We start from the raw sequence: 72,089 nt of genomic DNA, 5'->3' as shown, positions 1-72,089 counted from the left end.
GAGTTTGGAGGAGAAAATTCCTTAACAGCTGAGTGATCAAAAAAGGATTGACTAAGGACACGGATAAAGATTTGTCGAGCACCCATGTGCAAAGCCCCTCAGATAAGTTGTCTTTCTGAATGGCAAACTGCCACCCAAAAAGGTTTCCTAACTTGCCCAAGGCTGTGCAGCCAGGGAAGGGCAGAGTCGGCAGGCAGAGTGCAGTGTGAGGAGGATGGCTGGTAGAGGACAACCGGAGCCAAGGCACAGACACAGAAGTTCCAGTTTCACAGCCGAGCGCCTCCTCTGCCCCAGGCACTGGCCCAGACACCAGGGGAAACAAGGATGCGGAAGATGTAGGATTCCCCTTAAGGGGGCCTCAGACCAAGATGCTATCAGGATCACCACTACCAGGAAACTCCATGATGAACAAGAAAGAGTACCACAGAACGAAGAGATAATCATTGGGGTGGGGAAAAATTGTATTTGGTAGGCTGATTTGACTGAGGCACTAGCCAGAAATTTCTCTCTTTACACCCAAGGATCCCAAGCCAGTGTTAAGAGGACTGAATATTGGCTTTTTTAATTTCCCTTAGTTTTTGCAGTCTGATAGATCATAAGTATTGGTCATGGGACAAAAGGAATGGGAGGTTGAACTAAGGTTAAGAATTGTTGAAACAGCCTAGTGTTTATCAACAGATGAATGGATAAAAAAATTATATTAAAAACCATGTATATATATATATATATATATATATATATATATAATGGAATATTATTCAGCCATAAAAAAGAAAATCCTGCCATTTGCAACAACATGAATAGACCTTGAGGGCGTTATGCTAAGTGACATAACAGACAGAGAAAGACAAATACTGTATGATCTCAGTTATATGTGGCATCTAAAAATTAAAAAATAAAAAGTTTCCTAGATTCAAAGAGACTGGTGGTTGGCAAAGCCAGGGTGTGGGCAAAACTGGGTATAAGGAGTTAAAAAGTGCAAACATCTAGTTACAAAACAATTCAGTCCTGGGATATATTGTAGAGCGTGGGGACTATAGTTAATAATACTGTATGGTATATTTGAAAGTTGTTAAGAGAGTAAATTTTAATAGTCCTCATCACAAGAAAAAGAAAAAGAAATTTGTAACTATGTTTGGTGCTGGATGTCAACTAAACATTGTGGTAATCATTTAGCAATATTTATCTAATCATTATGTTGTACACCTGAAACTAATATAAAGTTATATTATATAATGTTAATTATATCTCAACAATAAATATTTTTTAAAGTAAAAAAAAAAGAGTTCTTTTCAGGCACGTGCTACATCTTCACTGAGGTTTACGTCCTCTGTCGGCAGATGAGAAAACTACTAGGAAGTAAGTCAACACATGAAGGGAAGAGCTAGGACTTTGTATTTTGCAGGGAATAAATGGCTTAGTGGGAAATCTCAGAAGTAAAGACTTCCTGGCTACATTCACTTTGATCTGACCTGCTTTTTTTCCTGGGCACTTGTTCTGGCCCAGAGTAGAGGGAGAGGGTGGTATTAGTGATATATTGGTCCCCTAGAGAACACACTCTGCCATTTTTACAAATAACCTGTGGGCCTTGGATTTTAGAACAAACCATTCACTTGCATAGTCAATGCTTTCATGTCACCTCTTTTCCTATACTGAATACTAAAACGATGAATAAATTCGAGCTTACAGAACACCTAGAGGTACAGGGCCCAAGAGTGCTCTCTGGCTAAAACTATGTACAGAAGACCAAAGGCTCCATAATCCAATATTCAATGGCTTGGAGAAGTTCATAAATAATTATAAGGTGCGAGTAGCAGCATTTGTTGGCAAAGCACCCCGACATGTATTGTCTCATTCACGCCTCTGTACTACCTGAACTAGGTGGGCAATGCCATCCTCCTATCAGGTCCAGGGTGACAATATGAGTTGCCCATTGCCACATAGTTGATAAATGGCAAAATCTGAACCCAGTTTTTTTTTTTTTTTTAAAGATTTTATTTTTTCCTTTTTCTCCCCAAAGCCCCTCCGGTACATAGTTGTATATTCTTCGTTGTGGATCCTTCTAGTTGTGGCATGTGGGATGCTGCCTCAGCGTGGTTTGATGAGCAGTGCCATGTCCACGCCCAGGACTTGAACCAACGAAACACTGGGCCGCCTGCAGCGGAGCGTGCGAACTTAACCACTCGGCCACGGGGCCAGACCCCCCAGGTTTGTTTTTTTTTAATAAAATAATTGTTCTGTTTTTTGAGTGTCTGTACTCACCAAGCATCATACACCCATTTTCTTTTATCCTTATTTACCTGCACAGTAGATTATTATCATATTTGATTTATAGTTGAGAAATGGATGCTTTGAGAGGGAACATGACTTGCCCAGAGTCAGGAAGCTCATGGTGAGGTCTAGGATATGGTAGAATACAGGTGTTCTCTCCAGAATGAACATCCCTAAAGAGCTAAAAGGCTGACTGTAGAGGAATTGAGTGCTGGGCGTGGAGCAATGGAGCTGAATTCCAGGTCCTGCCCACTAAATCTTCAAGTAAATCCTTTTCAGTCCCTGAGCCTTTGTTTCCTCTACTGTTATACAATCATAAACCTGGGGCTTCAGCTTCTAAGGCCAGGGCTGTTCCCACAAAAACCTACTGCATCTCAAATCCTTCACAGTGTCCGCCTAGAAATCTCTTTCTACACGAAAATGTTTGCCAGCATCCTGATTCACTTTGCCATCATGTAATTCTCCTTTAAACAGAACTCCAGTATCAAAGAAACAAGAAGGGAGAAGACGATCATTTGGGTTATTTGGACAAAAAAAAAAATCTACATCAAGTAATTTGGGGAGAAAATTCTGAATTTTTCAAGAAACCATTCCACCTTTTCACTTTGCATTACTGAGAGACCCCATGCCTGAAAAGATGGCTGCATGTCTGAAGCTCAAGTTCTCAATGGCCAGATAAGTGCGACAGCCGCTGGAGCACTGACTTCAGGAGGGAGAGGAGGAAAGGGATGTCCACACCCAACACTTACTTGTTTGCGTTGCAATAGTGTGAAGCATTTTGCTGTGGCATCTCTTGATAACGGCCGTGCTGAGAACATCACCGTTCTGCCAGACTTGGACTATGAAGTAGCTAGAAAAATCTAACTTTTATAAATGGGTTTCTGGTCAGAAAAGAAGTCCTTCTTTCATAAGATTATCCTGATTAAAAATTCACAAACCTGTGTTTCTCAACGGTCTGCACATCATTTTGACAAGCATCACTTGAGTGCTAGTTAAAAATGCATATCCCTTAGTCCCACCACAGTGCCACCGACTCAGAATCTCTAGGGTAGGGGCCCAGAATCTGCATTTTAACAAGCTCCCCAGGTGATCCATATGCACACTGAAGTTTGTGAACCGCCATTCTAAATAAAACAAAGCACTCCCATATCCACAGTGCCCCCTTTAAACAAGGACGCTGGCCAGCTAAAATAATAAAATAAAATTTGTACTTATCCCGGGACACAGAATTGCTCCCCAAGGAAAGCAGTTGGCAGATATTTCTGCTGACGGGTGCCGGCCATGGCTACAGCACTTATTTCCAGGCAGTGGACAATTCTGCCAGCCCAAAGGAAACTTCAGCTTAAAATAACAATGATAGTTTTGTGCAACAGCAATGAACCTTTCAATTTATCATTCCCCAAAATCATAGGGACTGCTTGATGCCATCAGATCCAGTAGTGCCTTCCATAAGGAAGCTGGGCTTTAATTTAACCTCAAATAGCACGTCTGAGAGAGTCAAAATAGTATCATAAGGCTGGCTTCCATTTTGCTTTTTCTGAACACTTTCTGACTCTCTTCACCTCTAAGCATCGGTGCCAATCTGCTGACCTCCATCCTTCCCTATCCACTTCTTTTATATTCTTTTCCTTCCTCAAGTACTCTTCGAAACACAGCCCTAATGAGCGTGCAGGGGTCTTAGAAAACACGTAGTCCTTCTGAGCCTAATGGGAGATGCCTAAAGCAACCAAGAAAAACAATAATTCATGTCTCCAAATTCCAAAGGAAAAAAAAACCCCAGCAAAGCAAACAGATTTGTAAATAAACATAAAGAATATATCAACATTTATTAGTTTGATTTAGAACAAAGCATGATTAAATATTGATTGTAGACGCTGGTGAATTCTCGCTTCTCCTTAGTTAGGGTCTGCGGTCAAGGACACCTGGGAGTCCCTTTTCCCTCAGTGCACCCCTCTGCTTTCTGCCTGACCCACAAAAGGCCAGAAGCACACTTTCTCTGCATAGGTGGAAAACCCACTGGGGCATTTCTTCTTTACAACCAAATGCAAAGTTGCCTGCTGTGTAAATAGATGGAACTAAGAAACTAAGCGACACCATTCTCAATGCAAAAGACGTTAACCCTAAGTTTTCACAGCAATGCACTGGAATTCTCAGAGGCAAAAAGAAGCCCAAAAAGCCTTCCTCGAAAGTAGAGCATCTTTGTTCTACCAGTGAGCTCAGATTCTGTATACTCCAGTTGAACCACTGACTGGAGAGGGCAGATAGTGTCAGCAGGAAACAAGGATTCAGGTGGAAGGCAAAATGATGTTGCGTTGAGTGGGTTCGACTTACCAAGAGAAATTGGCCCAATATGCTTGTGGATTTTCTAATTTGAATGCTATTCCTGTCTACTGTCGATAGCAAGAAACTTCCTTTTAAAGGTAATTGCTACATTTTGTCACTTGTTCATTGGCTTGCACAGTTTGATATGTACGACTCTCTCATTTTTCATGCAAATGGACGTCCTAGGAGTGCGCCCTCACAGGCATCTTACATCAGCCCTTCCTGTTTCTCCACCACTCTCTCTCTTCAATGGCCATTTACTCCCTTTGAGGTATTCACAATAATAGAAATGGTCTCAATTACCCAGAAAAGATCAAACTGTAACCTGTTGTTTCTCAGTTTTTCCGACCGCTTTGCCCCTACAGCCATCTTTTCAGTCTTTCTAGTGGAAAAAATCCTGCCAGATTGCAAGGAGACAGATGAAATGATGGGTTCTAGCTTCTTGGCAAAGAGAAGAGCATGCTAGTAAAGTGTGAGGAAGAGAGAGGATAACAAACCTGTTTTGTATACTTGAAAGTTGCAATGAGAGTGAATCTTAAACGTTCTCACAATAACAGCAACAGCAACAAACCGGTAATTGCTTGAGGTGAAGGATGTGCTAACCAAACCTATTGTAAACATTTTGCAATATATGTGTGGATTAAATCGTTACCTTGTATACCTTAAACTTACACAGTTATACGTCAATTATATCTCACTAAAGCTTGGAAAAAAATAAAGAAGGGATTGAGGGTAATTCCTTTTCACCTCCATTTTTCCCTCCAGTAAAGCTGCCCAAGTTGTATTTACACAGGTTCTCTTCTGACAGCCTGCTCACTCCATGGACTGGGAAGAATTGGGTTCAGTGTAAATAAATGATAATGAGTCCATTGAAGCATTATACAGAATGGTCTCCTGGCGTCAGGAAAGAGTGAATGTACCTCCCATAGTGCCTAACTTACAATAGGGTTGGGACTTCATTCTGGGAAAACTGGGCTCCACAAACCTAAACCTTGATAAAAGATGTCGGTAAGATGGGAAGTTAGAAAAAGAAGAGTAATTATTTTTTTTTAATCGTGCATGAGTACTTCACTCTGGTGGGTATTAACTCAGTCATTTTCAGCAGACCAGAGGATGAAAAAGACAGAGGATGAAAGAAGAGAGACCCAAAGAAAAGAAAAAAGACACAGAGGAAGAGACACGAAAAGAAGAAAGCGCAAGTGACTTGTATAGTATTTTTTATTTGTCCTGACTGCATTTGAAATTTCTGAGTTGCAAAAATTGAATCCCCCACGTCTCAAAGCCCCTCCAGGTAGTTGAAAACAGTCACCATCTGCCTCCCAGAGGAAGCTGCTCCTTGGCTTTTATCAGCTACAGTAAACTCGATTTTAGAATGTATTTGTTACAAGTATCAGAATCCTCTCCCTGGAATTTTATTTTAAGCATCTATGTATCTCTATCTTTTGCAAAGATACAGTGGAAGACCGTGTTTGAAAACAAAAAAATCTTTCTCTGTGCTTAAACTTCATTTTTTATCTCCTAAATTTGACTGCCTAGATCCACATAAGAATGCTGAAAACTTGAAGCTCCTTGAAGGCAACAGATTTGAGTAGTAGTAGCTGTAATCTTTATTGAAATATTTGCTGGTAATGGATATGACATTTTACAGCACGATGAGTAAAAAATAAATTAAATGTTGCTTGATAATAAAACATCAAATAAACATCCACCTTCTTTTATTTTTTCATATATATATTTAAACTATTATATCTATTCTAAAATTTTAGCATATACAGATAAATGCAAAAAGAAGAAAATTCTTACATAATTCCCACCTATCAGATATAACTATTCTGAACATTTTGGGGTCTATACATTCATTATTATATACATTTATAATTAATTGTATTAAAATGTATCATTGCATACTATTATGTACGTGCTTTTTTCTTTCATTTAACAATATAGTTTTTCATGAATCTCTTTCTATGTAAAATCTTAAAAATTATTTTTAATAAATGTGTGTGTTCCTTTATGTGGGTACATCAAATATTATTTACCCCATTTGTCCAGTTTATGATCAGATATTTATATTGGTTTCAATTATTTGTATTTGAAACAATGCTAAGATAAACATTTTCAGAGCTAAAGCTTTGTATACATTCATGATTATTTTCTAATTCCGTGAAATGGAATGATGAGATCGAGTGTTCAGGCTTTTAAAATTGACTATTTTATATTGCCAACTTAATACCCTGAAAGCTTCTATCAGTTTACTCTTCCACCAGCAGTGGGCATACATATATCTTCAAAGCAAAGAGTTCAACAGCAGATTCCAGCCAAAGAAGGTGATTTTATTTTTCTGACCCAATACAAATTGGTGGTTGATAGAAAAATCTCAGCAATATGATCATAAAGATTTTTTATTAGTTAGGTTGTAATGATGATGAAGGTTCCACGTGTTATTAATCAAAGATTTTTCTAGAAATATAAATTTGGTATCTGAGAATTGCTATAATCTTAACTAATAAACACAAGAAAGAAAATCATACCATTTTATAATCAACTTTTGTTGATTTTGTTGAGAGGTCTTAGCACATTACATTTTGTGTTTACCAAATACCTTGATTGCGTCATTTTCTCTTGTGCTTGATTTAATCTATTGTTATTTTGTTCATCGTGGCCCCTAAGCATACAACATTCACTGCTAACGTGGCCAGTAAGTGGCCACATCGAATGATTGACCTGGAAACAAAATTAAAAGTGATTAAGGACTATGAAGGTGGAAAATCAGTGATAGTCATTGCTCACCAGTCAGCCATATCCCATTCCATCTAAGCTATGATCTTGAAGAATGAGAACAAAGTGATGGGAACTGTTAAAGGATCTGTATCATTGAAGGCAAAGAGACTAACACAAATTTGAGAAAGGCATGGAGAAACTTCTAATGACCTGGATTGAAAACCAGACACAGAAGCTTGTCCCTCTCAGCACCATGACAATCATGGTCAAAAAAAGAATTTTGTTTGCGACATTGAAAGAAAAGCCTGGACCCAAGTATGATGGTGAATTTACTGCTAACTCTGGGAGGGTTAAATGATTAAGAACTGCTTTTCATTACATAATGTGCAAGTGAGTGGTGAGTCTGTGAGTGCTGCTGTGAAGGCAGCTGAAGGAGTTATGGAAACTCTAGATAAACTGACTGTGAAGGAAAATTACTTACCAGAGAAAATATAAAAGTGAATGAAACCTACCTATTCTGGAAACAAATGCCTAAAAGGACTTCCATCCATAAAGAGGTCAAGTCAATGCCGGATTTTAAGGCTTTTAAGGACACGATAACAGTCTTGCTTGGAGACAATGTTGCAGGCTGCAAATTGAAACCCGTTGTGATCTGGCACAGTGAGAACCACAGGGCCTTCGAGCATATCAAGAAGCACACACTGTAGGTGAAATATAGGAGCAATAAGAAGTCATGAATGATCCAGCTCCTCTTCCCAGATGCCCTCCTGAATTGCTATGCTAGTGAAATGGAGAAGTACTGCCTGGAGAATAACATGCCTTTCAAGATTTTGCTTATTGCTGATAATGCTCCCAGACATCTTCCTTTTATTGGTGATCTTCATTCCAATATGAAAGCAGTGTTTCTCTCTCCAAACACCACCTCTTTGATCCAATCAATGAATCAGAGAGTTATAGCAGCTTTTAAGGCCTATTACCTGAAAAAGACCTTTGCTCAGGCTATTGCTGCAGCTGAGGAAGACACTGAGAGGACACTGATGGAATTCTGGAAGGATTACAACATCTCTGCGTGCATCAAGAATGCTGCTTGGGCTTGGGGTCACGTCACCAAGGAGTGTATGAATGGCATCTGAAAGAAGACACTCAAGAGGTTCCTCTATGACTTCAAAGGATTTTCCAAGAATAAGGAGGTTGCAAAAGTTAATAAGGCTGTGGTTGAGATGGCAAACAACTTTAACCTGGGTGTGGACGAGGATGGCATTGAGGAACTCTGAGAGACGGTTCCTGAGGAACTGACTAATGAGGAGCTGTTGGAACTGGAACAGGGATACACAGCTGAAGAAGAGGCAACAGAAAAGAAAACTGCAGGAGAAGAAAACCTCCCAAGAAAATTCACAGTCAAGGATTTAGCAGAAGCTTCTGCATACCTCAATAAGCTCCTTAAAGAATTTGAAAACATAGACCCCAAAACAAAAAGGTTTTCATCAATATGGTAGAGAGGACTATTCCTGGTGCGTTGTCTGCTTACAAGCAAATCTATAATGAAAAAAAGAAAGAAATGGAGCAAACCACAATGGACATATTTCTGAAAAGAGTGACACCTCCTGGAGAAGAGCCTCAGGCAGGTCCTTTAGGAGGTATTCCAGAAGATGGTGTTGTCATAGGAGATGACAGCTCCATGCGTGTTACTGCCCCTGAAGACCTTCTAGTGGAACAAGATGTGGAGATGGAAGACAGTGATACTGATGGTCCTGACCTTGTGCAGGCCTAGCCTAATGTGTGCAATTTATGTCTTAATTTTTCACAAAAACGTTTATAAGGGTAAGAAAATATAAAAACTTTAAAAATAGAAAACGACTAACAGAATAAGTATATAAGGAAAGAAAATATTTTTGTACAGCTGTGCAATGTGTTTTTAAACTTTGTTATTATAAAAGAGTTAAAAAGTTAAAAAATTTTAGGGCCAGCCCCGTGGCCGAGTGGTTAAGTTCACGCGATCCACTTCGGCACCCCAGGGTTTCACCGGTTCGAATCCTGGGCGAGGACATGGCAGTGCTCACCAAGCCATGCTGTGGTGGCATCCCACATGTCACAATCAGAAGGACCCACAACTAAAATATGCAACTATGTACTGGGGGGATTTGGGGAGAAAAGCAGAAAAAAATAGGAGATTGGCAACAGTTGTTAGCTCAGGTGCCAATATAAAAAAAAATTAAAAATTTATAAAGTCAAATAGTCACATTAAGCTAAGGTTAATTTATTATCAAAGAAAGAAAAATTTTTTTAATAAAATTAGTGTAGCCTAAGTGTATGATGTTTATAAAGTCTACAGCAGTGGAAGTAATGCCCTGGGGCTTCACATTCACTCGCCACTCACTCACTGACACCCAGAGCAACTTCCAGTCCTGAAAGCTCCATTCATCGTAAGTGCCCTTTACAGGTGTGTCATTTCTTATCTTTTTTTTTTATCATATTTTTGCTGTACTTTTTCTATGTTTAGACGTGTTTAGATGCACAAATACTTCCCTTTGTTTTATAGTTGCCTGCAGTATTCAGTACAGTAACACGCTGTACAGGTTTGCAGCCTAGGAGCAATAGGCTACACCATGTGGCCGAGGTGTGCAGTAGGCTATACCATCTAGGTCCGTGTATATACACTCTATGATGTTTGCACAATGACAAAATAGCCTAACAATGCATTTCTCAGAACACATCCTTGTTAAGTGACACAAGACTGTAGTTGTCCAAAATGGTAATGGATTGCTTTTACAAAATCAAATTAGTAAAGCACATAATTGATTAATTAATCAACTGATTTATCGAGCGCCTCTTATACACAATGTATACTAAGTATTATGAGATGGTCTCTGCTATTAGAAGCTTCAAATCTAATGCAAAAGCCTTGACAGATAAACACACATAAAAATTTAAATGGTAATCCATGGTACAGAGAGAAAGGGCTGCAGAGAGAGAATCAGCTGAGTGAGAGGTCTGGTTTGCTATGCGCTGCGGTGGTCAGAAGTACAACTTGGACTGGGCCTTAACAGATGGTGGAATGTGGATGAAAGAAGGAGGGCATCTAGGTAGGAGATCAGCCTGAGCAAAGCCTCAGAAACTGGTGTGCAGAGTCTACCCGGGAGGAGGAACAAGGAGAACCCCAGGATGACCTTACTGGAGTGCAGATTCAGTGTGAAGAAAAGAGGAAGAAAATATTGGAAAAGCAGCTGAAGCCAGATTGTTGCATATGAGGAAAGCAATGCTAAGGTTATAGGACTCCATCCTAAGGCAATGGGTAACAAGAGAAGATTTTAGAGGAAGGAGGTGTAGGTGAGGACAGGATTTTAGGAAGATCCGTCTATATTGAGAGCAAGTTCAGATGGTGGTGGGGAAGGAGAGAGACTAGCTAACGTCAAGAGGCCCGTTTGCAGACTGCGGCGATATCCTGGGTGCGGGGTAATTAGGCGCTGGAGATAGGTAGACACAATGAGAGCGAAAGCGGAGGAAATCCAAATACCAGATCAGCTGAGTTTACGGGGTTGCGGAGGCTTTTGCCCTTCGGTCACCCTTTCTTCATACCGTCAATGCAAAACGCAAAGGGATGGCATCAGATTACCTCCCCCGTCCTGCCAGGGTTTCTTCTCCTCGGTCCCCTGACTCGGGGACACTGCTTACACTAGACAGGTATAAAATCAAACGTGGATTTTCACGATAACCCTTGTTTGGGATGTTTTTTAACACAATTATTAAAAGCCTTGAATGTTAATAAAAGATGATTCTTCTTTATGAATGCACACATTACATATAAATTTGCATCCTATTGTGCATTTTGATATTATGATTCACATATTGCACATCTAACTTTGGAAGGAATAAAGCTCTTATTCAATGTCCCATGCTTGAAAATGTTAAGATAATGTGCAGAAAATATTTCAAATCTTCTCTAAATGGCTCAGAAGCATTTGCAACTTAAGACTACATCCTGCTTAAAAGCATGAATTGTCTGCCGTCTTTTTTTAATGAGAATTTAAGAATGTTTATTAAAAAAGAAATAAATTTTCCATTTCAGCTCATTTGGCTTCATCTGCTATTAAATCCTACATATACCCAGGAGTTACACTGATGTACTTAAATATTGTTTCTGCTTTGAGATTACCTAATGAGGCAATTAGTGGAACTCCTCAGATAGCTGGACCAAACACTTTTCGGCAGACAGAAGAGGTCCACTCAAGCAACAACGCAAAGTGCTTACACTCTCTGCCCACTTTGACTTGACAGAGTGTCTTAGACAAGGTGAGTGGTGATTTTGGAAGGCAGACAAAACCATGCACTTTGTCCAGATGGATAAAGAAGGGGCTTGAGGCCAGCATGTAAGGAAACCATATAAAAGGCATAATGTTGAAGAATAGAACTTTCTCCTTCTTTCTCTCTGAGTTATTAGGTTTGTGGCCTGCTCTAATCCAAAGCTTTCCAAACTTCAGTCTTTAAAACCACCTGTTTTTGTTGTTATTATTGTTTACTTTCTTTAAATTATTGACTTTCTTTAAAATGATTCAAAACTTTTACTAAAATTTATTTTGAAAGAAATTATATATAACTACCATAAATGGAAAATGAGGATCACTTGACATAAGTAGAAGATAACTGTAAAAAGAAATATTATGTGGGGCTGGCCCAGTGGCGTAGTGGTTAAGTTCATGTGCTCCTCTCGGGCAGCCTGGGGTTCACGGGTTCAGATCCCAGGTGCAGACCTACACACCACTCATCAAGCCATGCTGTGGCGGCATCCCACATATGAAAAATAGAGAAAGATGGGCATGGATGTTAACTCAGCAACAATATTCCTCAAGCAAAAAGAGGAAATTGGCAACAGGTGTTAGTTTAGGGCCAATCTTCCTCACCACTCCGAAAAGAGAAAGAAATACTGTAACAATAAAACCATGTTGTTAGTGCTGTCTCAATACAATTTTTTGTCAAAACTTGGAGCCTGAGATATTTTCTTTTTGTTGTACGGAGAGATCGGCACAGGCTAGAGAGGCGTTAAGGTCATTCCAGCACCAGGCAGAGAGTTTCTCCTTGACTTTACCATAAGGATTGAAAGAGAATTGAAAATGACATAGCTTCCACCCAGTGTGATTGCATTTACTTATTTACTTATCCATTTATTTTTATTTAAAAAACACATACATGGCACTCACCAGGTACCAGGCTGGTTCTAAGTAATTTACAATCGTTAACTTATCTAATCCTCGTAAGGACCCTGTGAGATAGTACTATTGTTACCCTCAGTTTGCAAATGAGGAAAATGAGGCACAAAGAGGTTAAGTGATTTGCTCAAGGTCACCTGGCTAAAATTTGACAGAGCTCGTATTCAAAATCAGACATTTTCACTGGAGTTGTCCCAACACCAGTCCACACTGCCTGTGTGAGAGGGGGACCCAATGCTCCGAGAAGCCATGTGCACATGTTACCTAATGTCATAGCATGTGCTACCTAAAATAATCAGGCCACACTGCGGTGCAAGCCCCACACCGAGAGGAACACTGAGTTAGCACTGTCCTCAAATTCCTCCTTCCTGGTGAATCTTCCCTTATGGTCCAGCCTTCAGTGATGGCCTTGTCCCCTGACCGCCTGAACCACTTTCTGTCTGTTACTCTCTGGATTGTTAGCATTGATAGACTTGAATGGTTAGAGTTTTAATATTAACATATTAATATTAAATAATATTAATGTTACATTAATTTAATATTTGCTAATATATTCATGAATGATATTAATGTATTTTTCTCCCCTGGTAGATTCTTAAGTCCTATAAAGGAAGGAAATATTTCATTTCCTTTGGAATCAATCATTATACCTGGTAGGTGCTTTATAAATGATTTAATAATCACTGTACTCATATATAAATTAATGTTTCTGAAGAAATAATGAAACGTACATATATCCTTTTTTTTTTTTTAAAGAAAAGCACATAAGAATAAATTTTCACACACAAAAAAAGTAGTTCCAGAGAGGATGAAGGTAAATGCAGGACAGGGTCATGCAGTATATACAAGGAAATGTTGCCCCTCAGATGTTTTGTATGTGATTTGGTAACTAGACAAAGTAATAAACAAGCTGTTATTTAGAACTAACTACATTGGCAAGTACTATTATGTGATTTTACAAGAGGAAAAACTGAGAATCAGAAAGAGTAATTTGCCCAAGATTCTGTAATCCAGATTTGAGAATGGAACTCAAATTGGATTTGGGAACTGCCTGAATCCAAGAATTACACTTCACAAGTATGTCACCCACACAACTGGGGAGAGTTAAGTGTGAATTTAGCTATGAGAAAATATAAATGTAGTGTCATATGTGCTTTTTTTTTTTTATTGTGGTAAAAGAACACACAATAAGATAGCTACCTTCCTGACAAATTTTGAAGTGTGAAGTATAGTATTGTTAACTACAACCACAATGTTCTACATCAGATCTCTAGAACTACGTCATCTTGCGTGACTGGAGCTTTATACCCATTAAACAGCGACTCCTCCTTTCCCCCCTCTCCAGTCCCTGCCAACCACCATTTTACTTTCTGATTCTACGAATTTGACTACTTAAAATGCCTCAAATAAGCAGAATCATGAAATTCTTTTGGATAAATACCCAGAAGTGGGATTGCTGGATCATATGGTAGTTTTGCTTTTAATTTTTCGAGGAGCCTCCCTTCTGTTTTCCATAGTGGCTTCACCAATTTACATTCCCACCGATGATGCACGAGGGTTCCCTTTTCTCCACATCCTTGCTGACATTTGTTTCACACTGATTGATTCTCATATTTTGAATCATCCTTGCATCCTAGAGATAAATCCCATTTGGTCATGGTGTATAGTTCTTTTAATGTGCTGTTGAACTCTGTTAGTATTTTGTTGAGGATTTTTGCATCTAAATTCATCAGGGATATTGGCCCATAATTTTCTTTTCTTCTGGTTTCTTTGGCATTGGTATCAGGATAATCCTGGTCTCATAAAATGAGTTTGGAAATGTTTTTTCTTCTTTAATATTTAGGAAGAGTTTGAGGAGGATTGACATTAATTCTTTAAATGTTTAGTAGAATTTCTCAATAAAGTCATCTGGTCCTGGGCTTTTCTCTGTTGGCAGGCTTTGATTACTGGTTCAATCTCCTTACTCATTATGGATCTGTTTAGACTTTCTATTTATTCATGATTCAGTCTTGGTAGGTTGTATGTTTCTAGGAATTTACTCATTTCTTCTGGGTTATCCAATCTGCTGTTGTATAATTATTCATAATAGTCTCTTATGATGCTTTTTATTTCTGTGGCATCAGTTATAATGTCTTCTATTTCATTTCTGGTTGTTTTTTATTCGAATCTTCTCTCTTTTTTTTTCTTAATCTAGCTAAAGATTTGTCAATCTTGTTATCTTTAAAAGAAAACCCAACCTTTAGCTTTGTTTATTTTTTCTATTGTTTTTCTATTTACTATTCCATTTACTTCTGCTCTAACCTTAATTATTTCCTTCTGCTAAACTTGGGCTTAGCTTGTCCTTCTTTTTCTAGTGATGTACTGCCAGAAGGGTTATTTGAGCTCTTTCTTCTTCTTCTTCTTTTTTTTTCTGGTGAGGAAGTTTGGCCCTGAGTTAACATCTGTTACCAATCTTCCACTTTTTGCTTGAGGAAAATTAGCACTGAGCTAACATCTGTGCCAATCTTCCTCTATTTTGTATGTGGGATGCCACCATAAGATGGCTTGATGAGCAGTGTGTAGGTCTGCACCCGGGATCCAAACCTGCAAACCCCAGGCCACTGACACAGAGCACACAAGCTTAAACACTACACCACCTGACTGGCCCCTCTTTCTTCTTTTTAATGTAGACATTGATCACTATAAATTTCCTTCCTAAGACTGCTTTCACTGCATCCCATAAGTTTTGGTATGTAGCATTTTCATTTTTATTTGTTTCAAGATTTTTTTAATTTCCTTTTTGTTATTTCTTTGACCCATTTGTTGTTCAAGTGTGTGTTGTTTAATTTCCACGTCTGCTAACTTTCTAGTTTTCCTTCTGCTGTTAATTTCTAATTTCATTTTATTGTGGTTGGGAATATACTTGGTATGATTTTAATCTTCTTATTAAAACTTGTTTTGTGACCTAAAATATGATACATTCTGGAGGATGTCCCATATGCACTTGAGAAGGATGTGTATTCTGCTCCTGTTGAGTAGAATGTTCTGTATATGTCTGTTAAATCCATTTGGTCTATAATGTTGCTCAAGTCTTCTGTTTCTTTATAGATTTTCTGTCTGGATGTTCTATCTATTATTCAAAGTGGAGTAATGAAATTCCTCACTATCTTTGTATTGCTGTCTATTTCCCCCTTCAGTTCTGTCAGTGTTTACTTCATATATTTGAGTACTCTGAAGTGGGGTGCAAATATATTTATAGTTATTATATCTTCTTAGTAAATTGACTGTTTTATCCTTAAGTAATGCTCTTCTTTGTCTCTTTTGACAGTTTTTGACTTAAAGTCTATTTTGTCTCGTATACATATGGCCACCCTCTTCTTTCAGTTATCATTTTCATGAAATATCTTTTTGTTATGCATTCACTTTCAGCAGTTGTGTGTCCTTAAATATAAAGCAAGTCGCTTGTAGACAGCATACAGTTGGATCTTGCTTTTCATGCATTCAGCTATTCTGTGTCTTTTGATGTAGTCTACACAGAAATTTAAATATAGTGATGTACACCTGAAATTTATATAATGTTATAAACTAATGTTTCCTCAATTAAAATAAGAGAAACAACAAAAATTTACAAAAAGAAAATTGAAATGAGAACATTTAAATAATTTGACAATAAACATACGTTTAGAAATCAATCAGAGATTAAAACATAGGTCTTCTAATATTTTTAAAAAAAGTAGTTGTTGATAGGGTAGGATTTACTATTGTCATTTCATTGCTGGCTTTCTGTCTTATAGATTTTTTTGTTACTCTTTTCCTTACTTGCTGTCTCCTTTTGTGTTTTGCTGATTTTTTGTAGTGACGTGCTTTGATTCCTTTCTTATTTTCTTTTGTACATCTTCTATAGGTATTCTCTTTGCAGTTACCATGGGGGTTCCAAGAAACATCTTATGGTCATAACAATCTGTTTTAAACTAATAATAAATTGACTTCAAATGCATACAAGTACTCTATGCTTTTACTTCTCCCTGTACCCACTTTGTTGTAGATGTCACAAATTACTTCTTTTTATGTTGTGTATTCATTAACATTTTCTTAATTGAGTTCATAATAGTTTACATCAACGTAAAATTTCAGCTGTACATTATTTCTTGTCTGTCACCACGTAAGTCCTCCCCTTCACCACCTGTGCCCACCCTACATGCCCCTTCCCCTGGTAACCACTGAACTGTTTTCTTTGTCCATGTGTTTGTTCATATTCCATATATGAGTGAAATCACATGGTGTTTGTCTTTCTCAGTCTGGCTCATTTTGCTTAGCATAATTCCCTCTAGGTCCATCCATGTTGTTGCAAATGGTATGATTTTGTCTTTTTTTATGGCTGAGTAGTATTCCCTTGCACATATATACCACATCTTCTTTATCCAATCATCAGTCCATAGGCACTTGGATTGTTTCTGTATCTTGGCTATTGTGAATAGCGCTGCAATGAACATAGGGGTACATACATTACTTTGGATTATTGATTTCAACGTTGTGTGGGCAGATACCCAGTAGTGAGATAGTTGGGTCATATGGTAGTTCTATTTTTAATTTTTGGGGGAATCTCCATACGTTTGCCATAGTGGCTGCACCCATTTGCATTCCCACTAGCAGTCTATGAGGGTTCTCTTTTCTCCACAGCTTCTCCAATGTTTGTTATTTTTAGTCTTAGTGATTATAGCTGTTTTAACAAGTGTAAGGTGATATGTCAGTGTAGTTTTGATTTGCATTTCCCTGATGATTAGTGATGTTGAACATCTTTTCATGTGTTTATTGGCCATCCATATATACTGTCTGGAAAAATGTCTGTTCTAAAAAAATGTCCTCTGCCCATTTTTTGATCAGGCTGTTTGCTCTTTTATTGTTCAGTTGTGTGAGTTCCTTATATATCATGGAGATATCCCTTTGTCAGACATATGATTTGCAAATATTTTCTCCCAGTTGATGGGTTGTCTCTTTGTTTTGATCCTAATTTCCTTCACCTTGCAGAAGCTCTTTAGTCTGATGAAGTCCCACTTGTTTCTTTTTTCTTTTGTTTCCCTTATCTAAGACATGGTATTTGAAAAGATCCTTTTAAGTTCAATGTCAAAGTACATACTACCTATGTTACCTTCCAGGAGTTTTATGGTTTCAGGACTTATCTTCAAGTATTTGATCCATTTTGAGTTTATTTTTGTGTATGTCATGAGATAATGGTCTACTTTCATTCTTTTGCATGTGGCTGTCCAGTTTTCCCAACACCATTTATTGAAAAGACTGACTTTTCTTCATTGTACATTCTTGGCACCTTTGTTGAAGATTAGCTGTCTGTAGATGTGCAGGTTTATTTCTGGGCTTTCAGTTCTGTTCCATTGATCTGTGTGTCTGTTTTTGTACCAGTACCATGCTGTTTTGATCACTATGGCTTTATAGTACATTTTGAAGTCAGTGATTGTGATGCCTCCAGCTTTGTTCTTTTTTCTCAGGATTGCTTTTGCAATTTGGAGTCTTTGGTTGCCCCATATGAATTTTAGGATTCTTTTTTCTATTTCCGTGAAGAATGTCTTCTGATTGAGATTGTATTGAATCTGTAGATTGCTTTGGGTAGAATGGACATTTTAACTATGTTTACTCTTTCAATCCACATGCATGGAATGTCTTTCCATCTCTTTATGTCATTATCTATTTCTTTCAGTGATGTTTTATAGTTTTTGTTGTATGAGTCCTTCACCTCCTTGGTTAAATTTATTGCTAGGTACTTTATTCTTTTAGTTGCATTTGTAAAAGGAATCATATTCTTGAGTTCTCTTTCTGTAAGTTCGTTATTGGAGTACAGAAATGTGACTGATTTTTGTAAGTTGATTTTGTACCCTGCAACTTTACTGTAGTTGTTAATTATTTCTAATAGTTTTCCAATGTATTCTTTAGGATTTACTATGTATGTGATCACTATACATATATGTATACTATACACTATGTATATGATCACTATACAAACTATGTATATGATCATGTCATCTGCAAACAGCCAGAGTTTCACTTCTTCACTCCTTATTTGGATTCCTTTTATTCCTTTCTCTTGACTAATTGCTCTGGCCAAAACCTCCAGTACCATGTTGACTAAGAGTGGTGATAGTGGGCATTCTTGTCTTGTTCTTGTTCTCAGAGGAATGGCATTCGGTTTTCGCCCACTGAGTATGATGTTGGCTGTGGGTTTGTCATATATGGTCTTTATTATTTTGAGGTAATTTCCTTCTAACCTCACTTTTTAAAGAGTTTTTATCCTAAATGGCTGTTGGATCTTGTCAAATGCTTTCTCTGCATCTATTGAGATGATCGTGTGGTGTTTATTCCTCAATTTGTTGATATGGTGTATCACATTGATTGATCTGCGGATGTTGAACCATCCCTGTGTCCCTGGAATAAATCCTGCTTGATCATGATCTGTGATCTTTTTGATGTAGTGCTGTATTCGAGTTGCCAATATTTTGTTGAGGATTTTTGCATCTATGTTCATCAGTGATATTGGCCTGTAGTTTTCCTTTTTTGTGTTGTCCCTGTTAGGCTTTGGTATCAGAGTGATTTTGGCCTCGTAAAATGTGTTAGTGTTTCATCTTCCCTAATTTTTTGGAATAGCTTGGAAAGGATAGGTATTAAATCCTCTCTGAAAGTTTGGTAGAATTCCCGAGGGAAGCCATCTGGTCCTGTGATTTATTCTTTGGGATGCTTTTCATTACTGTTTCAATCTCTTTCCTTGTGAGTGGTCTATTCAGATTGTCTGTTTCTTCTTGATTCAGCTTTGAGAGTTTATAAGAGCCAAAGAATTTATCCATTTCCTCTAGATTGTCCATTTTGTTGGCGTATATTTTTTTGTAGTGTTCTCTTATAATCCGTTGTATTTCTGTGGTATCCGTTGTTATTTCTCCTCTTTCATTTCTAATTTTGTTTATATGAGCCTTCTCTCTTTTTTTCTTTGTAGGTCTGGCTAGGGGTTTGTCAATTTTATTTATCTTCTCAAAGAAACAGCTCTTTGTTTCGTTGATGCTTTCTACTTCATTTTTTGTTTCAATAGCATTTATTTCTGCTCTGATTTTTATTATTTCTCTCCTTCAGCTGATTTTGGGCTTTGTTTGTTCTTCTTTTTCTAATTAAGTTAGGTGTAATTTGAGGTTGCTTATTTGGGATTTTTCTTGTTTGTTAAGGTGAGCCTGTATTGTGATGAATTTCCCTCTTAATATGGCTTTTGCTGCATCCCATATAATTTGGTATGATCTGTTATCATTTTCATTTGTCTCCAGATATTTTTTGATTTCCCCTTTAATTTCCTCAGCAATCCATTGCTTGTTCAATAGCTTGTTGTTTATCCTCCACATCTTTGTCCCTTTCTCAGCTTTTTTCTTGTAGTTCATTTCTAGCTTTATAGCATTGTGATCGGAAAACATGCTTATTATTGTTTCAATTTTCTTAAATTTATTGAGGCTTGCCTTGTTTCTCAACATATGGTCTATCCTTGAGAATGTTCCATGCACACTTGAGAAGAATGTGTACTCTGCTGTTTTTGGATGGAGTATTCTATATATGTCTACTAAGTCCAACTGGTTTAGCTTTTCATTCAATTCCACTGTTTCCTTGTTGATTTTCTGTCTGGATGATCTATCAATTGATTTGAGTGGAGTGTTGAGGTCCCCTCCTATTATTTTCTTATTATTAATATCTTATTTTAGGTTTGTTAATAGTTGCTTTATGAACTTTGGTGCTCCTGTGTTGGGTGCATAGACATTTATAAGTGTTATTTCTTGCTGGAGTGTCCCTTCGATCATTATATTCTGCCCCTCTTTGTCTCTCTCTACCTGTCTTACTCAAAGTCAACTTTGTCTGATATAAGTATTCCAACATTTCCTTGCATTTGTTTGCCATTAGCTTGGAGTATCGTCTTCCATCCCTTCACTCTGAGCCTGTGTTTGTCATTGGAGCTGAGATGTGTTTCCTGGAGGCAGAAAATTGTTGGACCTTGTTCTTTAACCCATCTCACCACTCTGTGCTCTTTTATTGGAGAATTCAGTCCATTTATGTTTAGGTTGATTATCGATATATGAGGGCTTAGTACTGCCATTTTATCACTCGTTTTCCAGTTCTACATTTCCTTTGTTTCTTGTCCTGTGTGTTTTGGTGTATCCATTGAATTATGTAGTTTTTTATGATGTGTTTCTTTGTTCTCTCCTTATTTATTATTTGTGTCTCTGTTCTTCTTTTTTGTTTAGTGGTTACCGTGAGATTTGTATTCAGAATCTTGTATATAAGGTAGTCCATTTTCTGATGGCCTCTTATTTCCTTAGTCTAAACCGATTTAGCCCCTTTCCTCCTCCCCTCCTAAGCTGTTTTTCTCACATCTTATTCTGTCTTGTGAGTTTGTGGTTAAAATGACATTATTATCTTTGTTTTTGGTGTTTTCCTTCCCTTTATCTTTAATGCTATACTTGAGTATTTGCTATCCTGATTCTGTCTACCTATTTATCTCCTTACTCCATGCTTTGTAAGCCCTTTCTCCCTGTTTCTTTTTTTTTTTCCAGGTATGAGGGCCTTCTTGAGGATTTCTTGTAGGGGAATCTCATGGCTATAAACTCCCTTAGCTTTTGTTTGTCTGGGAAAGTTTTTATTCATCCATCATATCTGAAGGATATTTTTGCTGGATAGAGTATTCTTGGCTGATAATTTTTGTCTTTCGAAGGCTTGAATATGTCACTCCATTCTCTCCTAGCCTGTAAGGTTTCTGCAGAGAAATCCACTGAAAGCCTGATAGGGGTTCCTTTGTAGGTTATTTTCTTCTGCCTCGCTGCCCTTAGTATTCTTTCTTGCTCATTCATTTTTCCCAGTTTTACTACTATGTGCCTTGCAGTAGGTCTTTTTGCATTGACATATCTAGGAGATCTGGAAGCCTTTTCCACATGGATACCCATCTTTTTCCTAAGGTTTTGGAAGTTCTCTGCTATTATTTCTTTGAACACACTTTCTGCTCCATTCTCCTTCTCTTCTTCTGAAATACTTATGTTGGAATTCTTATGATGGCATTCTTATGTTGCATTTCCTAATTGAGTCAGATATTTCTCAGTGACTTTCTTCATTTCATTTAGTCTTAGTTCTCACTCCTCCTCCATCTGGAGCATTTCAACATGTCTATCTTCAGTTATGCTGATGCGCTCCTCTATGGTGTCTACTCAAGTGCTCATGGAATCTGTATTTTGTTTTATTTCTTCTATTGTGTCTTTCATTTCTAATATTTCTGATTGATTCTTCTTTTTAGTTTCAATCTCTTTTGTGAAGTAGCTCCTGAACTCATTGAATTGTTTCTCTTTTTACCTCATTGAGTTTTTTCATGATAGCTATTTTGAATTCATTGTCATTTAGATTACATATTTGTTTGTCCTTAGGACTGAATTATGGGTACTTGTTGTTTTCTCTCTGGTCTGGAGATTTTATATGATGTTTGATATTGCTAGAGGGGCTGGCTCTGTTTTTATGCATCCTATATTATTTGGTTGCAGTTACCTCCTATCATCACTGGGTGGGGGTCAAGAGCCACGTATTCTGAGCCCTCTGCCTTGAGCCAAGATCCCAGAGGCTGGACCTATGCTGAGCTGGTGGGGTGAGGGGCACTTTCTCCTGCATGCTGTCAGGGTTTTCTCACTCTGCTCTTGCTGTCTGCTCTCCTGGGGTTTGGCTTGATGAAATCACCCCCTACGAAAGCTCTTGCCCTGGCACAGGGCTTCCCTCTAGGCTGCAAGGGCCCTCAGGGATCCTTGATGTTCTCACTAACATACATCCACTCCCCTTTTCCTACCCTCTCAGAGGCATCCTGCCATCCCAGATCACAGTTTTTAGGGGAGGGAGTGAAGTTTTCTCTTGTCCTGTTCCACCTCCTCCTATGGGGACTCCAGCCTCTCTGCCCTCCGTCATATGGCTGCATGTGTCTATCCAACATTATTTGTGTTGTGTTTGGGTGTCCTCTGTTGGAGTATGGATTTTTCTTGTTGTATGTTGGAGGGGGAAGATTACCAGTAAAGTTCACTCTGCCATGATGCTGACGTCACTCTCTCATTAACATTTTTATAACTAAAACCAATATTTTTTATACTTTTGTCTTTTAACTTCTATACAAGAATTAAAAGTGATTTATGCACCATCAACACAGTATTATAACATTCTGTATTTGTCCATATATTTTCCTTTACCAGCAAGCTTTATACTCTTACATGCGTTTGTGTTGCTGTTTAGTGTCCTTTCATTTCAACTTGAAGGATTTCTTTAGCATTTCTTGTAAGGCAGGTCTGATGGTGATTAACTCCTTCAGCTTTTGTTTATCTGGAAAGTTTTTATTTCTCTTTCATTTTTGAAGGATATTTTTGCCAAATATAGTGTTCTTGGTTTGTAGGGCTTTTTTTCTTTCAGTGCTTTGAATATGTCATTGCACTCCCTTTGGGCCTGCAAGTTTTCTGTTGAGAAAACTGCTGATAGTCTTATGGTGACTCCCCCTTGTATGTGACAAATCACTTTTATCTTGGTGCTTTCAAAATTCTCTTTGTCTTTGACTTTTGACAATTTGATTATAACATGTCTCACTTTGGATTTCTTCGGATGCATCCTAGGTGTAGCCCATCAGGCTTCTTGAATAAGAATGCCCATTTCCTTGCCCAGATTTTGAGAGTTTCCAGCCAATATTTGTTTAAGTAAGCTTCTGTCCCTTTTTCTCTCTTCTTCTATGACTCCCACAATGTGTATATAGGTCCTTTTGATGGTGTTCCATGAGTCCCTGGGCTTTCTTCACTCTTTTCATTCTTTGTTCTTTTTGTTCCTCTGATTGGATAATTTCAAATGATGTGTTTTTTCTTTTTGTTCCTCTGATTGGATAATTTCAAATGACATGAGTTCACTGATTCTTTCTTCTGCTTGATCAAGTCTGGTGTTGAAGCCCTCTAGTGAATTTTTCAGTTGAGTTACTGTATTCTTCAGCTCCAAAATTTCTGTTTGGTTCTTTCTTTATAATATCTATGTCTTATTGATATTCTTATTTTGTTCATGCATCATTTTCTTGGGCTCATAGAACATTTTTATTTTTAGTTTTTTATCAGGTAATTCATATACCTCCATTACGGTAGGATTGGTTTCTGGAAATTTTTTTTTCCCCCTTTTTTGGGCCATGTTCCCCTGTTTCTTCACATGTCTCATAACTTTGTGTTGGGATCTACACATTGGAAAAAACAGCTACTACTCCCAGTCTTCATGGACTGGCTTCCTGCAGGGGAAGACCCTACCAATTAGCCTGGATAGAGATTATGGGGGCCTCTGAAACCTTTTTCTGGGTGATACATCTTCTCTGGGCTGTGCCTGCAATCTCTCAATTAGATAAGCTTGCCTATTTCTTATTCATGAGCTCATAATTTCTTCCTCCCTCTAGTGTCTATCTGTGGAACTGCAAGTTCTCTGGTTCCACAGCCATAAACCACCCCACTCTCCCTTGTTTTCAACAGCCATCAACCATCCAAATTATGCCAACTCCACGTCAGCACCTCAAGTCACGCAAGACAGATACCAATCCCTCAGGCAGCCCTTTGAAAAGCTGGAACATTGAATGCACATTCCACTCTTCTTTTTCCCCCTAAGGAAGAAGTCATGAGATGGTATGTTCTCTCCTGGCACTACGCTGTGCCAGCTTGGGGGAGGGACTGACATGGGTAAAGTATAATTGCTCTTCTTACCCATCTCAATGTGGCTATTCTCAGCTTTGTACTCACTTGGAGTACTGTAACTTCCTAACTGGATTCTGGAAATCTCATAACTATATTTTGGTCTGTATAGAGTTTTTAAATTGGTGTTTCTGTGGGAGAATGAGGGCTGGGGCCTCTATTTCCACAATCTTGCTTCCATCACTCTTGTGCTTTTAAAAATTTTTTAGTGCAATACTTTGACTGAAATCATTTAAAAATAAATTGTGTATTGCAGTACCACTGAGGAAGTATTATAGGTTGATCTAACCCTAATGGAACAAGAGAGTTTGGATGAACTTCAAAATTAGTGTCTCCTTCCCTGACCTCCTGCAGGTCCACATTTACAATTGGTTACCTAGACTTCCCGTGACTCAAATGATTATCACTGATTTACCAAAATAGCTTTACTCACTAAGATGCAAACAAAAATCAGGTTTATTCTTTCCTTGCCCTACTCTTGCAAATCCACTCAACCAAGTTGTCTCACTTCAATCTTATTGAAATCTTAGGCAAGTCATATAGTTTTTTCCCATCACTTTCAGATATTATCAAATAATCTCAATTTTCAAATAATAAAACATCCATTTCTGTCTAATTTCAAAACTCTAAACTCCAATCCAATTTATAACATCACCCCTCCCAAGCTCAGGTCTGATATAGGCCAAAGAACCTGAATTAGAAGAGGGGGCATGGATGATTGCACTCTGTCCCCATTTTCCCACCTTGCTTTTCTACCGGTTCCACTTTCATTGTGCTGCCTCTGACTCCACAGAACTGGAGCAGTGGACAGGAAAGAGTTAAGGAGCAGAACAGGTCTCACCTTTGGAATCTGGTGTTGGTGAGGCGCTTTTTGGATTCTGTGGAGACCCTCCACCATCACTGGGAATCTACTAGCTCAGTTCTCCTGACAAGGACAATACCTCTTTCAGTGGGATGCCTATGACTTCCCCACCACCTCTGACTTCCAATGGTTGCACACATATACCACACTTCTATGAGGGAGTCAACTTGCCCCTTCTGACAGGCCTCTTAAATATATATTTCCCCTTCTACTTTCTTCTGACCTATAGAAAACACCGTAGAACTTTGAAATGTCAGTAGCCTTATTTCTTTTCCACCAGCAGACTGCCTGAGTTGGACTTTGCCCTTCTTAGGTATTCCAGATCCTGCATCTCTCAAATTCCGTGGTGGCATACTTATCACGCTCCTTAAATGGTTCTCTTGAAGTCTTCCTCATTTAGCTTGAAGTGACGACAGGAAAACTTCCCTCCCCTCCCTTATAGGGGGCACATGGCACTCTGATCATTCTCTTTTGAAAAATTCTCACTGCCAACCTCTTCAAATTCCGGATGAATTTAGGGCCCCTGAAAATTTCAAATATAAAATTCATGATAAATCTCCCTCAGCAAACTAGGAATAGGAGGGAACTTCTTCAAACTGATAAAAAACATGTACCCAAAAAATCATGCAGCTATCATCATACTTAACAGAGAATAACTGGATGTTTTCCCTTAGGATTGGGAACAAAGCAACAATGTCTGCTCCCACCACTCCTATTCAACATCATACTAGAAGTCTTAGTCAGTGTAATAAAGCAAGAAAGGGAAACAACAATCATATAAACTAGAAAGGAAAACTAAAAATGTTGCCATTTGCGTACAACATAGAAAATCCCAAGGAATCTACCCCAAAAAAAGAACATTGCCTAAAACTAATAAATAAGTTTAGCAAGTTTGCTTAAAGGGTCAATCACATTTTTATATGTCAGGAATGAATAGTTGGAAACTGACTTTGAAAACACAATACCGTTTGCAATCACTCCAAGATAAGTAAATATAGTTAAGTATAAAACTAATAAAACATGCACAGCATCTGTATGTTGAAACTATAAAATGCTAATGAAAAAGATGAGAGAAGATCTCAATAAATGGGTAGAACCACTGTGTTCATGAATTTGAAGACTCAACAATTGATCTATAAATTTGATACAATTCCTATGAAAATTCTAGAAAGATTGTTTTTAGACATAGACAAGCTGATTCTAAAATTTATATTGAAAGGCAAAAGAATTAGAATACTCAAAATAATTTTGAAAATGTTGTATGAATCACACTATCTAATTTGAGATGTACTTTGTATCTACAATAATCAAGACAGTCTGGTATTAGAAGAGGGATAGAAACAGATCCATGGAACAGAATAGAGCATCAAGGAATCGATCTAAACAAGGATAGCCAACTGATTTTTGACAAAAATGTGAAAGCAACTCAAAGGAGGAAGGATAATCTTTCCAAAAAATAATTTTGGATGATTTGGACAATCATAATCAGAAATGGAAAAAAAAAAAAAAGAATCTTGGCCTAAGCCTTACATCTTATATAAAAATTCATTGAAAATGTTTCATAGATCTAAATATAAATCATACAACTATAAAACTTTTAGAAGAAATCAAAGGAAAGAAACTTTGTGGCATAGGGTTAGGAAAACTGTTCTTAGACGTGACACCAAAGGCAGAATTCATAATAGCCAAGTTAATAAATTGGACCTCATGAAAATTAAAAACTTTTGCTTTGTGAAATGCCCTGTTAAGAGGATGAGAAGACAAGCTGTAGATTAGGAGAAACCACTTGCAAATCACATACCTAACAAAGGACTCATATCCAGAATATATAAACAACTCTATAAACTCAAATGTAAGAAAACAAACATTCAATTATAAAATTGGCAAAATACTTAGACACTTCAGCAGAGAAGATATACAGATGGCAAATAAACACACGAAAAGATTTCAACATCACGGGGCCGGCCCCATGACCAAGTGTTTAAGTTTGTGCGCTCTGCTTTGGCAGCCCAGGGTTTCGCCAGTTCGAATCCCAGGCAAGGACATGGCACCGCTTGTCAAACCATGCTGAGGCGGCATCCATCACACCACAACTAAAAGGACCCACAGCTAAAAATGCACAACTATGCACTGGGGGTCTTTGGGGAGAAAAAGGAAAAATAAAATCTTAAAAAAAAAAAAAGATTTCAACACCATTAGCCATTAGGGAATTGCAAATTGAAACAATGAGACACAATTACACACTTATTAGAACAGCTAAAATAAAAAATACTATCAGTACCAAATGGTGGCAATGATGTAGAGAAACTGTATCTCATATATTGTTGGTGGAAATGTACAATGCTACAGCCACTCTGGAAAGAGTTTAGGAGTTTCTTATAAGGTTAAATGAAAATTTAGCATATGATCCTACACTCAATTTCCTGGATATTTATCCTAAAGAAATTAAAATTTGTGTTGATGCAAAAACCTGTAACAAATATTCACAGTAGCTTTATTTATAATGACAAAAAGTGGAAATGAGTCAATTGTCCTTTAAGGGGTGAATGGATTAAACAAAGCACTGTGCACCCATATGTGGAACACTAAGCACCATACAGAAGAACAGACTATTGGTACATGTAACTACCTGGATGTATCTCCAGGCAGTCGTGCTAAGTGGGAAAAGCAAGTCTCAGCCATAAAAAAAAAGACAAAATCATGCCATTTATGACAACATGGGTGGACCTGGAGGGTATTATGCTGAGCAAAATAAGCCAACAAAGACAGACAGACACCATATGAATTCACTCATATGTGGAAGATAAACAAACACATGGACAAGGAGAACAGATTAGTGGTCACCAGAGAGGAAGGGCAGGGGCAGGGCGAAAGGGGTAAAGGGGCACACATGTATGGTGATGGATAAAAACTGGACTGTTAGGGGTGAACACGACGCATTCTATACAGAAACTGAAATATAGTGACATACACCTGAAATTTACACAATGTTGTAAGCCAATATGACCCCAATAAAATAAAAAATAAAGAAAAAAAGCAAGTCTCAAGGGATTACATATTGTATGATTCTGTTTACACAACAGTCTCAAAGAGACAAAGTGCTGATGATGAAGAAGAGACTAGTGGCTGCTGAGTTGGAATCAGGGGAAGAACGTGACTATTAAGAGGTAACATGAAGGAGTGTCTTTGTGCTGTTGGAACAGTTCTATATCCTGATTGTGATGGTGGTAACTCGAATTTACACACATGATAAAATTTCATAGGAATATACATTAAAAAAAGAGTCCATGTAAAAACTTGTGAAATCTGAACAACTCAGGTTTATACTTCAGTTAATAATGTTGTATCAATGACAATTTCCTGGTTTTGACAATGTACTACGGTTATTTAAAATATTATCATCGGGGGATTCTGGCTAAAGTGTACCTGAAAATTCTCTATCCTATTTTTGCAATTTCTTGTGAGGCTTAGACAATTTCAAAATAAAAAGTCATTACACACACACACCCAAGTATGATGGTGTCCCTTCTCTGTTGTAATGACTCTATTTTGACCTTAGAATTAAGTCCACATTTTTATCACATTATTCAAACTCTTCAAAATGTTTCCCAAACCTGCATTCCCTATCATATCTTCTCTAATTTCCTTTCTGCTCCCCTCACATACCAACAATTGCTCTTTCCCAAATATCCTGTGTTTTTCAAGCAGCCATGTCATTACACAGGTTATTGCTTCCCTCCTACTTCCCCTGACAAATCCCTATCCATACTCCACGGACATGGAGAGAGTCCTCCTCCTCACTCTACTTTCTGGCATCTTCCCATAGAGAAGGAAAATGCCCACAACACTCTGCAGACATCTTCAGGATGCACTGCACCTTTCTCGTCGTTCTTGACTTTCTCCTCAAAGACAGAAGAGGGTGGCAGCCGCTCATCTGCCTGGGGAGAGCTAATCTGACAGGGCCTCTTTTTGTTCCTGGACATGGGGTCATTTTGCCTCAAATGAGACATCTTTTGATGTCTCTCAAAACAGAGACATTTCTCTTTTCTTTCCTTCCCTTCCCTTTTCATATATTTTGTATTAAGAGGAAATTTTGCTCCATTTGGCTCAAGTTTTTGTGCACATATCCTGACAGCCGCACCCTCAGAAAGAAAGAGGTGTGAGTGGTGGCATTTGGTCACGGAAGCCAGACCTTGAAACTTTAGCAGAAACCCGACTCAAGTGCTGTCTCCTCTGTGAAGACTTCCAAGCCTTCCCAGGCACTCAGCCACTCTGTCCTCTGTTTCCCCAGAGCACTTCAGTTACAGCCTGAGGTGCAACAACAACACACTGTGTGACAATGTCTCCTGCTGAACTGTGAACTCAAGGGCAGGATCCCCTGGTTTCTTTCAACTTTGTGTTTACAGCAAACATAAGAAAGTATGCCATATAGATACCTAAGAAGACGTCCAATTATCAGAAGAGCAAAGGCAAGGCGTTATAAAGAGCTCTGGGGCCAAGAATCATTTGCTGCAAAATTACCTCCGAGACAAGTCTGCATATGGAAGAAGAAAGGAGAAAAGAACTCCTGAGGGTATCTAAGATGGCGGGTATATCTTACAGGAGCACAACTCAGTATAAATAGGAAGTCAGGAGAAAAAAAGTTCTACGGCAGACAACTGGTGAACACGGCAAGAGGCAGTTGAATTGGACCACACAGCAATAGCATTTTCACCTGGAAAACTCCAGCAAGCATGCAGAACAGGGCATTCAGGCCCATTTTCCAGCAAAGCTTCTTTTTTCTACCTAGCCACCTCATTTCTTTGTGTCCAGGATATTCTTTTTCACTGTGCTCCGCGGTCTTGCCTTGTCCACTACACATCTATGCACACAAAACTATAAAGCAACGGATAAGGCATCACCAATGGTGCAGAGGCTGAATTCAAGTCTACCTGATTCTGTTTCCACCATCAGCAAGCAGATCTCTCTTCAACAGGACAGCCAAAATGCATTCATTTTCCAGCATGCCACTAAGATTTCTTTGGAATCAAGCAGTTCACTATGTTAAAGTTGGGTTTTTTTCCTAGAAACATTCTAGCCAGCTAACATTGAATTTATGACTTTGCAGAATTCCCTGAGAATAGGTGAAGTGAAAAATCGTACCCATGTTGTCAAAAAATTCCAAGAATAACGTTCCTGTCTATCCATCCATACAGGGAAGTTTACATGCCATAAACATATGGATGAAAACAGTATTTCACCAGTATCATAAGAAGGTTTCTTTTTTAAGTGTGGGAAAAATACAGTAAATTTAAAACCCTGCTTAAAAAAGTAGGATATAATCTTCCTGCCCCATAATTTTTCATTTTATTCCTCACTCACTGCAAAATATATTTGGATGACCTAATGTAAAATATATATTCTTTAGGCTTGTACTCAGGCAAAAACTGTTAGTCTCATAAAAAGAGAGTAAACCTTTATCAATGTATTCATTTTAGTAGAAGAAACATAGTACATATGTGTAAATTTCAGTATTTTCTCATACTTCTGTGTCTGTTTAGTATTCTCATGGTGAGTGCTGAATTTTGTGAATGCCTTTGTATACAAAGTTTTTATGAAGAAATTTTTTTGAGGAGGAAGTTTCCACCTAACCTCTTCATATTTTAGCTAGTGTATATGTGTGACAAGAACTGAAACTGGAGAGAGCATCCTAGCATAATCAGATATTCTCTCTTCTAACTGGGCCTTCTCACATAGTATTCACCTCTGAAGAGTCTTCTAGGATTCTCACAGATTTTCAGGCGAATAATTTTCCATGCCTGCACCCCTGCAAAATTGGACTTCAGTCAAAATTGCTCTTTAAAATATAACTCAACAACTGGCAAACACCTTAAAAATTAATCATGCTCTCTTTATATTAAAAAAAATCCTTATATTGTTCCTAATTCAGAACCATTAAAATAGTGGTAGCCAAGAAATATTGTTCATGGTTTATAATGATATGCATGTCCAATGATTCCTGCTGTGCTGAGCTGTGAAAGGTGGGTGTAGCAATTATTTTTTGACCTCACTTCAGAGAAGAAGAAACTGAAGAGGAGGAAGACTTATTGAAGTTACCACTTTAAGAGTCGTGAGTAGGTTCTGAGATGAGCCAGGGGACTCCATCATTCCCAAGATACACACACCCTGGTCTTTCCTGCTCCTACACTGGCTGGTGAGATAACTGGCTATTTAGTGATATTAAGTAAAATAATAATAATGCATTTTATTTACAAGGCACTTATCCTCCATTGGCATGCAAGGTGTCTGCCCGAAAGCACAGCAGTGAAACAATTAAACTTTATTGAGTTGTCTAACGTCATCCCCATGTGGACATTGGCGTATTGTAAGACCTCACTCAGGGTTCTTTGTATAAGACTTGCGTTTTCACTATAACTGCCGTTGATTCTTTGTGTGTCTCTAATTTCTTTCCATAACATCAATAAAAGAGAATATTGAGGGGAGAAAGGTCTCTTCCAAACAGGGGGTCTGACTCTTGGCTGTGATTTGCTCGGGCAATTGGAGATTTTGTGTACAATCTCTTACAGGAAAAGGTGAGAAATGCAGAAGCAACGGCTTTTAAAAAACAGGGACAGCAGCAGGAAGCCCTCTCTGCCCAATTACAAGAAGATCCCAGTTCATTTTTACGGTTTGTTTCTTTTTTTTTTTTTTTATCACATATGTTTCCAAACACAGTCTTGATGTCCTGTGGGGCTGCTTTTGTAAAAAGCCATAGCTTCTGATTTAAGGAGCTTCAAAAATAGCTCTCTGCTTCTTCAGTCTGAAAGAGAGCAGTCAAGTAACAGCACATTTATTCTCTTTGAAAAATGGAAAGATGTCAAAAGCAAAGTTCATGGCAAAATTAGGCTGATTTGTTTTGTGCTTCTGTGATTCTGCCTCTGGAAGTAAACAGGGGAAAAAAACCCACGGTAGTTTGTTTAATAAGCAAAAATTGCTATTAAAATGAATTTTGTGCTCAAAAACCTATCCTGGCAGAAAGAACCATCAATTATACAAGCTTTGGGAGAGGGGAAAAAAAAAAAGCAGAGCTGGGTGTCCACAGTCGGACGTTATGCCCCTAGTCAACGTACAATTCAGGCATCTTATTCAGAAAAAGGACAACCTCATTACTTCGAGACAAATAAATCATCAGTGGTTCTCAGAGATTCTCTAGGTTGGTTGTGGCAGACCCTAAGCAGTAATCCTGCCATTAAAACTTCGACGGTAGAGCCAGCCCTGAAGGCCTAGTGGTTTCAGTCTGGTGCACTCTGCTTCGGTGCCCTGGGTTCAATGCTGAGCATGGAGCCACACCACCTGTCTGTCAGTAGCCATGCTGTGGCAGCAGCTCACAGAGAAGAACTACAAGGACTTACAACTAAAATATACAACTATGTCCTGGGACTTTGGGAAGGAAAATAAAGAGAGAGAGAGGGAGAGAGGAAGAATGGCAACAGATGTTAGCTCAGGGAGAATCTTTCCCAGCCAAAAAAAAATTATTCTATTAAAAAGAAAAAATTCCACAATAAAAGCAGCTTTGGCTGACAGTGACAAAAGGATGGCTCCACTTTGGAAAACTTTCAAGAGATGTGCAGATGAAATTCTCCAGGAAAAGCTGCCCAGGAGGAGGCCATTGAAGTTCTAATCAAGACAGCATCTGGAGCACTGACTTCCGTCTCCTTGAGCAGCATCATTTGACATTCTGCAGTCCAGTGGTGACACTTCTGCCCCAACACTGAATTTTGATTAGGATGGAGTTCCAGCTTATTTACAAGGTCCTGCACCACCCCCTGCTTTTCTTGATTTGTGTATGTGGGGTCTGGAGTGACAGTGAGATCTAGCTCTAATCCCCAAGAAAGTACCTATGTGATTTCCTCCTCCAGAGGTTGCAACTCATGAAAGTTTCCAAATTTTTGAAGTGATAGGAGTTCAAAGTCAATTCTAGGAATTGATTGGGAAATAGTCCTATTTCTAAGTAAAATATACTATTTCATATTAAACTGGACTATCACATACTGAAACTGAGGTTTAGGTCTTTGTTTTTTGTGGCCATTGTTAATGAGAAAGAATGGGAAGAGAGGCCTACACAGAGCATACTGAATTGTCTAGGTTAAGTCTTTGTTCTAACTTGGTGGTGCTATTAGTCATGTGAACCAAACAGCCTTTTTGAGCTTCTTTCTCTTCCTATTTTCTTCCATGAATATTAAACTGGCCAAAATATCTTGGGAAAAAATGTGCACTCTGAATCGATACAATAATTTTCCAGGAGCATAAATATTTCCTGGAAGTGCTGATTGTATCTTTATGTTTCTCAAGAACACGAAGCTTCTACAACCACAAAGTCATAGCACATACTATTCCTTCTACCTGGCACATGTTTCCACCTTCAGCTTTGCCCAGTTAGCTTCTGCTTTTCCAGCACATCCCAACCCAGTAACAGTTTTTCAGGATTGCCTTCTCTGATGGCTCCTTACCATATACTCTCTAAGTACATGCATCTCCTTTGTACCACTTATCACAGGTATAATTTTACGTTATTTGAGTAAGTCATCGTTTGATTAATGTCTTAAGGAATACACAGAGACTAAATGTAATGAATGCCTGTATGCTGTACACATGGCCAGTTTTCAATCAATTGTGTAGAGCAACAAAAATCAATAAATCCACAGACAATTTAAAGACCACTTTTTAACTAAGAGTTTCAGTCCTCTCTACATTTTCTCTCTCACCAATGTACAAGTTAAGGAAAGAAACAGAAGTAGCTAACTTTTGTTTCCTTTCTCTCTTTGTTCCCAATTCACTGTGCCAATTTTCCTAATGAGCAGTGAAATGGTCACTAGCATCAAAGGGTAGAAAGATAGGATCTGCAGACTGTGGGATAAAAAATGAACACCAATGGTTCAGTCAAACGCCAGCAATGCAATGTAATCAAGGATGACTCCCAAGATTGTAGACCATGGCTTTTGATAGCATGGAGTGGAAGGAAACTTCGCACTTTTTTTTATGTCTCTAGCTCTCCTCTTTAGACAAGAGCATAGATAATCTAGAGCCCTGTCATTTATTTTCCTGGTAGATAGATAGATCGAGAAATAGATAAACAAGAAGACAGAAAGTGTATGATCGTCTTAAAGATAGGTTGTCCTATATTGTTATATACTGTATGCACTTTTGTCTAAGTATAACAGATACTGCATGAATTTTCAAATATTGTGGCCATGGCCTCTAATAGCTGCCACTTTCTCTCTTTTAGCTTGAATGATTTATTTCATTTTACCATAGAATCCATCTTTAGACACGCTGATGTCTGACATTTCCACCATCTACTTATCTGGGGCCAACAAATTGCTTTCCTGAGTATGATTCTTGGTCCTACTGTTATAAAGCTGGAAACTGATGGAGAAACATTAGCCTGCCAATGAGATGGGCAGTATCCCATAGACCGCTCTGGTGGTCTGTGTGGAACCTGTTCAGCTTCTCAAGGAGCTAAGATGATAACGGACTTGCTCGGAGATTGGAGCTGCAAACCGCAAAGTACTGTAGAGGCTTACGAGAGCTCCAGGATGCAAAAGGTTTTCCATGAGAAGCAAACCCATTCCATTTGTGGTTTTTGCTAGTTTTGCACTATCAAGAAATGTATTTTTAAAAAACCTTTTCTGCAAAGCTGGCAAAAGCCACAAATTCGATACCTTTGGTTTACATGCAAAACGTGATGCCCAATTCAGGTTAGACTTTGTACTGCATTAGCTAATGTAACAGAAACTTCTTCCAAGAAGTTCCCAGGTCAACCAGTTTAACCCCCACATTTCAAATACACTTTGATTGGAGACCTCAGCAAAACATTCACAAAGTGCTGAATGGTCACATAATTGCTGAATTTCAACCTTAAAATATTTAAATGTTGCATTGCCCCCATCCCAACACTCCTGATAAGCATTCATGAAAATCGTGGGCCGAAATTGGCAGTTGGTTCCATTAGTGCAATAGAGGCAAGTTCCTATCACATGAACAAGAATTCAGGTTAGAATCACTTGCTCAGCTGTGACATGACAAAAGGCGTACAGTACAGAGGAGCTCCAGGAAGAAAACTTATTCCTGGAAATAGTTGAAGGACTTTAAATTAGGGTGAGGGGGCAAGTTGTAAATCTCATTTATAAGAAAACCTCCAACAGGCCTTGTAGGCTGTTCTCTGACCCAGTTTAGATTCTGAAATCTCCATGCTTGTTGAGCCTCACTACTGTTCTTCTGCAGTCAGTTCACAGTCTCAAAATTAGTTTCCTCTGGATTTCCCGAGGCTCTTCTTGCCTTCTTTTTCATGGAGATTGGTACTGACATGGGTCAAATGATCACAACATTCCACTCTGCAGCGTTTGGGGTGACTGTGTCTGTAGGGTAAGTAGAGTTATTCCCATTATCTTGTATATAATCTATAAAGTCTAAGTTAGATCACTTGGTGTGAAAGGTTTCAGGTATTATCATTTTTAGTAGCACAACATAATTGAGGAATGTATAAGAAACGTCTGAGAATTTACTAGTCTTTCCCTATTGACTTTGTTACTTGTGCTTCCGTGATTTTTTTTTAAAAAAAAAATCTTAGAAAGAGTAATAGTAGAAGAATTTTTAAAATATCTCTCCTTTATCTCTCAACATGTCATTAAGCTTTGGATTCACAGAAGCAAAATGGCCTTAGATGATGAAGATATAGATTATGGACTGAGGGCTACATAATTAAACATGTAAGATATCAAGGTAAAGTACCAGCATACATAAAGAGGATAATTTCTTTAGTCAGCAAATGGGCAATAACAGGAAAAGAATTTTTGTCTTGGGATAGTGAGCAGTTGTATAAACATATGATGCAAAGGCTTTTTCAAATAGACATAACATTGCCATATGTTCCATCCGAAAACTGCAGAGGGACTTGGGAAAATCAGAATGATTTAAGATCACCTATACACATCTCTGCCACCATTTGGTTAGCTGAGCCCAAGCAGCTAAAAGTAAGGAGTGTAGTTAAATAGGGACATGTTGAGAGACCATAGTGTGCGTCAGAGATTTTTGTGTTAAGATAAAGAAAGCCATCAAACATCACCGACAAACTGCTGCTTCCCTTAAGATATGGTAAAAGTGTGTGCACTACCTCTGCTTGCTCTGCTGTTCAGAGCTCATGGACTGCTTTCCTCCAGATTCAGGCAGGAGCTGCTTACCATGGCAAAAGAGGTCCAGACTGTGGGGAGCATATGGATTTGCCCTTCTTCAGTACTTAGCTATGAGAAAGAGACAATGCTGCCAGGGTGTCAAAAGACCAGTAAAGTAAATAGATCCCTCTACATAAAAGGGAAGGCAGCCTACGATGCAAGCACAATGGAAACAACAACACCTCAATGCCAAGTACAGGCTGTGTCTGCACAATATCAAATCAACCAATCGAAGGGTGAAAAATTCAACACCCACAAATGTTTTGTCTACATAACCTAACCAGTGTGTTTGCTTTCTCTTTGCAACTGGAGTGAACAATTGTTTTGATATCATGTAGGCACAACCACCATGTAAATAATTGGCACCCAAAGATGAGTCATTGAATGTCAGTGGTATAGACCACAACTCTCCACTTCATAGACTGAGGGGGGGAAACAAGGTTGACATAGAAAGCAAATTATATCACCAGTAGTGTGAATTCCAATGGTTAGTCTGCTCCACAGAGCTGGCTTCATTTGTCCTGATATAGTCCAATTAGTCAGTAAGATGACCAGCAGTGATCCTTCTGAAAGTTGCTTTTCCTCCATTCAGAGGATCAGATCCAGTAATAAAAAGATATTTGTATCAGCCAATGCTTCAATAAAGAGGATAAGGTGGGAACTTTCTCCTGCCCAGAATTAATCAAATTACCCTTAGAACTTCAGTTTACCAGGTCTTACTTAAACATTCACTTCAATTTGCCTCTATTGGTATCTACAGAACCTTTTCTCAAGAATAAAAATGTGTATCGCTTGAAGCCACTCAACCATAAGAACATAAATAATACTGTGTGAATCAAACTAAGCTGCTCAAATTTGTGTGCCTGAAGTAGTCATTCATATATGCTTGCGTTTTCTTGTTTATTTTTCATTCTGCATGGCACTTGATGGACTCTTAATTTGAAGTCTTCCTTCAGCTATGGAAATCCTTAGAATTATTTCTTCCTGTGTTGACTCCACTCCACTATCCCAATTCTAGTTTCCCTGTAAGTCCTACTCAGTAAATGGTGAAGCCTCCAGATCTCCACTTCATATCTCTGAATTTTTATACTTTCCACCTTGTAATGCCATTGGGCTACATTCACAGAGAATACTCCTGATCACTTAAACTCACTGATCCATTGTCAGGTGTATCCAATATGCTACTCAACCCACTTAATGAATTTTTTATTTCAACAATCACATTTTTCATTCCTAAGAAGTTGTAACTGTCAGTTCTTATTTCTTAAGTACCTCTTGTAGTTCAATAATCTCCTGTTCACATATCATGTTTGCAAAAACCTCCTTTGTCTTTGATGATGCTTTATATTCTTAAAAATCATTTTTGGATTGTTTATAGTATTTTTCATTCTTTAGGTATAAAAATTTTCTATTTGTCTCTCTTTCATTGTCTTGGCCATTCTCAGATATTGAGTAATTCTTCGTTATCCACTGTCTTAGTTTAGATTTCCTCAAAACAGAGCCTGAAAAAGTGGTATAAGTAGTTTATTTAAAAGCAAGATTGCCAACGGCTGTAAACTTAGGTCAAGTCTTCCAAGAAAGAAAGAAAGAAGGAAAGAAAGAAAGGAAGGAAGGAAGGAAGGAAGGAAGGTAGGAAGGAAGAAAACAAAAGGAATTCCAAGAAGCATAAGCCAAGGAGCAATGAGAGCAAGAAGCTAGACAATCAGGAAAAGCCAATATAAGGGAGCATTTGGTGGTTTCTTAGTTCACCCAGGACCTCTGAGAAGCAGATAGACTGTTTGCTAAACAGTTCTAAACTCTCAGAACTGTTTGCTAAAGGACTACCACCCCCCATTATTTGAGGGTTGCCCTTATGAGTGCTAACTGCCTCACACTTTTGGACTATGTTTGCTTATGGGCCAAAGGGGTTCCCTTAGTTTTGGAGACAGCCCTGGGGCATAAAGCAGAGAATACATGCACTTCTGACTGGGGCTGCTCAATGTGTGTTCAGACGTGCATGAAATTTTATAAGGCTGCTACAGCTGAAAGTAGAGGTGGCCGAAAGGGTCTGCTGCGTGCCCTGAAACATGGAAGAATTCTCCAGTATGTGTCCTGGGTTGTGATATTTCCTGATAGAGTAACCTTTCTGCAGGAGTGGCCTTGAGCAGTGGCATGAACCCCAGCCTTTTAGCAGCAGCATTCAAGCTGACCTGGCAGTGGGGACTGCCCCGCTACTGCGCATCTTTTCAGAGCGCCTCTTTTTTTCTAGTCTACAGAGAGTGTTCATTCTTGTTTTTAGGAGTGGCTATGAATGCTCTATTTTTTTTAATGTTTTCTGTAACGTCTTGCAGGAGAGAATGAACTTCCACCTGTGCTCAGCTGCCTGCCTAACGTGTAAGTTAGTCTCTTCCGTTATCTGATTTAAAGGACTACTTGCAAGACAACAGAGATTCCCCCATTTTCCTGCAATGTTAGATTTAGACAACACATCCACAACATCCATTTCTACCTTGTTTCGCCAATGTTAACGTCCTCTCAGCTATCATCTCACTCAAATTCAAAAATGTTGATTATTGGAAGTGATCCCCTTATCCTCTGAAAAAGCTCCACAAAGACTGTTAGAGTCAGTCCATCTGAAACATTCCCAACCCAGCACCCTGGAACACTTCCTCCATTGGACAGTTCATGCTCTTGCTCTTTTTCCAGTACATAGGTTGCTTTGAGTCATTATCATGTTGTATTAATTTTCCTGGGCTGTCATAACAAAGTACCACAGACTGCATGGTTTAAACAATAGAAATTCACTTTCTCACAGCTCTGGAGGCTGGAAGTCCAAGATCTAGGAGTCGGCAGGCTTGGTCTCTTCTGAAGCCTCTCTCCTTGGCTTGCACATGGCCATCTTCTTGCTGTGTCCAACATAGTCTTCCCTCTGTACCTAAAAGCGGTGTCCTAATCTCCTTTTCTTCCAAAGACATTGGTCAGATTGAGTTGAGGCCCACCTTAGTGACCACATTTTCACATAATTACTCCTTTAAAGACCCTGTCCTAAAATACAATCACATTCTGAGGCTTCAGGGGGTAGAACTTCAACATATGAATTTGGAGGGGGTCACAATTCAGCTCCATAAGCCATCTATTAAGAATTCACCAGATTTCACTTCAACATTGTTCAAACGCAATGAAACATTCCAGCCCGCTTCACTTTAAATAAGAGCAGTAACCATTGCTACCGACTTTAAAATCATGACTTTTTTCCTCCAGTTTTTACTAGAAAAACATTTCTCCTAATAATCTCTTTGAGTGTGCAGAAAAGAACACAAGGCCATATAATAGACAGAGAGGATAAATCTCTAAGCAAAACCTCCTTAATATGGGATAATATTCTACAACTTATGTGAGAAAGTAAACCAAGTTATAGAATAGTTTTAATTAATTTATTTTTTAAACTAATATGTACATATCATTAAAAAAAACCGAACCAAACAGTTCAAAGAGATCCAGAATGTAAAGAAAGATTTTCTCCCACCTCACCCCTCAGTTCCCAGCTGTCCTTCCCAGAGGCAACCGCTATTATCTGTTTCTTAATTACCACTCCAGAGATATTCTATGGGAAGGCAAACATGTATATTAATGCATCCTTTTTGCTTTGTACAGCTGAGGTATACTTTACATACATTTTGCATTGTGCTTTTTCCACTTAACAGTCTTTGCAATTATTCCACATCACAGGCAAGAGATATACCTAATTATTTTCAATGGCTGAGAGATTTATTGTTGTATGGATGTGCAAATAATTTTTCAGCTGTGCTTACTGATGGACATTTAGGTTATTCCAGCCTTTTGCTGCCATCAATAATGTGTAATGAATAGCCTTCTCTATACAATTTTGCACAGATATGTAAGTTGACTTGACGGATAAATTTCTACCAGTAGAACTGCAAGTTCTAATGTAATGTATATTTTTCATTTTGAAATATATTGAAAAATTTCCCTTCAGAGTGTACATCAGTTTGGAATCCTACAAACAATGTATGTGAGTATTCACTTCCTCACAGTTTGTTAAAATAGATTTTTGAACTTTTGAAACTTTGTCAAATTTGGTGGGTAAAATAGTGATGTGTATATAATTATTTTTCTAATTTGCATGTCTCCAATCGTGGGTGAGGTTGAGCGTCTTTTCATATATTTAAAACATTTGTATTTCTTTTTCAAAAAGCTGTTTGCTCATAGCCTTTGTCCATTTATCATTGCTTTTGTTTTCTTATTTACAGAATAGGTTCTAAATAATTGTAGAAGAATGTTTATCTATTTATTTATTACTTCTAGAACAAGTATCAGATGAACAATGTAGGTTTCTAAGTCTGCGTAGGTCTCCTAAGTCTGCTTTGATAAACAAATAGCGAATAATGGAAACGTCACCAGGTAAGGAGTCTCAGTTCCACCACAATTGAAAAACATTTTAATAATCTGAATAAATGAAGAGTTATGCCATGTTTATTGATGGAATGACTTCATAGTATACTGAGCCAATCCATCTGTGAACCAAGCTCAACTTTTTTCTTCCTTTGTCAGCTAATCATGAGTGTGAGCTAAGAGATAGGCACTAGTGTAACAGTGTGGATGACACGGCAGTCTGTGCCACCTGCTTATACAACTTACTTTGCCTTCTGGCCCTACTTGGATGTATCATTTCCATCTCACAATGGATGGTTGCAGGGCTTGTCCAACTTTATGACTTGGTGGATCTGACAGAACCTATCTCATAATGGGAAATTCTGGCCACGTGGTCACTGGATGACCCATGATTAGGAGCTCCATCTCTACCAGGGCCCAGTAGCTGGCCAGAAGATAATTTTTTAATGGCATATAATTAGTCACTATAGATGGCATTCTCTTGCTCCATAACTCTAGAGTTTGCCATAAAATCCACACGGCATCTTTTCCCCCATCAGATACCTCTAAAATTATAGGATATGCTGAGTTGTGTATTCCAATTGGCAGGACTGCTCGCCTATCCTGGACCTGTTACAGAGCTTTTTTCTGTTCTGGGCCTCATGAAAAGCTAACAGTCTTTCACGTGGAATATACCGCCATCAAAACCCAAAGAAAGACTGCTGTACTTCTTTATTTGTGATAGGAATTGTAAGATGCTGTAATTGTTGTTGTTGTTATTTTGGGATGGAAAAGCCATGGTGTGCTCCAGACTACTGGATTTCTGAAATTTCACTAATATGGTTAGTTCCTGAATATTCATAGGGTTCATCTCATATCCTCTTAAGCACATATCTTACCCATGGCTTCCAATGTACCTACTACTTCTTGCTACATCTAGTCAAGTTAGCATATTATCATTGATGTAATAGAAAAGTGTGTTCTGCAGGATGTCCAGACGGTCCAGGTCTCTTCTGACCATATTGTGACAAAAGGGTGGGCTATTAACATTTGTCATTATAGACTGTAAATGAATACTGTTTTCTGTTCAAGTGAATGCAGACTGTTTCTGATCCTCCTTTCTGATTAAGGTGAAAAAGAATACACCACCAGATCAAAGTCTGCATCCTACTCCTGAAGTCATCTTAATCTGTTCTAGAAAAGATACCACATGAGGCACTGTAGATGCAATTGGGTTATATTTGGCTGCATTTACCATAGTCTATTGTCATCCTTCAGGTTCCACCTGGCTTTTGTAGGTGGCAGAGTTATGAATTAAATGGAAATATGATAGGGACAGTCTCTGAATTATTTAGGTCCTTAAGAGAGACATGAATTTCTGCCATTGCTTAACCCCCAGGGTAACAGTTTTTCTTTAATTATTATTTTGATGGGTTGGGACCGGTTTCAGAGTTTGGCTTTTTCCTGCTATGATAGCTTTGACCTCACAGAAAAAGGAAGCAGTACCAGGTTCTGCCAACTCCCTGGCCACCACTCTGGCCTGCCACTCGTTACAACAGTCATGTGTAACTTGCTTCTGATAGTTAAATGGAACCGCCTTCCTGTCTCTGACCCATGCATTTCGTGCCTCTATTACAGTCATGCAGCACATATCGACACTTCTGTCAATTTCAAATTGCGTATACGACAGTGGTCCCATGAGATTATAACGGAGATGAAAAATTCCTATAGCTTGGTGACATTGTAGCTATCATAATGCCATAGCGCAATTCATTACTCACGTGTTCGTGGTGATACTGGTGTAAACAAACCTACTGTGCTGCCAGTTGTATAAAAGCATAGCACACACAATTATGTACAGTACATAACCCTTGGTAATGATAATAAACAACAGTGTGACTAACTTATGTATTTGCTATACTATACTTTTTATTGTTATTTTAGAGTGTACTCTTTCTACTTATAAAAAAGTTTGCTACAAAACACTATGCCATGTTATGCCAGCAGCAGCCTCACACATCTCATGTGTACCATGCCTCTTGATTGCATCATTCTCTCTTGTGCTTGATTTAATCTCGTGTTGTTTTGTTCATCATGGTCGCTAAGCATACAAAATCTACTGCTAATGTTGCCAATAAGGGGCCACACTGAATGATAAACCCAGAAACAAAAGTAAAAGTGATTAAGGAAAGTGAGGGTAGAAAATCAGTGGTGTTATTTCTTACCAGTCAGGCATGTCCCATTCCGCCATAGCTACCATCTTAAGGAACAAGAGCAAAGTGACGAAGCTATTAAAGGATCTGTTTCATTGAAGGCAACGAGACTAACAAAAATTCGAGAAGGGCCCATATTAGACATGGAGAAAATTCTAATGACCTGAATTGAAGACCAGACACAGAAGTGGATCCCTCTCAGCAATGTGACAATCATGGCCAAGGAAGAAGTTTATTTGCAACATTGAAAGGAAAAGCTGGATCCAATGATGATGTTGAATTCATTGATAGCTCTGGGTGGCTTAAACACTTCAAGAATCATTGTTCATTACATAATGTGAAGGTGAGTGGTGAGTCTGCGAGTGCTGATGTGAAGGCAGATGTAGGATTTTTGGAAACTCTAGATCAGCTGATTGCGGAAGAAAATTACTTGCCAGAGCCAATATTCAAAGTGGATGAAACCTCCTTAGGCTGGAAATGGATGCCTAAAAGGACTTTCATTAATACGGAGGCCAAGACAATGCCAGGTTTCAAGGTTTTTTAGGACAGAACAACTATCTTGCTGGGGCAATGTTGCAGGCTACAAATTGAAACCCTTTCTGATCTGGCACAGTGAGAACCCCAGGACCTTCAAGGGCCTTGTTACTACAGGAGTAGCAAGAAGTCGTAGATGACGCAGCTCCTCTTCCCAGATGCCCTCCTGAATTGCTATGCTGGTGAAATGGAGAAGTACTGCCTGGAGAATAACATGCCTTTCAAGATTTTGCTTATTGCTGATAATGCTCCCAGACATCCTCCTTTTATTGGTGATCTTCATTCCAATATCAAAGCAATGTTTCTCCCTCCAAACATCACCTCTTTCATCCAATCAATGGATCAAGGAGTTATAGCAGCTTTTAAGGCCTACTACCTGAGAATGACCTTTGCCCAGGCTATTGCTGCAACTGAGGAAGACACTGAGAGGACGCTGATGCAATTATAGAAGGATTACAACATCTCTGAGTGCATCAAGAGTGCTGCTTGGGCTTGGGGTCATGTCACCAAGGAGTGTATGAATGGCATCTGGAAGAAGACACTCAAGAGGTTCATCCATGGCTTCAAAGGATTTTCCAAGAATGAGGAGGTTGCAAAAATCAATGAGGCTGTGGTCGAGACGGCAAACAACTTTAACCTGGATGTGGATGAGGATGACACTGAGGAGCTCCCAGAGGTGGTTCCTGAGGAACTGACTAATGAGGAGCTGTTGGAACTAGAACAGGAACACCTAGCTGAAGAAAAGGCAAGAGAAAAGGAAACTGCAGGAGAAGAAGAAGAGGAAAACCTCCCAAGAAAATTCACGGTGAAGGGTTTAGCAGAAGCATTTGCAGACCTCAACAAGCTCCATAAAAAGTTCAAAAACATGGACCCCAAAACTGAAAGGTTTTCATTGATAGAAAGGAATGTTCATGGTGCATTATCTGTTTATAAGCAATCTATGATGAAAAAAAGAAAGAAACCAAGCAAACCACCATGGACAGATTTCTGAAAAGAGTGACACCTTCTCAAGAAGAGCCTCAGGCAGGTCCTTCAGGAGGTGTTCCAGAAGAAGCCGTCATTATCATAGGAGATGACAGCTCCATGTGTGTTTTTGCTCCTGAAGACCTTCCAGTGGGACAAGATGTGAAGGTAGAAAACAGTGATATTGATGGTCCTGACCTTGTGCAGGCCTAGGCTAATGTGCATGTTCGCGTCTTAGTTTTTAACACAAAAGGTTAAAAAGCAAAAAAAATAAATAAAAATTTTTGAAAAGAAAGAAAGCTTATAGAATAAGGATACAAAGAGAGAAAATATTTTTGTACAACTGTACAATGCGTTTGTGTTTTAAGCTTTGTTATTACAGAAGAGTCAAAAAGTTTTAAAAAATTAAGTTTATAAAGTAAAAAAGTTACAGTAACGAAGGCTAATTTATTATTGAAGAAAGAAAAACTTTTTCTATAAATTTAGTGTAGCCTAAGTGTACAGTGTTTATAAAGTCTACGGTAGTCTACAGTAAGGTCCTAGGCCTCCACATTCACTCACCACCCACCCCTAGCAACCTCCAGTTCTGCAAGCTCCATTCATGGTAAGCGCCCTACACAGGTGTACCATGTTTTATCTTTTATACCATGTTTTCACCGTACATTTTCTATGTTTAGAAATACTTACAATTGCCTACAGTATTCAGTACAGTAACACGCTGTACAGGTTTGTAGCCTAGGAGCGGTAGGCTATATACCACGTAGCCTAGGGGTGTGGTAGCCTATACCATCTAGGTTTGTGTGAGTACACTCTATGATGTTCACACAATGACAAAGTTACCTACTGACACATTTCTCAGAATATATTCCAGTCATTAAGCAACTCTTGACTGTATTTTTTTTCGTTTGAGGAAGATTCACCCTGAGCTTACATCTATGCCAATCTTCCTCTATTTTGTATTATTTTGTATGTGGGATGCCTCCATAGCATGGCTGATGAGTGGGGCAGTTCTCTGCCAGGATCTGAACCCGATAACCCAGTCCATCAAAGCAAAGTGTGTGGAACTCTAACCGCCCGGCCCGAGGCCCAGTCCCTCCTGACTGTATTTTGAGATCCTATCATCCTTATTACTATTGATGAGCCTGGCTCTAGCAATCTGTTTTTCCAATTAAATAGAATGTGAGTCTTGAACAAGAAAAGAAAGGGCCACTTCCAGATTTTCAAGTGTTATCAACCAAGATATTTCAAGGTCCATTCTTTCTCAATTTGTGCCTTGGTCTTGGCACAGCAGATCTGTCTAGATTGAGAATTAAAATTTCTCTGGAGTTTTTACTACTCTTATGTTTGAGTCTTGGGTCTGTGTTTTGGCTTTTTCTGCTCTCCAGCAGCCAAAAACATCTTCTTGATTTCATACCTAGCCTGTAGTTGTTGATTAATCAGTCTCCACCATTCATTATCTTTTTCTAAAGCACCAATTTCCCCCAGCAATAGCCATCCTATTTGATTGTTCATACGATTATCATTTCCCCCATATTTATTAAACGTTGGATACATTGCACCCACTAGTGCATTTCTTTTCATTGGTACACCATTTTAGCTCATAACTGATGAAGGTGTTAACAATCTCACTGCCACATTTTGCAGGATCAGGCTAGCCCTGATCCACCTACTATCAGTATGGAGTCCTCATTGCCAGCCAGCCAGAGGTTGATCTAGCCCTCAAATCTGCACTTAGCATGTGCTTTCTCAAACCACCCCACCTTTTGACCAATGATTACAGATTGCGTTCCCAAAAGAAAGCAGATTCTGAGATGGGGATTAGCGTGAAGAAAGTTTATTAGAGAATGTTCTCAAGATTGATACATATGAAGGATGGGAAGGAAGCAAGCTTGGACAGAGGAGAAAATGAGCTGCAAAGCAGTCTTCACCTGACTCCACAGAGAGCTCTGTAGGTGAGTTGGTCTTTCCGAGTTGTTCCACATTAGGGTGAGGGGACTGTGCCTATACCCCCAGATAAACCACTCATTGGATGTTGACTGCTTCTGGAAAGGGAACATGAACTTGGACAAGGCAGCTCTTTTCTCCCAAGGGTAATTCCTGGAGAGGACTGACGGCTGAGAGCCATCAGCCAGGAGCATCCTCTGCTGCTAGAAGACTAAGTCTGTTTCTGAAGGAGGATCTGGGTGATACATCACAGCACCCATTACGCTAGGATGGAAAAAGATATACAAATTCACTAATAACCAGTAAATACAAATTTAAACAATTATCTACCTCTTACAACCACCACATTGTCAAGGTTGTGGAGAAACAGGAACCTTCATACACTCCTAATAGGAATGTAAATAAGTACTAATATCCTGCAAGCAGTCAGTACTTAGGAAAATTAAATAAACACATACCCCATGACCTAGCAATCCCATAAAAACTCTTAAATAGGTCTGTAAAGTTATATGAACAAGGATATTCATCACGGTATTGTTTGTGGTAATGGAGTCCAGGAGTAAACTACGTGAACATCGTTGGACAAATACACAAGCAAAATACAGTGGTTGCAACTGTAGAAGTCTATGAAGCATTTAGAAGCAACAAATTAGGTATACATACAGAAACATGAAAAGATGATTTTAAAAAAGCAACAACAAACGGTTGAGTGAAAAATATTTAAAAAGAGCAGAGTCTATAGTATAATGCCACTTATGTAAATGAGAAATACAAGCCACACAGCGTATTTTACAACACACGTATTCACACATTCAAGGGCATATATCAACATTTTGGAGTGACTGCCTACAGCAAAGAGGGGCAGGGGAATGGAAATCAGGTGAAGAAATAAAGGTGAAAAGTAAATAAAACAAAGAAGAGTCTTGTGTGAACCAACGACTAACTCAATCCTTTGCAACTGTGGTCCAAAATGACAACAGCAATAGTAAATATTTTAAACCATTCAATGCAAATTTGCATCCATGAAAGTTTGAAATTCAAAATCCAATAGGAGGAAAGTCAAGTTACTTAGTAGACTACTCCTTGAAAAATTCTCTCCAGCTGGACAGACACCTTACAAGTCTTTACGCTTAGAATGACACAGCTTCCTACCTTCCCAGACACTTATGGATATCCTCAGTTCCAAGAATACACTAAGTATTCTATAAATGTTGAGTGAATGAATAAAGTGAAGAAATATCAAATGGATGAATGAGGTGAACAAGCATACATTTGAATGAATAATTAAATGAAGATGAGAGGGTGGCAAAAGTTACAAGATTAAACCACACTCTGGAAGAAAAACTACCCAACCAAGCCTGGAGCTGAAAGTAGCGTCTTCTTTAAAAAGGACATAGAAGAGATAAATTAGAAATGTAAAAGAGGAAAGTTTCCATCTGGCTGTTCACTCCCCTCTATTCAATGAGACAGATGCAGACTCGATCTCAGACAGACACCAATCAAAGCTGGTTACAAAAGGGTTTTTTTGCCTGTGGAATAGCATCAGAGATTCCTTATTTCTCTTTAATTATTTTCTAGTAGAAAAAAAGAAAATGAGCAGCCTACTCTTCTCACCACCCACCCCAACAAGGAGAAGAGGAAGACACTTTGCTACTTCATGACACCTTTTCTCATGAGAACACAAGGCTCCACTAGATTCTTTTCCAGTCTGTGAATCACCTCTAATACCCTCGCTCCAAATCCTTCCCTTCTGCGCTTACCCCAACACACATCACTTACAGTGCTGTCCTCCTCATCAATTAGCCATCCTCAAGAGCTCCCAAAGATTGTCAATTACAAGAGCTCCCAAAGATTGTCAATTAGAAACAGCATGTTAAAATCAGCTCGTCAGCCTAATAAGAAATAAGCTGGAATTGGAAATAGAAATTGCTGTTCCCTTTTCAAAAAGGGCCAAGCCCAATAGAGATTCTCCTGAAAACTCTAAAGGGCTGCCCAGGGCAGTATCCCAACCCTCTTCTGATCTGGTCTCTCCATCTCTCCTAGGATAGTGGTGGGTCTTCAAGATAATCCACTGGGATGCAAGAAGAAAACATTGGAACTTCTTTTTACATTTTGTTTATCTCACTTTTTAAAAGTCTACAATTGTGTATGTTTTATATTTTACATGCTATGTTATTACTATGCTACACATATATAACTTATAAACAAGTAAATACACAGATATTAGCAAAGCATGCTCAACCAGTTTTACTGACAGAGCAAGATCCAAAGTTCCGAACCCTTTGCCCCTGGTCTCCCAGGTTTCGAAGGAGCCTTGTCCTGTTGCCCCAACCCCAGTTGTCCAGAGAACATCTGACTTGCTCCCAACAGCTCCATTCTTCAGCCTTTGCATTATTCATCTTTGCCCTGGTTCTAGATCAAATTCCTGTAAATTCCTTCCTTCGTCTGGGACACAGCCAGTTCTCTCTATTATTAAAACTCTGTCTCTTCCCTAGACTGAAAGGCCCTTGCTTTTCATTGTTCTTTCTGTGCCTATAATGGACCTGCCAGCCCTCCCTTGGGGCTTGGCTTCTGATCCCTTGTCAGCTGTGGCTGAGTAGACAGGGAGAGGAATGCTGTCGGGGAGCACAGATCTGCCCTCAATTTCCTGTGCTCCTACTACCTTTCCCCTAACTCCTCCATCCATTTTATTGGTCCACTCATTGTTCCTGACATGCTGCAAGGAAAAATACTATAACCACTTCCAGAGGAGAATGTCCTTTCCTCTGTTCTAGAAGCTCTCTCCTTTCTAGATTTTATAGATGTAGACATCTTTATTATGATGTATCATAGACCAGACACAACTTGTCTTGTGCTAGGTAGCATAAACAGAATTTAAGTAGAACATTGATGCACATATATAATAAGGGAGATTTTATTCCTAATAATTAAATGAGGAAGGGAAAGAAAATCTAAATAATATAGAGACCAATAAAAATCAGGACCAAGTGTTACAGACTGAATCAAAGTACTAAAAAATAAGAAACTTGAGAATCTGAACATAGTGACTAACTCATAACAGGTGTTCAATAAATATCGATTATTTCTGATTGAACATTATTCATTCAAAGCAGAAAAAGAGTCTTTTCCTTTACACATTGCTTATGACTGTGTTTTCATTAAAAAAAGAGATCTATAAATGTGTCTCCTATGATTTTCTTATAATTAGCCATAGGGCACGTAACAAAATCAGATTTGTGTAAATTGCATTGCTTCTCACCTGAGCAGAGATTGCTGAATTTTGGAAAGGCATAGAAGCAGTATATCTGTGGCTTGGAAAATCATTTCATTTATTGTCCAAACTGGGACATTTTTGAGAGTAAAAGGAGATATTGCTAATAAACACAGTGGAGTAAGAGGCATGATGGGATTGTCCCCAGCATTCTAGACATCATATGGTCATCCCATGACCTATCACACTGAAGACAACATTGATTTGAATCCCAACGTATGTAGTGATTGATTTCTCATTATTTGATTCATTGTCACTCAGCCAGTGACATGACTCAGTATTTAAGGTACAAGACAAATGGAAAAGAAAATTTTGAATTTGAATATATTAAGTCTACCATATGTTTTTGTTGACCTATAATCAGAATTGAGTTCTAATAAATTTGTTTTTTTCTGAATCAGTCACACATTTCATTACCAGATTCTGTTACTAAATTTTACATTTAATAAAATGTAAAATGTAAAATTAAGAGGTCTTAATCCCTTAGCTTTAGAAATGAATGACTATTCACTACTTTTCAAACCACTGAATTTCTCCAGTTTTCCAATGCCAAAATCTTGCCTCTGCCCCACCCCGATTTATCTCCTTCCCCTCTAACCCCATTATAGACTACTTTTCCTCCAACTCTTCCTTCTCTTCTCACATTTTATATACCCCCTGGGAAGTCTGATTGGCTCTCCTACCTTCACCTAATTATAGCTGACTCTTAAATCTTCACCTCCTGTCCAGACCTCACTTTTTTCCTGAGCTCCAACCATGTATAACTGACTGCTACTGGACTTCTGTACTTAAATGTCTCCCAAGAACCCCCAAGAATTGAATAAAGTTCAATATGTTCAAATCCTTATTCAACATCTCAACAATGCCCCCCAACTTACTCCTCCTTTGGTGTTCCTTATCTCCATAAATGGCACCGCCATTAAACAGAAACCCATAGTTATCCCTTGACTCCTTATTCTCTTACTCTCCGCATCCACTGGGTTACCACATCCTGTCAATTTTATCTTCCAAATGTCCTTTTCTCTCCATCTCCACCATGACCAATCTTGACGAAACTAGCACCATCTCTCAGTCTCTTAACCAGTCACTTCTCCAGACTTGTCTCTCTCTCTCCTCCTTTTTTTTATTGCAGCAGGAGTGATTTCCAACAGCACAAATCTCATCACTTTGCTTTTCTGCTTCAAACTGTTCCCTGGCTCTTAAATGCAGTTTGAACAACATGACTTACATGTCCCTCCACCATCTGGCCCTGCCTACCTCTCCACACTCCGGTCGTTCCTCCTGCCTTTTATACCCTGTACTGGCGTTCTCCAACACAATCATGTCTCACTTGCTTCTGAGTTTTAACACATCCTATTGCCACCGCTGGGACATTTCCCGCTTTATCTAGCCTACTCCTACTCATCCTACTCCTACTAGCTCAAATATCATTTCCTCAAGGAGCCATTGTCTCATCTCAAAACTATATTAGGTTTCTTTCTGTGTGTTTCTATAACACACTTTCTTTGTTTTAAGTTGAAACACATGAAATTGCCTTGTCGTAAGTCAGTAACAGTCAAATAAAAGAAAATTCATATATTTGAAGCTAATACTTGTACCTGCTAAAGTGTAAATTCCTAAGGGTAGGAACCTGGTCTATCTCATATACTGCCTTACACAGATACTGGCATGTAGTAAATAATGGGTATTTGTTGAGTGAATGAATGAATAAATGAATGAATGAATGAACAAATAATTACATTTTCTAGAAATGGGTGATCATTTTAATTGACCTCATTTGGAGGTATAACAATTTTCTTTTTAATTCTGATAAATTTTTTCCATTGTATGAGTGCTTGCCCACTCTATTTAGCTTGATTAAATATTGAACAATTATATTCTGAGTTTTTAGCAGAGTACAATTATGTGAACCAATAAGCAGTATCTTGGTCTACAGAGCACAAATCTGAAGTAATTTTGTAAAGTTTACCACTCTTCATGAGAATGACAGAAGGCAAAGAATCCAGGGAAGACTGGATTCAAACACTCTATATACTCTAAGAAATTGTGTAGGGGAAGTCCTATAGCCATACCTTTGAAAATATGACTTCTGAAGTTTGAATTTGAAAAGAACCCTAAGAATGGGATGCTTTCAGTAAGAATTATTCAAAAGGCCTATCACTTTGAGTATTGGATAGCCTCTCAAAAGATGATATGGGCACACTAGCACTTTGCTAATTCCCATTAACTACGGCAATCCTTAGCGAATTGCTGCATTAATGAGGAAGTCACTGCCTATACAGTGTGTGCAAACAGAGGAGTATATCTTTGCTTCAGTTCTTCTGACAAGTGTAGTTCTGCTTTAATTATTTATGATCATATGCTGCAGCATACAAGCGCTCACGAATATTTTGTATGAGTAATGAAGTTTTAGTAATAAGAGCCCTCACTCCATCTTGCTGCTGTTAAAGCTTACAGTGGAGCAGGGTGAGAATTTAAGGTTTCTGTGGATTAATGAACAGGGAATTAGCAGGATTCCCGAGGATAGAGTTCTAAATAATACAATGAAAATAAATATCTACAAGTACAATTCTTATTTTTTCAAGCTCTTTAACAGCCCTCAGATGACTCTAGATGAACCCCAAGGAAAATGATAAGAAATGAAGCAGCTAATGATAACAATAATTACGATAATAATGCTGCTTATATAACTCTTTATGGATATATCTACACAAACATGTGAGATGGATGTTGAGACAATTTCTAAATAATTCAGAACAAATAGCTTACAAGTGTGGGCAGAGAGAGGCTAGGAAGAGAGAGTTAATTTGGTCAGAATCCTCCAGCATATATTGGTCAAGTTTGCTAAATGATTTCTCATATCTCTCCTTAAAAATTCCAACTCTGCTATTTAATCCCAATTCTGCACATAACTTAACTTTTGACTATGGCCAAGTCCCTTAATCTCTCTGAGAATAAATCTCTTTATGATCAGCAGAGATCCACTTTAGACTATTTGTGACATATTTTCCAGCCACGGTGTTTTTGGTTCTATGACATTCATTATCATAATCCATTGTCACTTATTCTTTCAATAGTTCATTGAGCAGCAATTTATATAGCAGGTCCTATAATAGGGACCAAGGCGAAGTTCATCCATAAGGTTGTCTAGAGACAATATTAAGCTGTTTACCCCAAAGCCTCTCTTCACCTCCAATCTTCTTCTACCCCTGCATCTTGCACACAAACACACACACAACGACTCCTGTTTCCTTTGGCTTGTCATTTGTTTTAATCAGGATCACATAGAAATATGAGGAGATTTATACAGTGTTTTCGGAAGCATGGGGTATGAGATGTGCCCTTCCCTTTTTCCTCGGTCCTCACACAGAGCCTTATTGACCTTGACCCTCTGAGTCACAATATTCCTCAGGGTTTCTCATCCAGCACCAGGCCTGAAGGCAGCCTCCTATACTCACTCAGCTAAATAAAGAGCATCTGAGAGCAGATGGGCTCCTGTTACTCAACAACTAGAAGAGAAAAGAAACCACTACCCAAGGCTAGGGGCATTCCACACCCATGCACCACTCTCTAACCTTGAGGAATGAAAGGTGAAGCGAAGACTCCATAGGCAATAAGATGGCATAAAATGGCTCCGTTAAGTGATCTTCAGGAGCTAGTAAGAGTGGCCACTTGGAGCTGCCCAGAAAAAAAACAAATGACAATTCATCCCAGGTGGTAAAATAAATGGAAAATACAGAGTAGGAAAAAGACGTTGTAAATTACTGGATCTGCCAGATTGAATTTTTCAGTTATATCAAAGTCTTAGCCAACCAAGCTAAAAGGAAAGGAGAGAGAAAAGCCAATCCAAGAAAAATTGACTGCCTTAAGGATATGTGTTCTGTCTTCACATTGCTCCTGAGCATAACTTTTGCATAAATAATTTTATATTAAAAAAAAGATTTTATAGTTTTGTTTCCTTTTCCATGTCTTTTCCCTTGTATATAAAGGGTTCTAGGGCTTGAGTCAAGGCTTCAATCTTTGGTCTTAGATGTAACGCCAATTATTCTCATTAATATTAACAATTTTAAAAATGCTTATATTAGACCACTCAACAAATATTTATTGAATGCCTATTATGAGTCAGGCCCCATTGTTAAGTGTGGAGTATACAGCAGGACCATAACAGACATGGCCCCTGACCTAATGGAGCTCACAGTCTGTGGGGGAGATGGATGATCAACAAATAAATACGCAAAAAATAAATATACAATAGCAATTTTTTTAAAAACCTGGATTATCTGAGAGTATAATGGAGATGAGTATAGGGAGCATCCAATTAAGGAAAAGACTTCCCTGAGGAAGTGACAGTTGATCTGAGACCTAAGGGATAAGGAGTTAGTAGGGGATGCATAATTAGGGCACATGCTAACTACCAACCATGCTGGCATTGGAATGGCCTTGGCATATGGAGAGAAATACCTGTGCATGTAACGGAGATTTACATTTTCAAAAAGCTTCCTTGTTTATAAAAATAAAATGAATGCTTGGTGATTTTTAGGCAAAAATATACTGATGAGATAGGAATAACTCAGATCAAATCTGAAGAGTCTGGTTTGTTATCAAGGTCAAAAAACTCATCTGTGAGTAGTAAAATACCTGCCTTCATCTAGATTTCTGTCTTACTTTCATGTTCAATTTTAAAATTATATCTAAAGAACTCCAAAGTCTCTTTCTATAGCCTTCTTTAGTAGTCTACTCCAATACTGAACTATCCAAGTGCCAATAGTGTTTCTTCATAGCACATTTATTCAGAGTTTTCTTTTTGTGTGTGTCTTCAATAAGACCATGTGTGTGTGTGTACACGTGTATACATGATAAAATGTAATCACCACTCTGCATGAAAGTCTTCAGAATGATTTTAAAGATGGTTAGCAAATTTTTCTTCTCTCTTCTCTAGGATGTATTATATCATAGCTCATCATGAATGTAAAAAGTAATTCTGGAGTATTTGCCCAGTTTCTGTTCTAGTCTTTATTACTAGGAAATCAGCATTCAAAAAAAAAATATATATATATATACTCATACATACTTGCATACACACATTCATTTATGACATAGGGTCAAGAAATAAGACAATGAGATTGTTAATAAACAAGGACATCACATTTTGACCTGTAAAATGGGCACAAACCAACTGCCATCTACAAGCCATCCCTGTAGCAAAGCCACGTAGCACTATAAAGCATCATTGTTTCTCTATTCATACGCTTGATCATTTCCCAAGGCTGTTCTCGCTTTGCTATTCCCCTTTTTTCCTTCTCTGGCCTAGTGCCACACTTGATTATCAGTGTTACACATTTATATTACTAACCTAGACCTTTTGGTAATCTCTTTTCTCTCTTCTTATGAATTACCACCACATGCTCTCAACATCAACATTTTTCTCCTAGATTTATCTATTATCCCTTCAAAGTCTCTCTCATTTAAAACCAAATTCTTCACCTGAAAAACAGTAAATAGAGCAGAAGTGTTCCTGAAATACAATATTGCTTTGATTTAATTATATAATTGTATAATATATATATATAAAGTGTTCATTATTTCTCTGTATTTTTGTGCCTGTACAATTTCCATCTTCTTTCTCTATTACCATATCTATGCAACATGCTTATAAAAGCTGTCAAAACAACACAACGTATAAACTCAGAACAGGTTCAATGAACTGTTTCAGCTGCTTTTTCTTCTCATTTCCTTCCGCTTGCTTCAGGAATTCTTGGGCTTTGACAGTGGGAATTGCAAAACCTTCAGGGCAGGTCCCTTTGTGGCTCATTCTGCATCTTATTTAGTGCTGGTATCCAGAGGCTATAAGTAATTCTGAACAGGCTGGTGCAACAGCTAGGGTGACTCCAACATCATTCAAATTTGTCAATATTCTCCCTAACTTCGCCAGAATAAGGGATCAGTCATCAAGGACTAACACGGCAGGGAGAGTGGTTCAGCTACACCAAAGTACAACCCCAAGCGCCAGCATGGGGATAACTTAATGAGACCAAATTTGGGGCTTAGTGAACGACTCTCCGTTCTCCACTCAGAATAAAAGAAAAGGCTTCAAGTGCAGCTGGGTAGATTCAAGTTAGACTCAAAGATAAATCCTCTGAGAACATGGTAAACACTGGAATACGCTACCAAAAGAAGTAGAAGAATGTTTTTTCCCTAGTGTATATTTGTTTATTTTTTTAAGTACATTTTCTCCGTCTGGATTTGCTGACAGATGGGCCTGTTCGAAGTCAGGGAAACAGACTTGATGACCTTTGATGCGTACCTAGCTCCCTCAGGTCTCTCCTTAAATGTCACCTCCACGGAGAGGCCTTTCTCTCCCACCTCTCCTAATTAGATTCCCCCTCTTTGTCTTTCTCTTATGACCTTGTTATTTTCCTTTCCGTCTCTTATGACAACTTGTATTTATACATTTATTTGCTTGTGTTTTCTTTGGAGAGCCAGTTGTTAAACATTTGCCAGCACACCACTGTTCCTAATTGTTCTTGCTTCCCCTTTCTCTCCCCGCATCACGACCAAACTGATCCTTTAAAAACTTGAATCAGGTCAAGCCATTCCTCTGCTCAAAACCTCCAGTGGCTTTCCATTCACTCCATTGAAAACAAAATTCTTACCACGGCTAAGAATGATCTGCCAAGCCCCACTCTCTCTGGTATTTTTCTGATCCCTTCTTCTTTCCCATTGCTCACACTGCTTCAGCCACACTGTGGCCCTGATCTTCCTCAAACATACGGAGCATGCGCCCACCTCAGAGTCACTGCATTTGCTTTGTTCTGCCTGGAAAGATTTCCCCAAGGTAGAAGCTTGGCTCCCTCCCTCACTTCATTCAATTAGTTTCCTTCCACACAGGTCAGTCACTCAGAGTGATGTTCTCTGACTATTCTATGCAAAATCACAACCATCACCACCACCAGCCTCTCTCCACTCCCTTTGCCTGCTTTATTGTTTTTTTCTATAGCAGGTATTGCTGGTTTAGGTATTGTGTATTGATTAGTGTTTGGGACTTTGCTTCTTAGGTCCGCTCCCTATCTCTCCTCCCCTCTGCAAAGCACATTTGCTTGGTTTCCACTGTCTACTGACTGACTGCCAGGTTTGGCCAATGGGAAGCACTTGCTGAAGATTGGAGAGAAGAAAGAGGAAAGAGATCAGGATATTTCTCCCTCTGTCTCTCTCCGCTTTTAGGAGGTACTGACAGCAGTTACCCAGTCTCCCCCTGGGCTTCAGCTCCCACCAGGTATCTTCTCCCACAGGCGTCCCTGCTGCCCAGGGACATCTTTGTCCCTGGGCTCTGGGAGCACTACTTCTTCCTGTTTTCCCCTAGTTGTAGAGATGATGGCAGCTCCTCTTGGGGTGGAAGCCCAATTGCCTCTGAGGTTTTTCAATGCTTCCAAATATTTGAAACTTGCTTCTCATATTAACCTCCCTGTTTTGAAGCTGGAGTGGGCTCTGTTTCCCTAATTAGATCTTATGGTACACCTGCCCATCTCCTCCACCAAGCAAAAGGACGGTGGTAACTGGTCACTCTTCTCCACCAGGAACATTCTTGCTCCCACTTTTTAGTTGGCTTGCTCCAAGTCTCCCTTAAATGTCACTTCCTTAGAGAAATCTTTCCTTCTCACCCATTCTAATTTGATCTCCCCCCCCGTCCTTCTCCTATTATCTTGTTTTTATTTCCATTTCTTATAACAACTTGTAGTTACACATTTATTTACTTGTTTATTTGTGTAATGCCTCCCTCTACTACTCAACTAGACATAACAAGTGTTACCAAACCAGATTCATTTTCGCCCACCACCCAGCAAGCCAAACACTGAGATGAAGAGATTTGCAGCAGAGAGAGGGTTTAATCACAAGGCAGCCATGTGAGGAAGCGAGAGCATGAGTCTCAAATTCATTTCCCTGAAAAGAGGGACTTGGGGATATTTATAGGATAGAGGCACGGTGGTCTGATATGTGGAGGTAGGTGATTGGAGGTGAGGAGAGGTGAGGTAACTGATGATCTGTGCAAGCGTAGTCAGACTCCATGCCTCTTCAAAGGACCCAGGCTCACAAAATGGTGGCATTAGCATGATCTGAGGGTGGAGCTTTTAGCCTCTTGACATCAGAAGGTCGTCTATCGGACATCTGCAGGGGCCCAGTTGATGAGTTGGTGGTCTCAACTAGCCTGGAGTGGACAAGGAGTTCTAATTCCTGAAAAACAGCTCACTCACCCATTACCATGTTGACCCAGGCTCCAGGGAGATGTTACCTATAGGAGCCTAGTGGGAGTCAGATAGCATATTGCCTAAGCAGCACAGTTAACAGTGGGTGGGTTAAACAGCTAAAACAATCGGTAATTGCAAAAAGAAAAAACTTCAGCTCCTAGCTACTTCCTCATCAATGGATAACTCTGCACCGGTTTCATAAGGATCCCATCTCTCTTATTCAACACTCTTTCCCCAGCTCCCGCAATAGTGTCCAGCCCACAATAGACAATCTACGAATATTTTTTGCATTAGGTAATGAATGTATTTAGACTGGATCTCTCATAGTAACCATCATAACACTTTAGACCTAGAAAGGGCTCAGTAAATGTTTGTAGGGTTGATTAGCATATATAGCTTTCTCTGAAAAGTTCACCGGTATAGCCAGTATACCAACGTTTTCCATAAATCCTGGAAGATGTATCTTTCATAGTATTTTCCATGCATACTATACATTTTTGCGTATTACCTTCAAAAATTCTTCATTCCAGTATGCAACATGAAAGCAAATAAAGCAAGTGTATTCATATGATTTAAGCATGCTCACTTGCCTAGTGTGGCAAAAAAGAAAAAATTCAAAATAGAATTATGTGCAGACAATGACCTTTACAGCAAGGTTCTTCCTATCAGGGTTTTGTGGTGGTGGTGGTGGTGATTCTTTTGAGTGTTTATTCTTCTTTTCTTTTTTGGGGGGGGGTAATTTCACTTTTTTTCTTCTAATCTAAAGTGAACTAAGCTATCAAAGGGTAAGAGTAAATTTGTGCTTGACATTTTCCTTTTTATTTTAAACAGTTACTGTGTTTGGGTTGTGTTATGGATTTTCCACATAGGCTTAAATTGGTCTTTGCAATGCTCTGTTCCCCATTCTTGTTTCTAAAGTAAAGAGAAAGCCTCAAACGAACACAGGGAAGTCTATCATGCATCACTTTTTTTTAACTTTCCAATTTCTATTTGCTCCTTTATTCTCCATACTTCTCTGTCCTCTCTTTTGTTTAAAATCTCATTTAGCATTCTCTTGAGGGGAGAACATGAGATTACAATCTAACGATTGTAATGAGAATGGGTTAAGTTGGTGCCGGTTCCCATTTTCATTACAATCTTGGTGGCAAGAATAATGTAACAGAATTTTTAATGCCTCATATATTACACGAACATTTTCCCGTGAGCTCCTGCTCCTTTTCTGTGGACAGCACTGTTGCTATGTGCTGTAGGACTTTGATCTTTTTATATTCTGCATTATAATCAATTGGCCATTTCACCCCTTCCCCATAGATTACAGTCAAACAAGTGAAAAAGATTTTGATCTATAGCATGCCACTGCATCTCATGACTATAAAACCCTATCACCTGCAGCCCAGTACTGCAAAATCCTTAGCCAGTGATTCTAATTGGACAGAAGATACAATCCAGGTGTCCTACTGGCCAGGCACTTCTCTGAAAGGCACTCTGGGAATTGGAGTCTTGTAATTTGGACCATAATAGACAGAATTTGTTAACTTAAATACCAGGAGCTCTTGGGGAATTGGACTTTGAACTCTAAGATGCCCTTGAAATGGAAAGATCACAGATTCTCATTATCCCGAGCGTGGTCTCCAGACCAGCAGCATCAGCATCACCTGGGAGCATATGAAAAATGCAGAACCTCAGGCCTCAGTCCAGTCTTCCTGGAGTGGAATCTGCATTCTAACAATACGCTTGTGTGATTGGCGTGCTTTAGAGCTTTCACAGGCTAAAATCTGTACAAAAAGTCAGGAAGTAGCTCTCTTCACCCTGAGTAACCCCTGGAGCTCAGTGTGGGTGCCTAGGGCAGGGCCAGGCCCCCAGGAGCACAGAGCCCTTTCACCTGGCTTCTCAGAATCCCCCTGGGATGTCACCCCAATCTAAGCCTTTTCTGGCCCTTTTCCCATCATTACTAGCCTTTCTGGATTCCATTTTCTAGGGGGCTGAAACCATTTGACAAACTAATCCTCAAATGGCCTTTTGAGGAGAAACATCTCTAGGTCCAAATCTTAGCTCTGTTGATATTGCTATGGGGGAAAGTTATCTATCTTCTCTGCACCTCAGTTTCTTAGTTTATAAACTGGGGATAATTCACCATATTAGTTAGAGAGTAAGAACAAACTACTGTAATAAAGAGACCCCTAAAACACAATGGCTCAAACCGGATAGAAATGTCTTCATCTTATGAAGTAGCCCAAACCAGAGGTCAGGTCTGTTATGCCCATTCTTTCAGGAAGTGAGCTTCTCTCCAGCATGTTTCTCTGTGATTCCCTAGGGCATTATCCTTGTCTTCATGGTCATGGTCACGAAGCTTTGCTGCAGACAAGAAAGAGGCTCCACGAGAGGTACCTTAGCAATGGGCCCCAACCATCTGGAAGGGCGTTGGGAGATATGGTCCTTCATTGGAAGCCTGCCTCCAATTCTATGACTGTGCGAGTAGGCTGGGCATTTTGGTGGGACAACAGCATTCCCCACCACACTCACCCAGCAGAGTTATTTCAGGAGTGAAAGGAATTAAGGAGACAAATTGCCTAGCACACTGCCTGGCACCCACACCCATTAGATTCTCAATAATGAGAGTTGTTATTCTTATCTTACTATTAGCCCTCTTGGTAACATAATCAGAGATTACCAAGGCTGTTCAAACCTTGAACTCATGGAAGGAAAAGTGAATGAATTTCAACCCACCCTCCTCAAGGGACCCATAGATACCTCAGATTGAACCACAGTGGCTTCAAGTCAAGTTTGTGTGACTTTGGCACCAACTTGGACAAATCCTGATCTCCAGAGAGTTGACTGAGCAACTCTCTCATCTCTACCACTTCTCTCCTCTTTACCTGTAAGCCTCAAGTTGATGCAAAGTTAGAGACAGGCATCTGAGTGCTCGTGGTTGATAGCAGAGAGCGCTCAGGAGAAACTGCATGAGGGAGTCTGGAGCAAGAATGGCATTACAGAATCAGTCCCATCTTTAGTCTTTCGTACTCCATACCCATCAGCACACGGCTGCAGGCTGCATGGGGGGCGAGGGAGGGTGCATGAGCAATTCTATCCAAAAGGAAGCAACTCAGCTGTTAGCAGCAGGCTCTGCAGCAGGCAGAGGGGTGCTGCACCAGCCCTGTAACAGGCATGAAGGCAGGGCCCAATAGCACTCATTTTCTGGGGGTATTTGCTGCTCCTTCCACCATATTTGAGAAACAAAACTCTGGGGTGAATCAGAGTAGAAAAAAACTTTATCAAGGTGGGTGGATCAGGGGAGATTTTGGTCTCATGGCCACAGACTAAACCTCTAACTCCAGCCAGCACTTGGCCACAGGGGAACAATAAGAAATATGAATCACGTAGTATAATTTTGCACTACTACTGGAAAAACGATTCCTACCACATCGAGAAACAAAATGTTTTCTGAAAACAGCCATCTAAGCTACTTGTTACTTAGATTGTTAATGCAGTACCACTCTTTAGAAGCACCCTAGGTACTAAACACTAATTGCATAAGCCAAAACAAGAATATGGGTTGATCCAAATCACCACCTTTAACAGGTCTGCAGATAAATCCATCTGAGCTTTTGACTCATAGATAGAAAAATAGACATGAAAATTAAAAAAAGCATTCCAATCAGAGATTCCTCAGGACTGATGCAAGTTACTCCAATATACTGTGTTCTGTCCAACTTCCCTTAGAGCTCTCTCATATCCAAGCCTAGTTCTTCCTTCTTGGTACCACTCACCAAGGCCTTCACATCACACCAAGGTCATAGCCTCTAAGAGAGTCTCACCCAGCTCTGGGACAGAGCCAATCCCAGGCTGCAACTCCACTTCAGGTCAACCTGACCTTGGACCCTGGTCCACATTCCTGGGTTTTGCCTCCGTCATAGTGTACAAGCCCACCATACACCCCAGTTCCAGTAACTAGATCAACAGTTTATTGACTGCCTGACTTTCTGCTTTAGCTCCTGGCCTGATGCCCCAGGTCCCTTGGGACTAGGTCCTTGTATCCCTGAGTGCATTCCGAGGTTTGCCTGATCACCAGTCCTATGACCTCCTGCTGCTCAGTGACAGATTCCCTGTGCCACCTGCCACCTGCATCTGCACCTATTGTCTACTGCCAGACAGCTCTCCTCCCTGTGGAGGGGAAAGAACAGATGGAATGTTCTTAACAGAGTGGTGTAAAGAGAGAAAACATCAGCTAAATTGCTACAGAAAATGAGGGTTAAGCTCCTTTATTAGGACGGGGAAGTTGCTAAAGATGGAGGCCAAGGAAATGGAGAGGCTGCCTTCATTCGGTCAGGACGGCTGTTTCAGGGGGCTTGGCAGAGCCTAGTGGTCGAAAGCTTGCATTCTGGAGTGAGATCCAATGGACACCGCACCCATCACTCACTCACATGTAAGAGAGGACAAACATCTCTCCCCGAGTCTCAGTTTCTCAGTCCGTGAAACAGGAGTAGCACCTACCTCACAGAACCACTATTGTCCTTGCTGAGATTAAAAGAGATATGACGTCTAAAGTCTCTTATGACAGGTTCTTAAGCATACACTTGATATACAAGAAATACTCATGTATTAGTACATAATTCTAGAGGAAAAATACATGTGTGGTAGTTTTTGTTTGGGGAGAAGGAATATTATGTATTTAGAATAAAAGCCTAGGCTAGGTGAGCCATTTTGTCGAAAATCCCAAAGTTCCGAAAACATGGAAGCAACGAGAATCAGCAAGGTGAAAACCAGAACAGAAACCTGAGTCCGGAGCAGAAAGATGAAGGCTGGAACGGCAGCCCTGGGGACGGCAGTGTAGGAAATGTTGATGAGAAGTTAGTGGGGAAGTCTGGGGTTGAACCAGACAGGTGGGAGAGAGAAGGAGTAGGACCCTGGCTGCGCTCTGGGGACTAAATGCGCCATAACATGCCCCCAAGGCGACGGAGAAAGCTATTAGAGAAAACGGAAAGGGGAATATAAGAATACGGCGCATTTTATTGGAAGGGCAGCGAATGGAGGGAGGGGCAACAATGTATTCAGAGCAACTGGGAGAGGGAGAACAGTAGGGAAGTCCTTAGAGGGAGAGGTAAAAAGGCAGTCAGCTGTGACAGAGAGAAGAGGCAGTGAAGAAACATAATAATATATAACTCTAGTTCAAAACAACAGCTGGGAACAGGGAATTGATAGTGAAGTGATAAATACCAGCAATGAGGGAACTAAATACCATTAAAATGCACAATAGTTAATAACAATGAAGCTGAAGTCTAGAAGCAATTAATAAATTAATAAACAATAACACAGAGTGTAAAATGAACAACGAGAAAAGTGAGGTTAGAAATATGACCATTTAGGGACAGAAGAGCAGGGGTTCATTGGAAGAGAAAGCGGAAGATGATTCAGCCAGATTGCAGGAGTAACGTGCTCCAGGTTCTGAGCAGCTGAAAGAGAAGAGAGGACAGATTCTATCCAACTCAAGTCAGGGGATGGAAACGCAGGCCGCAGGGAATGTTGCTGTCCACTCTTCTGAGCAGCTGCCATCCCCAGAGCTACTCACCCACCACCATCATAACTAAAAATAACCTCAGGGATTGACTGCCTCGATGGTGCCAATAATGGTGCACAAATATGCTTCATTGTAAAGGTAGTCTCTAAAAGTAACGACCAGCAAATTGTCCTAAAATTGTAGGTGCTGGACCAGATCAGAGACCCCATTCTTAGATTCAGCTTCTTCTCAGCTCCCAAGCCCCACTCTCAACCTCAACCCATCTTTTTGAGTCTGGGAGTCAGTAGGAATCTCCCAGCCCAGATGGGGGATCCCCAATGGCTACGTCAATCCCCATCATTCCAGCTGCAGACCCAAAAGTTGTGGTCATTATGAGAGCTCCTCACCCTCAGGACAGCATCCACTCCTGTGGTTTGTTTTCAATATTTCTCCTTTTCTAACATAATTATGGTATTTGGGAGCTACATTCTTTTCCAAAGCCTTCTTTACTCTTGGTTCAAGTCAAGACTTCTTTATTCTTGGTTCAGAGAATATTCTCTACTCCAAGGAGGACCTGCAAATTAAAAATAAGCACTAACAACAATAAAAAGATGAGAAGTTGTTCTGCTCCCACAAACTAGACAGGGCAAAACTTCTACCAAGCTGGGAGATGGACAATAAAAAGAATGGTGAGCTGGTTAGGCTAGGTTAAATAGGCCAGCTATTCCTTTTCTTTTAAGAATTTTGTCCCTTCTCCATTTTTGTGCAACTTCAGGTTGCTATTCTTGTGGCATTTGCCCAAGAATACATTTCCAGAGTCTGGGACAATTTCTTATCCTCCTTTGCCTGCCGCACAGCACCTCCTGTTTGCTTTTCCACATGGTTTTTCCTCCTCACCTCCACTCTTATGCCCAGCATCTCCTGTTTAACTAAGATTTAATAGCTGACACCACAACCCTGGCTGTGACATGAACTTAGCAACCCAAACACCCCCACTTAGATGGGGAGTTCCTGAGCACCTACACTCCCAACTTTCAGTTCAGTTCCACAACAAGAACAATGAAAAATAAGAATAATAAAGAAAACCAGATCTAGAAAAGAAATAGCTGGTACACATTACAGATAATTCCAGGGTCAGTAGGGAATGGATAAAAGAAGAGAGACAGAAGAAAAGGGAAATTAAAGGAAAAATTGAGATTTTTCATAGAATGGGGTATTAAGAATACCAATGATATTATGTTTATATTTGCATAAAAATGTTAATGATAAGCCATACACAATTAGAACTTAGATATGTTTAATGTACTCAGATCAAGTAATTTTTATGTTATTGGATGGGGTGCATGATATACACAGTACTATCAATTGTGTTCAGTAGCAATGAATGTGAAAGAATATTTTCCTTGAATCTACTACTGAAAACATAGTTGATCTCTCTTAAAGAACAATCCTGAAGAGAGGGACAGTCCAAGAGTGCAAGGTATAGCTCAACAATTCTACTTCAGTAACTTCCTGGTGAGTAAAAGCTTCAGCTTAACAGAGCAGAGGCCAAGCTTTGTTCCGGGCGCTGTACGTGGCATCTATTGCACAGGATTGAACACTGTGCATTGATTGTGCCTTACCAGAGATCATAATAATCAACATCAATTCTGAAGACAGTTAACAGACAGATGGGGATGGCCTTTTGATTTCAGAATCTAGATTATTTGCTATTGGATAAACAATGTGTTTTTACCGAGCTGGTCATAAACTGATTCTAACTATTTTAAGTTTGATATGGTTGATACACTGTGGTATAATCTTTTATTAGGTTGCTTGCATGTATATAGCTGTAAAGATTTGTATATGGGTACAAATAAGTCTATCTCCTGATCTTTTTTTCATGACAAAGAGAGCCATCTTGAACAGGTTCACCATGAAATCTTCCCTTGATTGAATGAAAAATAGTAATAGAACTAAAAAGAACCCAGAAGAGTAGCTGTCATTCTCATCAATGAATTTAATAATGGCCTTCTGTGCTCACACTGTTCCTTCTGAGAAGTACATTTAACAATAAAGGGGACAAAGTGCATCACCTAAACATGGGCTAAAGAACTGTAGTGTTATTGTTCAATATCTGAATGCCTGTTGTATTCTAAGAGTGCAGCCTTGTGAGTCATTACATCACGTGTAGAGGGACTATCCACGTGGTCACATGGGCGAAAGATAGCAGAAGTCCATTAGAGCACGGCTCGTTCTTCTGCCGCCTCTACAACTATTTCAACCGCTTGGGCACTAGAAGAGGTCAAGTCAGGAGGCTTGCAGTCCGGTTCTGCTTCTGCCACTGAGTTGTTCTGTAATTTAGACAAACCTCATTCTTCCTCCAGCCCTTGGGTTATCCACCTGGGAAATACCAGCAACAGTGCTTGCCCTTCCCACCTCCTCGGTGTGTTGTAAGGATTAAAGGAGGTGATAAAGGAGAAAGTGCATTGAAAACACTCCAGGAGCACAAGATAACTTTATGGTGAATATTAATTAGTCAGAGGGTAGCAATGTTGGGAAGGAATTTGAGATCATCGAGTCTAGGCCACGTATTTTACCGATTAAGTCTCAGAAGCCCCGAGTCCAAAGTCAAACAGCTAGTCAGCAATGAGCTAAGGTGAGCATCCAAGTCTCCTGGTCCCCCAGGCTGTACCCTGCCACTTACTTGCCTAAGTCTTGGTTATCTTTTTTACCATTATAACACAATTAACCTATAATATCCATGTTCAGTTGTCTTTCAACATCAGTACTATAAAAGAATTAAGCCAAACTAGTCTAATTATGACACTAATATTTCTTATAATAAGTAGACATTTTAGAATCCCAAAAATGTCAGTTTCAAGTACACAGAGAGTCCCCATTTAAGTTCAAACTGCGAAATATTAGCTAATACATGTTGAGCACTAGAGTGTGCCAGACTGTGCTGAGGGTTTCCTATGATCTCATTTCCCATGTTCTCCACAATAAAGCTACGAAGTTCACACTGTTATTCTTAAAGAGGAGGAAACCATGCCTTCATTCCTCGCCACTCTAGCTCAGCTTTGTTTTGTACGGAGGCTTATGCTTGTAAACGAAACTTTCAAGGCTCCACAGACATGGGCCTTCTGGGAGAGTTCAGCCAGTGGTAGGCACTGGCAGGAGCCTAGAGGGCAGCAGCAAAGGGAGAGACACCTCGTCACCTCCCTCCGCTTGCGTGGTACACTCTCTCCCACAGGGGCTGTTTCTCAATGGTTCCAGCTCTTACTGGCCAGCCCCGCCCTTCTGGTCATCCCTCCCACTGGATCCCGCTCTCCGTTAACACCACCTCCACCTTTTCTCCCTCCAGCCCTAACAGAAGTAGCCGCTTCGTGATGTTGCAAATCTTGGGGTTGCCTCACTATTCGCTCTTGAACTTTTTAGCCCTTCCAACACCTTTGCACTTAGTTCCCTGAATTAAATTCCGTTTATTGAACTATCTGGTCTTTTCCAGGTTGGATGCTGACTGATACACTTAAGTAAGCAAGTGATTTAAAGAGCATAAGCTGGGTTTGAACAAAGACCGTCTGACCAAGTCTATGCTCTTAATCTTGAAAAGCTACTTTTTCTACAGTGCCATGGACCAAGCTAGTGGTCTCCAAACATTTTATTAACTTTTTTGATTGCACACATTTATGAAGAAAAAGTTCGTAAGCAAGGATTCCTGACACATGGATATTTCATTATAATCACATGTAAGTAGTACTACTATATGATGTGTTAGATACTAGTAAAGCTTAATCATTTTTATTTTATTTTGTCTAATTCTGATATTTTTCTCTATACCAAAGGAAGCTGTCATACTCAGGTTTTAAATGTAGTGAAAACATGTCTTGAATTCTTTATTGCTGTTGTATAATTTCAGCCACTTTCTTTCTAAGCTGGGAGACATTCTCTAGAAAAGCTCCATGTTTTCTCCTCCTTCCTTAGTTTCCTGTCTTCTCTCTTTCCCTGTGAACTGTAGGATGTAAAAAGCAGAGCTAAGGAATGAGCTGCTGAGGAAAAAGTGAAGAGAAAAGTGGTGGTAAAAGTCTCCCAAACATTTTTTATTCCAAACTTAAGACCAGTTTACACTCTAGAAACAGATAAGAATTTTCAGCATCTTTTTTTATAACAGTTTTATTGAGATATAATTCACATACCATAAAATTCACTCTAATTTAATGCTTTTTAGTGTATTCTCAGAGTTATAGAAACAACAGCCCTAGCTAATTTTAGAACACTTCCATCACCTGAAAAAGAAACCCATACCCCTTAGCAATCGGTCACCAGTGTCCCTTGCCCCCAGCCTTTGGCAGCGCTAATCTAATTTCTGTCTCTATAGATTTGCCTATTCTGAACATTTCATATAAATGAAATCATTCAATATGTGGCCTTTGGTGATTTCTTGTTTCACGCAGCATAATGTTTTCAAGGTTCATCCACGTTGTAGTATGCATTAATAATGCACTTCTTTTCATGGCCAAGTAATATTCCATAGCATGGCTATACCAAATTTTGTTTATTCATTCATCAGTTGTTGGATATTTAGGCTGTTTCCACTTTTTAGCTGATATAAATTTATATACAAGTTTTTGTGTGGATATATGTTTGAACTTCTCTTGAGTCAAGGAGTAGAATTGCTGGATCATACGGTAACTATATTTTTTTTTTTTTTTAAAGATTTTATTTTTTCCTTTTTCTCCCCAAAGCCCCCCGGTATATAGTTGTATATTCTTCGTTGTGGGTCCTTCTAGTTGTGGCATGTGGGACGCCGCCTCAGCGTGGTTTGATGAGCAGTGTCATGTCCGCGCCCAGGATTCGAACCAACGAAACACTGGGCCGCCTGCAGCGGAGCGCGCGAACTTAACCGCTCGGCCACGGGGCCAGCCCACGGTAACTATATTTTTAACATTTTAAAGATGTGTCAAACTGTTTTCCAAGGTGTCTGCACAATCTTACATTCCCACTAGCAGGAATATCTGAAGGCTACAATTTTTTCACACCCTCTCCTATGATTTTTATTCTCCCTCTTTTTATTTTAGCCATCCTGGTATATGTGAAGTGGTATCTCATTACAGTTTTGATTTATATTTCCCTAATTATTCAACATCTTTTAAAAAGCTAAATAGTTATTTGATTAACATTAATAAAATAATGTATCAATATAAATTAAATATTAGTATATATTTTCACTGAATGAAAAATGAAAGATGGCCAATTTCATTTGCACACAGAAGAGCATTCCAGTGCTCTAATCTAATGCATAAAAATCACAATGTAAAAAGTAAGCAATCATTCCATTTAGAAATGTAACTATATGGAGATATGTTTTGACTTCTTCTTTGACCCATTGTTGTTCAGGATTATGTTGTTTAATTTCCACATATTTGTAGCTTTTCCAATTTTCTTCTTGTTGTTGATTTCTAGTTTCATATCTTTGTGGTTGGAAAAGATATGTGATATGATTTCAATCTTCTTAAATTTGCTAAGACTTGTTTTGTGGCCTATTGTATGATCTTTCCAGGAGAATGTTCCATGAATGCTTGAGAAAAATGTGTATTCTGCTGTTGTTGGATGGAATGTCCTATATATGTCTGTTAAGTCCGTTAGGTCTAAAGTATGGTTCCAGTCCAATGTTTCCTTATTGATTTTCCATCTGGATGATCTATCCATTGCTGGAAGGGGGGTACTGAAGTCCCCTACTATTATTATCTTGTTGTCTATTTCTCCCTTCGGATCCATTAGTATTTGCTTAATATATTTAGGTTCTCTGATATTGGGTGCATATATATTTATGATTGTTATGTCTTCTTGGTAAGTTGACCCCTTTATTATTATATAGTTACCTTCTTTGTGTCTTGTTCCCGTTTTTGGCTTAAAGTCTGCTTTGTCTGATAGAGGTATAGCTACCTCTGCTCTCTTTTGGTTTCCATTTTCATGGAATATCTTTTTCCATCCCTTCACTTTGAGCCCATGTGTGTCTTTTTGCTTAAATGAGTCTCTTATAGGCAGCATATAGTTTGGTCTTGCCCTTTATCCATCCATTTTTCCAAAGAAGACATACAAATGACCAACATGTATATGAAAAGATACTCAGCATGACTAATCACCAGGGAAATGCAAATCAAAACCACAATGAGCTATCACCTCGCACCTATTAGAAAGGCTGTTATCAAAAAGACAAGAGATCACGAGTGTTGGCGAGGGTATGGATAAAAGGGAACCTTGTACACTATTGGTGGGAATGTAAATTGATATAGCCACTATGGAAAACAGTATGGAGGGTCCTCAAAAAATTAAAAACAGAACTACCATATGACACAATCATCCCACTTGTGAGTATATATCCAAAGGAAATGAAAACAGTATTTTGAAGAGGTATCTGTACTCCCATGTTTATTGCAGCATTTTTCACAATAGCCAAAATATGGAAACAATCTAAGTATCTGTCAACAGACAAATGGGTAATATGTATGGATATATATGTATATATACTACATCTCTCTCTCTCTCTCTATATATATATATCATTCAGCCATGAGAAAGAAGGACATCCTGCCATTTGCAACAACATGCATGGATCTTGAGGACATTATGCTAAGTGAGATAAGTCAGATAGAGAAAGATAAATACTGTATGATATCACTTATATGTGGAATCTAAAAAAGCTGACCTTGTAGAGACAGAAAGTTAAATGGTGGTTACCAGGGGCTATGGGTGGCGGAAATGGGGAGAGGTTGATCAAAGAGTACAAACTTCCAGTTAAAAGATGGATTAGTTCTAGGGATCTAATACAAAGCATGGTGATTATAGATAACAGTACTGTACTATATAATTGAAAGTTGCTAAGATAGTAAATCTTAAATGTTCTCATCACACCAAAAGAATGATACTTATATGACGTGATGGAGGTGTTATCTAACACTATGGTGGTAATCATATTGTAATAAATAAGGGTATCAAATCCACACATTGTACACCTTGAAGTTATACAATGTTAAATGTCAATTATATCTCAATAAAATTGGGGATAAAAGGTATCTTTTTGTTTCTGTCAATTAAAGAAATATGTACTAAAGAATGACTTTGAAAAACCTTAAAAAAAATAAGAACATGTAATTGTATTGTCCAAATCAGCCCTATCCTTAATAAATTTTTGTATACTTCATCTATCAGTTTCTGAAAGAAGTGTGTTAAAATCTCTTATGGATTTGTCCATTTATGCTTATAATTCTGTTAGTTTGTTAGTTTTTCCTTTCTGCTTTTGAAGATATGTTGTTGAGTGTATACAAGTTTCTGATTGTTTTATCTAATTGGTGAACTGTTTCATTCATAATTATGCAATATCTCTATTCATCCCAATTAAAGTGTTTGCACTAAATTCTTCTTATGTAATTAATATTACTATAGTAGCTTTTTTGAAGTTTTGCTTGATGTGGTAGGTAGAATAATGCTCCCCACAACTATGTCTATGGTCTAATCTCTGAAATCCATAAACATGTTGCCTTATGCGGCAAAAGGGACATTATCAAGATTGATCAAGGATCTTGAGATAGGAAGATTATCCTGGATTAGCTCAGTGGGTCCAATGTAATCACAAGGGTCCTTGTAAGAAGAAGGCAGCAGAGTCACAGTCAGAGAGGATATGATGACTGAAGCAGAGGTAGGAGTGATGCAATTGCTGGAAGGGGCCGTGAGCCAAGGAATGTGGGCAGACTCTAAAAGCCGGAAAAGGCAAGGACTGGATTCTCCCCATAGCCACCAGAGGGAATGCAGCCCTGTCAACAACTTCTTTTAGCCTCCTAAGAATCTTTTTAGACTTCTGACGTCTGGAATTATAAGATAATAAAGTTCTATTTTTTTAAGTCAAAAAAGAAAGAATAAAGGAATGTAACTGTAAACTTGGAAATAGTAAATTTTAAACACAATAAAACTGACTCACCCCCACCCCTGGACTCTAGACTTTGCAACATTGTAAAGAATCTCGTGAGTCATTCGGTCTCTTAGAACAGGATCTATATTCTTCACCACCAATGCTAATTTGATTAATTAAGGCACACATTTGATCAACATTTCCAGCTCACTCACTAAAACTTCTCCTACAATGGACTATATTTTACAACACTGTATTTCTTTTTCCTATTTTTGTTTCTCACTCCTTTTCTATTGAAACTCAGTGTATCGTTGTTGTTAATCATTGATAAATATCAATCTTTTCTTTGCTTTTATAGCATTTCTTAAATGAAAAGCCATTCTTAAAAGCCTCAGGAGGTGGTGTGTATAGTGGGAGACATTGTCCTTATTCTATGGCTGAGGGAAGCCTTTATCCCAGAGCTGGACACTGACTACACCATTAGAATCAATATACTGCTCCTGGCCAGGAAGGGCTGCCAGGCTTTGAGTTCCAAAATCGAATAGTACCAAACCAAAGAGGAATCTATTCCTTCAGTTATTTACTCCCCAAGTACATATTAAGCACCCCGTCACCCATGTGCCAGGCACTGTTTGAGGCACAGAGGACACAGCAAAGAACCAGACCTTCGAAGTCTTGCCCTCGAGCAGCACGCATTCCAGTGGGATGCCTTTCACCATCCTCCTGCTGCTGCTGAGGTCGTGGTGCCTGGCTCTGCAGCACCCATCTTGCCTCTCTGGGGACCAAAGCCAACACACTGGGGATGACCAAGCTTCCCGATGGAAAGAAACCCCTTCC

This window comes from Equus quagga, chromosome 9 (genome assembly GCF_021613505.1).
Source record: "Equus quagga isolate Etosha38 chromosome 9, UCLA_HA_Equagga_1.0, whole genome shotgun sequence".
Classification (NCBI taxonomy): domain Eukaryota; kingdom Metazoa; phylum Chordata; class Mammalia; order Perissodactyla; family Equidae; genus Equus; species Equus quagga.
Note: the sequence above shows the minus strand (reverse complement) of the source record.